The sequence below is a fragment of the Balaenoptera musculus genome, chromosome 7, assembly GCF_009873245.2.
Source record: "Balaenoptera musculus isolate JJ_BM4_2016_0621 chromosome 7, mBalMus1.pri.v3, whole genome shotgun sequence".
Lineage (NCBI taxonomy): Eukaryota > Metazoa > Chordata > Mammalia > Artiodactyla > Balaenopteridae > Balaenoptera > Balaenoptera musculus.
The window spans coordinates 6,753,472-6,825,560 of NC_045791.1; positions in this window are offsets into that span (position 1 = coordinate 6,753,472).

Here is a 72,089-nt window from a genome sequence, read left to right on the forward strand (position 1 = left end):
TTTTCATTCCTCAATAAATGAGCCACATGATTTCTCATGTTTTTTTATTTTTTTAAAATGTGTTATTATTATTATTTAAAATTTTTTTGGACTATAGTTGATTTACAATGTTCTGCTAGTTTCAGGTGTACAGCAAAGTGAATCAGTTATACATATACATATATCCATTCTTTTTTAGATTCTTTTTCCATACAGGCCATTACAGAGTATTGAGTCTAGTTCCCTGTGCTATACAGTAGGTCCTTATTAGTTATCTATTTTATATATAGTAGTGTGTATATGTGCAATCTTCCACTTTATCCTTTCCCCACATTCCCTAAGAAGAAATGACACCTTCCCTAAGGAAATTCACAGTTCAGATGGCAGACAGCCAAATAGAGAGACATTAGCATTATAGTGTGATGAATCCTATGGTACAGGCATTGTAGAAGTGCCTAAGCAATCCTGGATGGGAGTCTTGAAAGACTTTCAGGAAGAGGTAGTGCCTACAATAAGTCTTGAAGGTTAAATTGGTATGTCTTAGTCAATTTAGGCTGCTATAACAAGATATGATAGAGTGGATGGCTTAAACAACAGGAATTTATTTCTCACCGTTCTGGAGGCTTGGAAGTCTGAGATCAGGGTGCCATCAGATCCTGTGTCTGGTGAGGGCCCTCTTCCTGGTTTGTTGTATCCTCACATGTTAAGGACAGTGAGCTCTAGTCTCTTTCTAGTCTTATAAGGGCACTAATCCCATCATGGGGGCTCCACCCTCATGACCTCATCTAAAACTAATTACTTCCCAAATGTCCCAGCTCTTATGGGATTAGTGTTTCAAGAAATGAATTTTGAGGGGACACAAACGTGTAGTTCATAACAAGGTATTATTAGGCAGAGAAGATGGGGAAAGTATGTTCTACAAAAACAGAGTGGTACCTGCATAGCATAGAAGCAAGAGGGAGAAAGGAGTTTAGGGGGCCATGCACAAGTGTGAGAAGGAAATGTGGAGAATGAAGAAGAGGATGGAGAAACCTGACCTTTATAATCAGATTGTGGTTTTTTAAAAAAAAATGTAGACACAATAGAAACAATTGGTGGGGGCCAGTCTGGAAGCAGGGAGATAGGTGAGGAGGATGTTGGGGTGGGGGGACTCTGGTCTTGGGCTGAAAAGAAGGATGGATTTGAGAGAATCTGGGCAAGTATAATTTAAGGATCACATGACTGACAGGAGGAGGACAAAGGTGCATGAGAACAAGATGCCTCAGAAGATTCCTGGACCTCTGTGTGGGGCCTCAGGGGATCTTAGTGTCATTCTTTAAGATCCAGGAGAAGTAAGAAGTCTAGGAGGAAAGAAATGATGCTTCCATTGTCATCATGTTGAACTGGGTGCTGGGGCCCAACCAGTTGAAGAAGCCCAGTGGACAGATGTACTCACAGGGCTGGATTTCAGAGGGATGAATTTGGGAATTCACATCATACAGTTAAAGTTTGGAGTTTCAACATGACTAGCCCTGTCCAGACCCTTGGATTCAGTCAGCCAGAGAAAATGGGGAATCCCATAAATCATCATGTAGATAAAAGAGCAATTTTTCGGGCCCTTATTTACAGTGGCTTTAGTGTGCTACATTTCTACGGAAATATATGTTCTTGTCACGCAACTGCAAGAGAAGTAAGTAAGCTTGAATCACATGAATAAGTTTAAATGCTAGCCTGAAATTTAGTAAGCTACTTTGCACCTTCTCGTCATCTTCTTCATTAAAAGTGTGCCATTTTCCTTGCGCCTTGGGGTATAGATTAAAATAAGGCTGGCTGTGAGTTTATAAAAAAGAATGACATATCAAGGAAACAAGACATTCTTGTTATGAGGTCAAGTGGATCCTTTGGTGAGCCTTGCTAAGCAACACATCCTGCTGGAGACCTGGAAAAAGCCAGGTGTTGGAGAACTTGGGTCTCCACCCAACCCGGGCTAGCCCCTGACCTAGGGATTGCCAGGATTTTAGGGGCTACAGCTATTGCCTGAGACTCTGGTCTGAAAGCTGCTTTGGGGCAGGGTCTTGTCTCTCTTGTTTACCACTACATTCCCCGGGCTGAGTGCCATGCTCAGGGTATAATAGGTCTTCAAAGAGGTGTGGGGGTGAATGAATAAATGAATGAACTAGATACCATCCTATATATAGTGATTAGGAATCTGGTTTGAGTCCTGACCTTAGGTTCCTTCTCTAAAAAACAGAGCTGCTGTGAGGAATAAATGAGATAACACATAATATGCTTGGTACCGTGCTTGGCAAATGGTAACGGTTCAATAATTCAAGCTGTTGCTATTATTATCGTTGTTGCTGTTATTTTTATTATTATTGTCTGTTCCTTGTAGGTCTCCACAATACGTTGGTTGATCAGTCAAGTGAGCTCTGCACACTTCAGCTTCTTGCTTCATGAAGTGGTGATTGATTGTTATTGCTGGCTTGCCTCCCTCTCGGCTGGTTATTGATTATAAAGTGTTAGATGAACAGACACTGAGGTTGGATCTCACTGTCTTGCTCGCGAGAGAACGGTGACTCAGAGAGGGCAAGGAACTAAGAGCGAGTGGCATAGCCAAGTGGGATATGAATGCGAGAATATTCTGGAAGGTGAAATTCATCAGCAAAGTATAATAGTAAATAACTCACTATTAATACAGCTTTGTGGACCCGAAAATGTATGGGCTTTGGAGTCATTCTGGCTTCGTTGTCAATCCCAGCTTCTCCTGTACTGGGTACATGACGGATATTTCCTGGACCCCATGTGAAAACCAGAGTGTGAGGCTGAGTCACAGGCTGCTGTGAAGATAAAAGAGAGGAGGGATGTGTGGAAAGGCCAAGCATAGCCCCTCATACAGCGGGTGTTCCATCTACACTGTTGCTGTTTTATGACACAGCTAACAAGGGGGCAGACTGGGCTAAGAACGTGGGTCTGCTGGAAGCAATATTAAGTCTCTCTTACATTTAGAAGGTAAGAAGGTAATGTGTGTCACATGGAGAACCCTGGGGTGCCCTTTAGCACGTGGGGGTCAATGTCAGGATTGTGAGCTGAGGATGTAGAGATGCTGTGGTGCCCCAATAACCACCTCGTCTCCAGGGGGAGGGTGGTACATAAAGTCTCCTATGAGCTAAGAGGCATTAGGCCAAAGCCACCGGGCAGGCAGGACCCTCAAGGACATTTGTCTTGGGCATCCCCACACCCTCCACATCTGACCCATCTCAACGTTGCTCTGTAGCTGGTTTTGCAATGCTTAAGGGCAGCCAGTTGTCAGCCAAAGTTCTAGACTAGATTCTGAGGCTGGGTTCAAATCCCAGGTCTGCCACTTCATAGCTGTGCCTCAGGTTCCTCACCTGTAATGTGGGCTCAGCAATAGCACCTGTCTCATGGGTTAATGTTGCAAGATGCCTGTGACCTGGGAAGCAATATGCAAGTGTTCGGTATTATGACTGTCGCTATAGCAGGAGGCTGTTAGAAGAACATCATTCCTGGTCCTGGGATCTTTAAGGAGACTTTCAGTCCCGCCATTCTGTGATAGGGCCTGGTTCCTCTCCCTCTAACTGGACATTCATTAATAGTGGGCATCAGAAGGGCACAAATGTCCTCAGTGCCCGAGGCGACTGATTGATGAGTGATAAGCCAGGACTACCCACCCCCAGGTCTGCTTTTTGGAAACTCAGTCTACTTGAGACATTTTTGTGTGTGTGCAGCCCAGGGCCAGGAGACCTGCCACCCCCGCTGGCTGTCTCTGCAGACAGAGCCTGGAGTGAGTGGTGCCCTGTCTGGTCCTCACCCTGCAGGTTTTGAGCCTCCATTTAGTGGCTGCGCTCAGGGAGGCTGGCCCCCACTCACCAATCTTCCCAGCTTGTAGATTTCAGCCGGTTGCCAACTCTCCACTGTGGAACAGAGCCCTCACACTGGCATCATAAGCAGGAAGTGGGCTGGAGAGTTGGGATGGGTGGCTGTGAACACCCGCTGGGCTGGGGAGGGTCTGAATCCAGCCGGGGCCCAGAACGTCAGGGTTCAATAAGCCTTTGCTGCATGACGATGGGCCAGTGGTGTGGTCCTCCCAGCAGCACATCTGGCCATGACCCCGCTCACCTTGGGATGGGCCTGGCCAGCAGAGAAAGACATGTGCTGTGTGCCGGGCACCCCACACCTCCCTCCTGGAGGGAAACCCAGGCATCTCCTTCTTGTACTCCTTAATTCACAGGCTCTGTTGGGATCCTAGCGCCTCTGCTGACACCTGAGTGACAGCTCATGCACCATTCCTTACCCTCACCTCCAGGTTTGGTTGTTTTGGGGATGAAGTTTGCTCTTTGAGTTTCTCTCCATATTCCATGCAAGGTCCTGCATGCTTAGTGGGGCCCGTCTACCCATTGTGGTGAGGACCTGGTCGAGAGCTCACCGTCCATACCTTCCTGGTGAACCAGAGGCCCCAGGTCAAAGTAGAAGTATGCACGAGAGTGTCCCAGAACCAGCATCAATCTGCAAACAGAGCCCCTGCTGCAGGATAGGAGCCACTAGGCTGCAGGCAGCAACTCAGAGACATCGGAGTCAGGAGGCAGTTAATATGCGGTGTGATAAGGAATAAAAGAACTATTAATAAGGTGCTTTGCCGATTTGATTCTGGCCCCATTAAACTTTTTCTTACCTTATTTCACACTCCATTTCCAAAGCACCCTCTCTTTTGCTCCCCACCTTTAATGGTTCTGGCAGACCTGGGCCATAATGAAGTCTGGCAGCATAAATTTAAGGCAGTATCTGGCTGAAGTGAACAGAAGCTCCCATGTTCAGGAGAATCCTTGGGGTGGCTGGAGACATAAATCTGGCTTCCATACTGTCCAATGGATTCTGTAGGCAGGCGGGGGTAGCCAAGTGTGCCTCGGGGCTGTGACAGCCATGAGCAATGGCACCTCAGCAGTTCCCAGGCCACTTGAGTGGGGGACAGCCCGTCCTGAGGGCAGAGTCATGCATTTCTTCCCTCATTCATTCATTCCATATCATGCACTGGTGCTGGACCTCCTGTGTGTTTCATATCCCTTCCAGGTGGGCCTCCTCTCCTTGCATCCTTCATTGCAGATGAAGACGCTGAATGAGGCTTGTTGGGTGTCAGTGGCTCACCTGAGCTAACACCTGAGGGAGCAGTGAAGGAATAAGAAGAAACCGGTTCTGTTCCTCTCTGAGACCATCTTTATATTTCCTGGTCAACCTCCCTCTGCTGCAGCATCATTAGGTCAATGAGTTATCTTCAGCTGGTAAGAGACATGGGCACTCTCCCCTGGAACTCACTTTTTGGTCTGTCCTCAGGCACTTCCTGGCTCTGTGTGTGGGGCTGCACTTCCCCTGTCTCACCTGTCTCACCTGCGATCATTGTCCGGCACAGTGTTGGATCAAACTTGGGTCCCCCTGGGTTCATGGCAGAGCCTTGTAGCTAGGACCTGGGTCTCTGGAGTCCCTGTCTGGGGCTCAGTGTGACATGAGGCAGTTGTGGTGCCAAACCAACTTGGTTTCAAACCGGCTGGGCTAAGCTGGGCCTGGGGTAGGAGAGTTCAGGCCTAGGAGGGAGATGGGAAAGGGGCTAGGAGAGCAAAAAGAGTGAGTGAAGGGGAAAGAAAGCTCAGGACCTTCCCACAGGTAATTCCAGGGCTACCTGGGGCCCCTCCTGGTCAAAGGGAATTGCATTCCTTAGTCTGACCTCTACTTGGCTTGGGCTAACTTTGGATACTCATGACAATGAGTCCTCAGTTTGAGGCTGGGATTTTGTTATCATGCTCTTCTTTTCAACTTAATTGCCCATTCTTCTCTCACTTTTCAATTTTCTCTTAGGCTGCCTTACCCTTTCCACTATCCTTCAAAGTGGTGTGGCTCTTTGAGACAAATCTTAGTCTCTCTGATGCTAGTAGTGATATTAATGCTGATGTTTGTGTCATTGTTGGTAGTGGTGGTGGAGGGGGTAGCAGTGTTGGTGCAGGTGCAGGTAGTGGTGGAGTAACAGTGATGATGGTGTCACTAGTGGTGATCATGGTAGTGTTAGTGGTGTTGGTGGTAATGGTCATGGTGATATTGCTGTTGATGGTTGTGATGGTGGTGGCGGTTATGATGCTGGTGGTGGTGATGGTGGTATTGATGGTGATCATGACCATGTGGGTGGTGGGGATGGTTATGATGATGGTGGTAGTTGTATTGATGGGCACAGAGCCTCTGAAAGTAGAGAAAGAATAGGGGCTCTGGAGTCAGAAAGATCTGTGTACCAATACCAGCTCCCGTGAATTCTTTAGTGTCTCTGAACCTCTCTTTCTGCATCTGTGATGTGGGGATAATAATATGTGATGTCTTGAGAATAAGGGATAGTGTGTATGTCCCACTCACTTCCCCCAAAGTCCCAGGGCTCCTTGTCCTTCTCCCTGGGTGTGGGGGAGATGCATGTGTGTCCTTTCCTCCATCTGTTTTCCTTTCTTTGGGGTTTTCCTTTGTCTTCCAGTCTCCTGGCAAGCAGGCAAATGAGAGAGACCCTGTCTGACTTCTGTGGCTTCTCACATCAGGCCTCAGGACCGTGGTTCAGTAGCCCAGGTGGGCTGTTGCCCTTGCTCTGCTCCCTGCCCCTGATTCCCCCTCCCCTGGTCCAGCCACCAGGTCATACGGTGGAGCCAGGTGGGAAACAAGGCAGGCTTTGTGCACACAGCACCACTGCTCAAGGATGGGAGAGGGGAGTCACCATCTCTATGTCATCTGCATAGAGAACACCCCCTGTTCCAATGATCTACTATTGTAATAGAAACTACCCCAACTTAGGGGCTTAAAGCAGCATGCATTTTACTCTGCTCATGACCTGAGGGTCAGGAGCTTGGACAGGGCTCAGCAGGGCGATTCTTCTGCTCCATGAGGCATGGCTGGTGGGATTCAGCTGGCAGCTCAAGGTCCCAGGAAGGCTTCACTTACATGCCTGGTGCATGGGAGGGTGTGGGGTGTAGGGTGGGGGACTGGCCGGGCTTAGCTGGGCACCTCCTCCTCTCTGTGGAGTGTAAGAAACCTGATCATTTGTCCTGGAGGAAGTCCATACTCAGGATTTGGCTCATTGCTCCAGCCTGGTGTTCTCTGAGATGTTACTCCATCGCCCTTATTTCTTGTAAACATTCAGTCAGATCTAGGGGCTCCGCTGGGCTTGGGTTTCTGTCTTTGCAGGGTGGTGATGGGTCTTGGGGGACTTCCTATTGTATCACATTAGGTGGCGTATACTGTCCAGTTGTTCTGTCTTTCCTGATGGTGGATTTGTGTTATCAGCCTGAACCACCTTTATAATGTTCCTTACCATATCTTTACCTAATGATTTCAGGTTCCATTCATAGCCATTACCTAGATCCATTACATCATTAGGAGTTGCAAAATGGTGCTTTTAAAATTCTCTGAGGCCTTTTGCATTTACTAGCTGGAGTTCTTTAATAAAGAGAGGTTTCCCTTATGAAATATTAATTACTCTAAAATGCAGTTTGTACAGTAAGGACAGAAAGATTCTTGGTTCTTAGCCTTTATCAGTTTTTAGAAAAATGAGTTGATTCCCTAGCAACCTCCTACGGGGATCAATGAGGCATCTTTGTTTTTGTAAATATCCTGATTAACTCAGATTTTAAAAAAATCTTAACACCAAAATTCACTAATTATTAGGGAGAGGATACAAGGAAACAGTTGGCACAGACCCAGCATTACAGCATTTGTCTCTTCCAGGAATCTGAGCCATCAAATGCTGTTTCAAAAAACAAGTGTGGAAATACGCTTAACATAAAATTTCCCATTTTAAAGTGTACGACTCAGTGACATTTAGTGCACTCACGTTGCTGTGAAACCATCATCACTATTTAGTTCCAGCGTTTCTTTTGTCGTCTTAAATGGAAACCCCATGCACGTTAAACCTTGACTCTTTACTCCCCCTCCTGCCAGCCCCAAGTGACCACAACTCTGCTTTCTGTCTGTGTAATTTGTCTTCTCTGGACATTTCCCATATATAGAATCATACAGTATGTGGTCTTTCATGTCTGACTTTTCTTTTTTAAATAAACTATTTGAGAATAGTTTCCAATTGACAGAAAAGTGGCAAAGACAGTACAGAGAATTCTCATACACCTTACATTCTGTGATGGATGTTTCAAAACTCTTGGATTTTATGTATTTCATGTATTTTAATTCATTCCAGAGTTTATCCCTTTTTGAGGCTCTGATTGCCCCATCTTTGGCTAGTGGGAGCTCCCTCAAGTTGGCTTCATGTCCTTTTTTGATGACATATTTATGAACTTAAAGAAGACAAGTCTTTTTAGGATAATACCTAGAAGCCAGCTGTGAATCAACAAATGTGCCTGTGTGGTTTAGGTGGGAAAGGAGAGTTGAGGGGAGGGGATAAAAACCTTAGAGTAGTAAAAAGAAGAATAATAATAATAAGATGCTAATTCAGTTTCTAGGGAAAACAGCATTTTGTACAATATGATCCAGAGTTTTGAACCCTGCCAGTATAGCTCCCACTGGGCCTGAGATTCCATCCTTATTAACAAACCCAGGCTGGCTTCCCTCCACCCCGTTTCTGTGCAGTGAGAAACTAGGACCTGCTGGGTTTGCTCTGCCCACGATAATTAAGCTGGCCCAGTGTCGCCCTTCCTCAGCTCATCAGCCTCAAGCCTTTGGAGCTGATTAGAAAGGGCTGCAGGGCGCCAGGAGTCCTATGCTTCACTGGGAAGAGCGGCTGCAGTTTCCTGCATGCAGCATCCGGGGAAGGCAGACCCAAGCTCACCTGCTTGGTGGGTGTTGCCCAGCCCTGCGTGTGGAGTGAAGGCTGGCCAGAGGAAGATGATGCCGACAGAGAAGGTGCCCACGCACAGGAACGTGCTTTGAGTTGCAATTTTGCAGTTACTTTCTCCTTTGATCCTCACAATAAGAACTTTCAAGTGTTTTGTATGTTCAAAGATAGGCGCTGTGGGGTAAACGGTGGGGATGGCACAGTCCTCGTCTGCAAGAAATTTGCAAGGAAAGGGTTAAGCAGCATTGCCAGGCCATCTATGAGTGGTCGATAGAGGACCAGGCCGCATCCTGCCAGAGGGCTGGGTTGTGTGGGAGGAGGTCAGAGAGGGAGGCTGCGTCACTGTTATAATCCGCATCCCCAGGAGCAAGACTCTGTTAGGCTGTGGTGTGCACCCATGCCTTGCTGGCTGGGAAAGCACCTCTAGGCCCCTGGTGTGCACATGTGGTCCCCGATCTCTGCCCAGAGCAATAAGCAATGACACTAGTGGAGACTCATGAAGGCAGATGTCATGGATTAAAGAGAGCACCTGGATACTCATGGGATAGTGAAAGGAGCAGGGAGGTGTAATGGTCAGCACGGGCTCTGGGGTCTGACCATGACCCGAGGCAGCTCTCCATGCCCTCACTATCAGATAGAAACTCATCTTCTCTCTCCAGTTGTTCTGAGAACACAGTGAGAGCATTTGTGAGCCTGGCTCAGGGCAGGTGCTCAGTAATGGTGGTTGCCATCAGTAGAGGTTTGCTGAACACACCCAAGAGTGACTATGTGTCATTGCCGGTTATCTTGGGTGGGATAGCCACAGTCACCATGACAACAGAGATGCACAGTGTGTCTGAGCATGCAGCTCAAGGCCCTGGGAGACACAGGGGAAGAGGAGAAGGTCTGCACCCAATGCCAAGGTGAGTCTCTAGACCATGCTGCAGGCTCTGCGCTCCAGCTTTGGGTGTTTGTTGGTGTGGGTGCTATGCTTCCACGGATTTCTGGGAACTATGGACCTTGTGCCCCCAGCTGGTGATGGTGAAGCCAAAAGGAAGATAAATCTTTGGTTGGCCTTTCCTGGACAGGCAGGAGCTCACCAATTACCTGGTGCTGATCCACCAATGATCTGATAGACCTGTGTGTGGAGGCCTGGGCCAGAGGCCTTCCCATCATCCTGGTGAAGCAGGACACAGCCATGTGAAGAGGATTCATATAAGATGATATCTAATTAGGGCTTCTTAGAAGAGGAAGCCCTGAGCTTCGCCTCGAAGGACAGGTAGGATTTGCATGGAGGCAGCAAAGAGGAAAGGCATTCCAGGTGAGTGACATGAAAATGCACTGGACTTGGAACCAGGAGATCTGGTTCGAGTCTTGGCTCCACAGCTCACTAGCTGTGTGAACTTGCTCAAGTCACTTAACCTCTCTGAGCCTTGGTTTCTTTATCTGTACAACGGACATGATAATGCCACACTTGTCATTAGGATTAAATGAGATCGCCTTTATAAAGCATCCTAGCCAGGACCTGGGACCTAGGCAGCACGTAGGAAATGGTAAATCTGTGGGAGAGAAAGCACATGGACAAGCGGGGCCCAGCTCAGGGTCCATGGGCAGGGCCCACGAGTGGGCTTCTGAAACTACATTTAAAAGTTAGCGTATTTGTTCTCTTTTTCTGGAATGAAGATTTCTTAGATTTATCAGACTCTCGAAAGAGTCCATAACCTGAAAAAGATAAAGAACTATCAATGTAGAGCTTTAGACTTTACAAAGTGTAACTGCTCATTATCTCACTTGAACCCACATGAGCCCCACTTGATAAGTTGAGCTGTTATTATTATTATTCACATTTGACAGTTGAAATAATGGTCTTAGGGACCCAGGACCGTGGTGGACTCTGGACTCTTGTGGGTAGCTTCTCCATCATCTTTCCCTTTTTCCCTTCCCAAGAGCTCCAAATTCCCATTGGAGTTCCTCGTGCTTCCATGAAAACAGGCCCTTCCCCAGGACCAAGGGCCCAGGAAGGTTGACCAGCGCATTGGATCTCAGGGGCTGCTCTGATTGGTTCAGGCATGAACATGTGACCCAGCGGTCCAATCAGAGTGAATCCCCAATTTGGAACGATGAATTCTCGGACATATATTTATTTTATCTTCCTATGGACTATATGTAAGTAAAGGGATTGCTACAGCCACTTTGCTCTCATAAGCAAAGGGGTCTTGGGAGTAAAGTTGACCCAGAGGAAGCAGATAATCACATAGAAGAGGGCTGTATTCCTGATCAAACTGTCCAAATTAACTCTGGCCTTCTTCAGACACATGAATCATAAATTTTCTGTTATTTGCAACCCAAACCTCCTAGTCAATATAGGTGTCTCAACCAAGGTCACACAAGACATTGTTGACAGAACTGGGTCGTGAACCCTACACGCTCTGGCTCCCATTAACAACCATTTAGTTCAACCTTTCACCAGGTGGTCATGACCTTTCCCGGGTTTGCTGACAGCTCAGCCTGCCTCACCTCTTGAGGGAGAAGGTCCTAGGAATTCACTTCTTGATGGGCAAACAATGTTTTTAAAATTAGGTTCCAAAATCCTAGGTGGCTTCTCTCACAAATTCCAAGAAAGAACGTACGGAACTAAGATTTGGCGAACTGGTCTACCCGTTCCGGGAACTCCTGATCTCTCAAAGCCTGGACAGAAGGGATGAGCGGGGATGCTGTTCTGCCCACATTCTGCTCACTCCTCCATCAAATGCACATTGAATACCTCCTATGCGCAGGCCCTGTGCTGGTTGTGGGCTGCATTGCACTGAAACATATACAGGGCCTGCCTGTGTGGCTTCTGCCAGTGGAACTTTCTGGTGTTGGTGAGCTCAGAGGGGGCTTTGGGTGTGTAGGAGTGTGGGGGCAGGAACTGCTCATTCAGACTGAGGAGGTGTGTCCTTGGGGACCTGCCAGCACCTGGTTTGCACTGTGGCTCTGCAGGGGACCCAAAGTCCATGTGCAGCTGTCAAAAGCCCTCTCACGTGTGTGTTGTGTGTGCTGTGTGCTGTAGTGGACAGGCGTGGCTGTGGCTTGGGCAGGGCATTGGTCGGAGTGATTGGATCTTGGCCAAGTGCATTAAATGCTCAGAACCTTAGTTTTCCTTATGATAAATGTATACATGCCCTTTATATTGTTCTTGTGATTCCTAAGATAATGTCGGTGAATGCATGTTCTAGTAACCAGTGTCTAGTCGATGCTCCATAGATTTAAGTATCATTTTCTCTGTTACCTTTATAGCGCTGTTCCTCTATCCAAATTCACGAAAAAAAACCACACCAACCTTCTCCCTAAAAGCCTAGATGAACGTTATTAGGAAAGAAAATCATCATTTCCTGAATCAAACCTGCCCTAAATCACGAAGTTTAATCCCAGGGATTTATTTGCATGCCTTGTGTCTTTGGGATCATGCTGTCATTACAGTAGTTGGTGTGGGGTCAGCTGAGGGGAGGGTTAAGGAAGAATGAGCAGACCTGCTCTAAACATGGTTCTGTGCTTATCAGCAGCTGCGTGACCTTGGGCAAGACATTTTATCCCTCTGAGCCTCAGTTTCCTCTTATGTAAAGTGGAGATGATTTTTACTTACTGCTGTGAATTTTGGCAGAGGTTGTGCTAGAGTTGGGTAGAGGTCAGATTTTTCCAAAAAGGCAACCTCACTGGATCAGATGTATGTTTCTTTCTCCATGTTATCTGTTCTCTTTGAGGTATATGCATCTTTCCCCCATCAGAACACTTGGGGATTGATTAGGAGCAAAGTAACTTGAGAAGAAAAGGCAGAAGGAATAGGTGGCACCAGGCCACGGCAGAACTTCAGCCACATGTGTGACTCTGGATGGCCAGCAAGGCTTTGAGCGCTTCACCTGCCGGGTAAGAGCACAGCTTCCCCCAGGACTGGCCACTCTTCCAGGGCTGGTGGGTGGCGGCAGCCTCAAGCAAAACACAGGCCCTGAAGAAGGTGGCCATCTCTGCTCTACTTAACCCTCTATATGGGGCCTCTCTGGGGAGACTTGAGGCGGCCCAGCTTCCGGCTCCCATCGCTAGTGCCGTTGCAGGATCACACGGGAGATGGATGGGAATGCACTCACAAAATGCCAGGCCTCCTGTCTTCTCAACACTTGAGATTTGACTGCAGGTGGGAGCCTGTGGGTTCCTTCTCCCCACATCAGCCCGGAGGATAACTCACTCTCCAGAGATAGGGAAGATTTTACATCTAACTTAGAAATTAGAGTACCATGTTATAAACAGAACAAAATGAAACAAAATGCATTTTCTTGTCATTTTGACTCACTGGGGCAGGGGTATGTGTGTGTAGGTCTTGAAGGGTTGGGTCGGTTGGGAGAACGTGGTCCCCACAGGGTGGCGGTGAGTGCATCCCCTCAGGTTATGCCCGCTGCAACAAGAGCTCATTTCCAGTGGCTTTCGGAGCTTAGTGCAAGATACCAGATGAGTTGGGTTTCCCAGTCCAAGGCCAAAGCCTGTGCTTCCCCTCCAAAGTCTTGGGAGATCCCTCAAATATTTAAAGTGGACCGAGACAACAAAGGTTTAATATAGTTGCACCCCCCAAATGGTAAGTGTCCAAGTGTGGGTTTTATTTTTCTCATTTGCAGGTGGGTGTGGGGAAGGGCTGCTGGTTCTTAAGAGTGTTTTCATTTCCAGAAGAGGATTTATCCCCACTTCCCTTCCTTAAGTGTGGGCGAAAGGGAGGAAAAAATAGAAACACACACAGTGATGTGTCTATGTGACAAAAAGAGAAGGGCACAAGCAGAAAGCCAAGGAGGGGAGAAGAAATCTAAGAAAACAGAAAACAAAACAAAAAAAAAGTCAGAGGAAAGTAGCAGAAAGAGGAAAAGCTACCCTCAGTGTCAGGCTGTTGAAAGGATGAGCTTTTTCCATCTCATCAGGGTGAGTGAGGAAGGTCAGTGTGTGTATGGACCAGTGGGGATGGTGAGGGTCAGGGGGAGCTGGGCAGACAGAGACGGTGAGGATTGGAGAGAGGGTGGGTGAGGGAAAGCCAGCACAGGAACCCTGCACCCGGGGCAAGGGCAGGTGAACGAGGGTGTAGGGCCAGGAGCAAAGTGAGATAGAAGAAAAGAGACACCTTCCCTGGCACTGCCACCAGAGTGGTATTAGCTTGGGTCCCTGGGGAGTGATGGGAGGGGCCCCGGCTCTGGTCTTCTGGAACCGCTTCGCCACCTGCATACACTGGATCCTGAAAGGGGATGGAGGGCATCTTCCCCCGGTTGTAGCCACTCCCTAGCGGCTCACCAGCTATGCTCTTCCCCAGAACTAGTGAATGGAGAGTGGATGCTTGCCATTCGGTGGAACTGGGTCCTCTTGGCTGACAGGTGGTGGACTGTTCCTGGACAGTGGAGGGGATGCACAGGGCACCCAGACCCACCCACCTTCTCTTCCTAATGTAGACCATTCCCAGGGCTTGGATCATCTCCATGAGAGGTTTCCAGCTCTCTTATATTTTGGGAAATGCTTTTAGTTATAAAACAAACAGTTCTATTATTATGCAATAAAACTTGCTGGATCCCCAATTCCGTGAAGATTGAATTGTCCTGTTGTGGACATTGCCTTGGTCCCCTGTTCTGCGGCTGGTGTCTAGGATCCCGAGGCAGGTCTGCATACCCCTCCCTGGGCTGACCCTGCATCCTAAGGCATCAGGCAGCTGTTGGTAAAGCCTTCCTTCCTTTATATGTCCAGCGGGGGACACTGCTGGCCTTAGGCAGAAATGACGAGGGCACACGGTTTCTTTGGCTTGTTTGAAACATTGGAATTTATGGCCTAGAGTAAACTCTCTATTAATCCTTTTCTATACTCTTCAGAATTCATTTTGTTCCCTCTGAAAACAAGTTGCTTCTGAAGGCAGAAGAAGCATCAGTGATTTAATTGAACAGACCTATGACAAGGGTCTTTAATAGAAGAAGTTCTTAATAGGAGGGTCCAGGGATCTTGGCACTGACAAGTGTCTCTTTTTCCACCTAGACATAGGCCTGAGTTGCCTCAAATTTTAATTCTTTGGATGCTGTAGATGTGTTTTCCCCTGGGGTATCTGTGTGTGTGTGTGTATGTGTGTAGAGGGAGGGGCAAGTGGCAGAGACAACTAATGCTCCACAGTTTCCAGAAGACACTGCTAGATTCCATTCACCCACCTCCATAGATGTGGGGTGTGGCCATGTGAGTGAGTTCCAAGCAATGGAAGCGATGGTGTCACCTCCAGGACTCAGCACCCCAGACCTCCCACGCCCTTTCCCCTTCCTGGCAGGCGGAATGGAGGTGACCCCACAGGTGCCTTCTTAGGTCGGGTTCCCTGGAAACAGATGGAGATGGAGGTCCACGGATGGTAAGTGTCCTAGTGTGGGTTTTTTTTTTTTCTCATTTGTAGGTGGGGGTGGGAGGGGCTGCTGGTTCTTTAGAGTCTTTTCATTTCCAGAAGAGGATTTATCCCCACTTCCCTTCTTTAAGTGTGGGCGAAAGGGAGGAAAAAATAGAAACACACACAGTGATGTGTCTATGTGACAAAAAGAGAAGGGCACAAGCAGAAAGCCAAGGAGGGGAGAAGAAATCTAAGAAAACAGAAAAAAAGTGTCAGAGGAAACTCAGAAAGAGGAAAAGCCTCTTTCAACTGAGTTCAGCTCCAACAGAGGCCTCAGCAGATCCCCTGGGGCCACTCTGAAGCTGGGCTGGCCCTTCAGAAATGCCCCAAATTGAGGAAAGGGGGCCTTTGTACCCCAAGTCGCTGGATGTGATGTGGGCTTTCTCCAGGGAGGGTATTGCCTCAAGGGAGGCAGAACCTTTTGGCAATACCCCGAGAGCATCTTGGCTGTGAGCCCCCCTTAAAAGGAGACACTCGTCAGCACTCAGGCCCTGAGGGGTATCTGAGGGCGTCCTCAGCACCCACTGCGGTGACAGTGGAGCCTGAAGTGAATGTGGCAGAGCTGTGTTGGTTAGGGTTCCTGAGTGTCTCCTGTGTACTCTCACGGGAGGTGGGGCAGAAGATGGAGGCGTGAGGGAAGGCACACACTGCTCTGGTTCCCAGTGAGATTGTCCCTTTAATTTTGTAAATATCCAGTGAAAGGATAAGTCTGTCATAAAGAAAAGCAACTGCAGTGGAAGTTGCTGGAAGAAAACTTGCTGGTATCCAGGGACTGCCATCTTGTGGCTTCCCCCAGATGGCCAGGTTTGGGGGCCCACACGTTGATACCTCTCTTTACCTCTTGTTATTCACAAGTTAGATGTTAGCCTTTGATTGGCGGACTCATCTCCTGAGTTTCTTTTGCTGTTGGCGTCCATAGCTCTAAATAATAGGCTGAACCCCACTGTTGTTTATTAATTTATCTAGTATTTATTTATTTCCCACTATGGAAGGTAAGCCTTTAGTACTCAAACATCAGGCCCTGCATCTATTTCCCCTCTCCCACCATCTCAATACAGTTAAATCATTATTTTGGGTTCAGTCAGTGTTCCCTTGTTTACTACTATGATTATGTAAATATTGCTCATAGGTGATCTTACTTATGTTCTATAATTACATTTCATTTCTTGTGCAGTGTTTAACTTTTCTAGGAGTTAATTACTGACTTAAAAATTGATTAGTTTTCTATGTATTTGTGACTAATTCTCCCCCTACCTGTGAGCTATCTGCGAGCCCCTCTCAATCTGGTCTGGCAATTAGGTACTCTGTTAGTTCTTGGCAACTTCCCTCTTGGAGCCCTCCACTCTCAAACATCCATCTGGACAGGTTGCTGCAGGCCACCTACACAGCTGTCTCCCAGACACTTCCCTTCACTCTTCTTATCTGGGCTTTACAGAAGCCTGAGAAAATGTTCGAGATATGAGAAAAAACTATTGGCTCCCAAAATAAAATTGCAAATTAGAAATAAACAAACATTTAATTAAATTGCATAATATCGTGTCAGCTAGTCAATTGCAACGCAACTCAACTCATTCCTCTAAGCAGCTCTCTGACTCTGATCCAACCTGCACACATGGCTGGATCCTGAGAGGTCCCTGAAGACACCCACAATGCAGTTCTCCAGTTCCTTCATGCGGGTGGAGCTGCCGTGGCAAACAGAAAGGTCTGCATATGTTTGGCACTGATTCAAACCCATCCTCACAGAGAAGGGTTACCAAAGGGAAGCCCAGACTTTTCGGAGTTATCCTCTTGTTATCCCCATAGCTAACTCCTTGCTTCATTTTCTCACCTGCCACAGTATCCAACCTCTCTTTGCTGGTGTGATCCACCATGCAGTTTCTAAGATGGGTATCCATTTCCTAACTCCATCCTTTATCTCTCCTCCTTAAACAGGGATTCTACAAATGATCTTGTGGGTGTCAACTTTGCTGACCAAAGTGGCCTCCAACTCCTCCCTACTCCTAGGCTTAGCTCCTCCTTCAGCCACAAGGTAAGGGCAGATCAAGAAAGCAATCTTTCCGACTGTCCTCCTCCAGGGGGCGCCTTCTCCTTCCAGTGTGACTGTCCGCTCCTTTTCACCTGCTGGTTCTATGAACGAGTCCCATTTGCTGCTTGTGGATTAAAAATAAGGAATGGATGGGGGACCTTCAAGGTGGTGGAGGAGTAAGACATGGAGATCTCCTTCCTCCCCACAAATGCATACAAAATACATCTATATGTGGAACAACTCCTACAGAACACCTACTGAATGCTGGCAGAAAACTTCAGACTTCCCAAAAGGCAAGAAACTCCCCATGTACCTGGGTAGGGCAAAAGAAAAAAACAGAGACAAAAGAATAGCGACAGGACCTGCCCCTCTGGGAGGGAGCTGTGAAGGAGGATAAGTTTCCACACACTAGGAAACCCCTTCACTGGCGGGGACGGGGAGGGGCGGGCGGGGGGGAAGCTTCAGAGCCACCGAGGAGAGCACAGCAAAAGGGGTGCAGAGGGCAAAGCAGAGAGATTCCCGCACAGAGGATCGGTGCCGACCAGCACTCACCAGCCCGAGAGACTTGTCTGCTCACCTGCCGGGGCTGGGAGCTGAGGCTCGGGCTTCAGTCGGATCCCAGGGAGAGGACTGGGGTTGGCTGCGTGAACACAGCCTGAAGGGGTTAGTGCACCACAGCTAGCCGGGAAGGAGTCCAGGAAAAAGTCTGGACCTGCCTAAGAGGCAAGAGACCATTGTTTCAGGGTGCGCGAGGAGAGGGGATTCAGAGCACCGTCTAAACGAGCTCCACAGACAGTCGTGAGCTGCGGCTATCAGTGCAGACCCCAGAGACAGGTGTGAAATGCTAAGGCTGCTGCTGCAGCCAACAAGAAGCCTGTATGCAAACAGGGGTCACTATCCACACCTCGCCTCCCGGGAACCTGTGCAGCCCTCCACTGCCATGGTCCCATGATCCAGGGACAACTTCCCCAGGGGAACACATGGCATGCCTCAGGCTGTTGCAATGTCATGCTGGACTCTGCCGCCGCAGGCTCACCCTGCATTCCGTACTCCTCCCTCCCCCCAGACTGAGTGAGCCAGAGTACCCTAATCAGCCTCTCCTTTAACTCCCTCCTGTCTGGGCGAAGAACAGACACCAGAGGGCGACTTACATGCAGAGGCGGGGCCAAATCCAAAGCTGAACCCCAGGAGCTGTGCGAACAAATAAGAGAAAGGGAAATCTCTCCCAGTAGCCTCAGGAGCAGTTGATTAAATCCCCACAGTCAACTTGATGTACCTGCATCTGTGGAATACATGAATAGACAATGAATCATCCCAAAATTGAGGCAGTGGACTTTGGGAGCAACTGTAGACTTGGGGTTTGCTTTCTGCATCTAATTTGTTTCTGGTTTTATGTTGATCTTAGTTTAGTATTTAGAGCTTATTATCACTGGTAGATTTGTTTATTGATTTGGTTACTCTCTTCCTTTTTTTTCTTTATATATATACATATATTTTTTCCTTTTTCCCTCTTTGTGAGTGTGTATGTGTGTGCTTCTTTGTGTGATTTTGTCTGTATAGGTTTGCTTTTACCATTTGTCCTAGGGTTCAGTCTGTCCTTTTTTTTTTTTTTTTTTTTTTAGTATAGTTTTTAGCACTTGTTATCATGGTGGATTTCTTTATTGGTTTGGTTACTCACTTCTTTCTTTTTTTAATTACATTTTAATTTTTAAAAATAATATTAAAAAAATTTTTTACTTTAATAACTTCATTTTCCTTTCTTTCTTTCTTCCTTCCTTCCTTTGTTTCTTTCCCTCTTCCTTCCTTTCTTTCTTTCTTTCTTTCTTTCTTTCTTTCTTTCTTTCTTTCTTTCTTTCTTTCTTTCTTTCTTTCTTTCTTCTTTCTTTCTTTCCTTCTTTATTTTTTTCCCCTCCCTTTTCTTCTGAGCTGTGTGGCTGACAGGGTCTTGGTGCTCTGGCCAGGTGTCAGGCCTGAGCCTCTGAGGTGGGAGAGCTGAGTTTAAGACTGAGACCTCAACTAGAGACCTCCCAGACACACATAATATCAATTGGTGAGAGCTCTTCCAGAAATCTCAATCTCAACTTTAAGACCCAGCTCCACTCAACGACCAGCAAGCTCCAGTGCTGGACACCCCATGCCAAACAACTACCAAGACAGGAACACAAACCCACCCATTAGAAGAAAGGCTGCCTAAAATCATAATAAGTTCACAGACACCCGAAAACACACCACTGGATGCAGTCCTGCCCACCAGAAAGACAAGATCCCGCATCATCCACCAGAACACAGGCACCAGTCCCCTCCACCAGGAAGCGTACACAAGCCACTGAACCAAAATTACCCACTGAGGGAAGACAACAAAAGAAACGGGAAATATGAACCTGCAGCCTGTGAAAAGGAGACCCCAAACACAATAAGTTAGGCAAAATGAGAAGACAGAGAAATACACAGCAGATGAAGGAGCAAAGTAAAAACACACCAGACCAAACAAATGAAGAGGAACTAGGCAGTCTACATGAAAAAGAATTCAGAGTAATGATAGTAAAGATGACCCAAAATCTTGGAAACAGAATGGCGAAAATACAATAAACGTTAAAGAAGGACCTAGAAGAACTAAAGAGCAAATAAACAATGAGGAACAACACAATAAGTGAAATTAAAAATTCTCTAGAAGGAATCAATAGCAGAATAACTGAGGTAGAAGAACAGATAAGTGACCTGGAAGCTAAAATAGTGGAAATAACTACCGCAGAGCAGAATAAAGAAAAAAGAATGAAAAGAATTGAGGACAGTCTCAGAGACCTCTGGGACAACATTAAACTCATCAACATTTAAATTATAGGGGTCCCAAAAGAAGAAAAGAAAAAGAACGGGACTGAGAAAATATTTGAGGAGATTGTAGTTGAAAACTTCCCTAATACGGGAAAAGAAATAGTCAGTCAAGTCCAGGAAGCACAAAGAGTACCATACAGGATAAATCCAAGGAGAAACACACCAAGACACATATTAATGAAACTAACAAAAATTAAATTCAAAGAAAAAAAGTAAAAGCAGCAAGGGAAAAGCAAGAAATAACATACAAGGGAATCCCCAGAAGGTTAACAGCTAATTTTTCAGCAGAAACTCTGCAAGCCAGAAGGGAGTGGCAGGACATATTGAAAGTGATGAAAGGGAAAAACCTACAACCAAGATTACTCTACCCAGCAAGGATCACATTCAGATTTGACAGAGAAATCAAAACATTTACAGGCAAGCAAAAGCTACGAGAATTCAGCACCACCAAACCAGCTTTACAACAAATGCTAAAGGAACTACTCTAGGCAGGAAACACAAGAGAAGGAAGAGACTTACAATAACAAACACCAAACAATTAAGAAAATGGTAATAGGAACAACATATCAATAATTACTTTAAACATAATCTCAAAGAGTAAAAGAAAAACATGGACAAAGAACCAAAGGAAATCAAAAAATGAAGTAAGAAAAAATGAGAATATCAATAAAGAGATATAATCTAGTAAAAAAAAAAACAACAAATTCTGGAGGTGAAACGTAGAATGACTGAAAAGAAAAATAAGTTAAAAGGATTCAGCAGCAGATTTTAGCAGGCAGAAGAAAGTATCAGTGAACTTGAAGATAGGACAATTGAAATCATCAAATATGGGGAGCAAAAAGAAAAAGAGTAAAGATATATGAACAGAGCTTAAGGGATATGTGGGACACCATCAGGGACACCAATATATGTGTTATAGAAGTCCCAGAAGGGAAAGACAGAGAGAAAGGAACAGATAGAATATTTGAAGAAATAGTGTTTGTTTGTCAAAGGATATTATCAAGAAAGTAAAATGACAAATTACAGAATGGGAGAAAGTAATTAAGATTCAGACAACTGTTTACTGTCTAGAATTTATAAAGAACACTTACAACTCAACAACTAGGCAAATAACCCTAGTTGTATGTAAAAACAATTGGGAAACATGAGTAAATGATTTGCTGAGACATGTCTTAAAAGAAGATATATAGGAGATTTGTTCAAGATGGCAGACTAGAAGGACGTGCTCTCACTCCCTTTTGCGAGAACACCAGAATCACAGCTAACTGCTGAACAATCATTGAGAGAAAGACACTGGAACTCACCAAAAAAGATACCCCACATCCAAAGACAAAGGAGAAGCCACAATGAGACGGTAGGAGAGGCGCAATCACAATAAAATCAAACCCCATAACTGCTGAGTGTGTGACTCAGAAACGGGAGAACACTTATACCACAGAAGTCCACCCACTGGAGTGAAGGTTCTGAGCCCCACGTCAGGCTTCCCAACCTGGGGGTCCGACAATGGGAGGAGGAATTCCTAGAGAATCTGACTTTGAAGGCTAGCGGGATTTGATTGCAGGACATCGACAAGACTGGGGGAAACAGAGACTCCACTCTTGGAGAGCACACACAAAGTAGTGTGCACATTGGGACACAGGGGAAGGTGCAGTGACCCCAGGGGAGACTGCTAGTGTTGGAGAGTCTCCTGCAGAGGTGGGGGGTGGCTCTGTCTCACTATGAGGACAAGGACACTGGCAGCAGAAGTTCTGGGAAGTACTCGTTGGGGTGAGCCCTCCCAGAGCCCACCATTAGCCCTACCAAAGAGCCCAGGTAGGCTCCAGTGTTGGGTTGCATCAGGCCAAACAGCCAACAGGGAGGGAACCCAGCCCCACCCATCAGCAGTCAAGTGGATTAAAGTTTTACTGAGCTCTGTCCACCAGAGCAACAGCCAGCTCTACCCACCACCAGTCTGTCCCATCAGGAAACTTGCATAAGCCTCTTAGATAGCCTCATCCACCAGAGGGCAGACAGCAGAAGCAAGAAGAACTACAATCCTGCAGCCTGTGGAACAAAAACGACATTCACAGAAAGATAGACAAGATGAAAAGGCAGAGGGCTATGTACCAGATGAAGGAACAAGATAAAACCCCAGAAAAACAACTAAATGAAGTGGAGATAGGCAACCTTCCAGAAAAAGAATTCAGAATAATGATAGTGAAGATGATCCAGGACTTCGGAAAAAAGAATAGAGGCAAAGATTGAGAAGATGCAAGAAATGTTTAACAAAGACCTAGAAGAACAAACAAACAGAGATGACAAATACAATCACTGAAATGAAAACTACACTAGAAGGAATCAATAGCAGAATAACTGAGGCAGAAGAATGGATAAGTGACCTGGAAGACAGAATGGTGGAATTCACTGCTGCAGCACAGAATAAAGAAAAAAGAATGAAAAGAAATGAAGACAGCATAAGAGACCTCTGGGACAACATTAAACACACCAACATTCGCATTATAGGGGTCCCAGAAGGAGAAGAGAGAGAGAAAGCACCCGAGAAAATATTTGAAGAGATTATAGTTGAAAACTTCCCTAACGTGGGAAAGGAAATAGCCACCCAAATCCAGGAAGCAGAGCGAGTCCCATACAGGGTAAACTCAAGGAGAAACATGCTGAGACACATAGTAATCAAATTGGCAAAAATTAAAGGCAAAGAAAAACTATTGAAAGCAGCAAGGGAAAAACGACAAATAACATACAAGGGAACTCCCATAAGGTTAACAGCTGATTTCTCAGCAGAAACTCTACAAGCCAGAAGGGAGTGGCATGATATACTTAAAGTGATGAAAGGGAAGAACCTACAACCAAGATTACTCTACCTGGCAAGGATCTCATTCAGATTCGATGGAGCAATCAAAAGCTTTACAGATAAGCAAAAGCTAAGAGAATTCAGCACCATCAAACTAGCTCTACAAGAAATGTTAAAGGAACTTCTCTAAGTGGGAAACACAAGAGAAGAAAAGGTCCTCAAAAACAAACCCATAACAATTAAGAAAATGGTAATAGGAACATACATATCGATAATTACCTTGAACGTGAATGGATTAAATGCTCCAACCAAAAGACACAGACTTGACGAATGGATACAAAAACAAGACCCATATATATGCTGTCTACAAGAGACCCACTTCAGAACTAGGGACACATACAGACTGAAAGTGAGGGGGTGGAAATAGATATTCCATGCAAATGGAAATCAAAAGAAAGCTGGAGTAGCAATACTCATATCAGATAAAATAGACTTTAAAATAAAGATTGTTACAAGAGACAAGGAAGGACACTACATAATGATCAAGGGATCAATCCAAGAAGAGGATATAACAATTATAAATATATATGCACCCAACATAGGAGCACCTCAATACATAAGGCAACTGCTAACAGCTATAAAAGAGGAAATAGACAGTAACACAATAATAGTGGAGGACTTTAACACCTCACTTATACCAATGGACAGATCATCCAAACAGAAAATTAATAAGGAAACACAAGCTTTAAATGACACAATAGACTAGGTAGATTTAATTGATATTTATAGGACATTCCATCCAAAAACAGAAGATTACACGTTCTTCTCAAGTGTGCACGGAACATTCTCCAGGATAGATCACATCTTGGGTCACAAATCAAGCCTCAGTAAATTTAAGAAAATTGAAATCAAATTAAGCATCTTTTCTGACCACAACAGTATGACATTAGAAATGAATTACAGGGAAAAGACGTAAAAAACACAAATACATGGAAGCTAAACAATATGTTACTAAATAACCAAGAGATCACTGAAGAAATCAAAGAGGAAATGAAAAAATACCTAGAGACAAATGACAATGAAAACACGATGATACAAAACCTATGGGATGCAACAAAAGCAGTTCTAAGAGGGAAGTTTACAGCTATACAAGCCTACCTCAAGAAACAAGAAAAATCTCAAATAAACAATCTATCCTTACACCTAAAGGAACTAGAGAAAGAAGAACAAACAAAACCCAAAGTTAGCAGAAGGAAAGAGATCATAAATATCAGAGCAGAAATAAATGAAATAGAAACAAAGAAAACAAGAGCAAAGATCAATAAAACTAAAAGCTGATTCTTTGAGAAGATAAACAAAATTGATAAACCATTAGCCAGACTCATCAAGGAAAAGGGAGAGGACTGAAATCAATAAAATTAGAAATGAAAAAGGAGAAGTTACAACAGACACCACAGAAGTACAAAGCATTCTAAGAGACTACTACAAGCAACTCTATGCCAATAAAATGGACAACCTGGAAGAAATGGACAAATTCTTAGAAAGGTATCACCTTTCAAGACTGAAGCAGGAAGAAATAGAAAATATGAACAGACCAATCACAAGTAACAAAATTGAAACTGTGATTAAAAATCTTACAGCAAACAAAAGTCCAGGACCAGATGGCTTCACAGGTGAATTCTATCAAACATTTAGAGAAGAGCTAACACCCATCCTTCTCAAACTCTTCCAAAAAAATTGCCGAGGAAGGAACACTCCCAAACACATTCTATGAGGCCACTATCACCCTGATACCAAAACCAGAAAAAGATACTACAAAAAAATAAAATTACAGACCAATATCACTAATGAATATAGATGCAAAAATCCTCAACAAAATGCTAGCAAACAGAATCCAAGGACACATTAAAAGCATCATACACCATGATCAAGTGGGATTTATCCCAGGGATGCAAGGATTTTTCAATATACATAAATCAATCAATGTGATACACCATATTAACAAATTGAAGTGATCATCTCAATAGATGCAGAAAAAGCTTTTGACAAAATCAACACCCATTTATGATAAAAACTCTCCAGAAAGTGGGCATAGAGGGAACCTACCTCAACCTAATAAAGGTCATATACAACAAATCCACAGCAAACATCATTCTCAATGGTGAAAAACTGAAAGCATTTCCTCTAAGATCAGGAACAAGACAAGGATGTCCACTCTTACCACTATTATTCAAAACAGTTTTGGAAGTCCTAGCCATGGCAATCAGAGAAGAAAAAGAAATAAAAGGAATACAAATTGGAAAAGAAGAAGTAAAACTGTCACTGTTTGCAGATGACATGATACTGTACATAGAAAATCCTAAAAATGCCACCAGAAAACTACTAGAGCTAATCAATGAATTTGGTAAAGTAGCAGGATACAAAATTAATGCACAGAAATCTCTTGCATTTCTATACACTAATGATGAAAAATCTGAAAGTGAAATTAAGAAAACACTCCCATTTACCACTGCAACAAAAAGAATAAAATACCCAGGAATAAACCTACCTAGGGAGACAAAAGACCTGTATGCAGAAAACTATAAGACACTGATAAAAGAAATTAAAGATGATACCAAAAGATGGAGGGCTTCCCTGGTGGCGCAGTGGTTGAGAGTCTGCCTGCCAATGCAGGGGACATGGGTTCGAGCCCTGGTCTGGGAAGATCCCACATGCCGCGGAGCAACTGGGCCCGTGAGCCACAATTGCTGAGCCTGCGCGTCTGGAGCCTGTGCTCCGCAACAAGAGAGGCCGCGATAGTGAGAGGCCCACGCACCGCGATGAAGAGTGGCCCCCGCTTGCCGCAACTGGAGAAAGCCCTCGCACAGAAACGAAGACCCAACACACCCAAAAATAAATAAAGAAATAAATTTAAAGATGGAGAGATATACCATGTTCTTGGATTGGAAGAATCAGTACTGTGAAAATGACTGTACTACCCAAAGCAATCTACAGATTCAATGCAATCCCTATCAAATTACCAATGGCACTTTTTACAGAACTAGAACAAAAAATCTTAAAATTTGTATGGAGACACAAAAGACCCCGAATAGCCAAAGCAGTCTTGAGGGAAAAAAGTGGAGCTGGAGGAATCAGACTCCCTGACTTCAGACTATACTACAAAGCTACAGTAATTAAGACAATATGGTACCGGTACAAAAACAGAAATATAGATCAATGGAACAGGAGAGAAAGCCCAGAGATAAACCCACGTACCTATGGTCAACTAATCTATGACAAAGGAGGCAAGGATATACAATGGAGAAAAGACAGTCTCTTCAATAAGTGGTGTTGGAAAAACTGGACAGCTACATGTAAAATAATGAAATTAGAACACACCCTAACACCATACATGAAAATAAACTCAAAATGGATTAGAGACCTAAATGTAAGATTGGACACTATAAAACTCTTAGAGGAAAACATAAGAAGAACACTCTTTGACATAAATCACAGCAAGATCTTTTTTGACCCACCTCCTAGAGTAATGGAAATAAAAACAAAAATAAACAAATGGGACCTAATGAAACTTCAAAGCTTTTGCACAGCAAAGGAAACCATAAACAAGACGAAAAGACAACCCTCAGAATGGGAGAAAATATTTGCCAACGAATCAACTGACAAAGGATTAATCTCCAAAATATATAAACAGCTCATGCAGTTCAATATTAAAAAAACAAACAACACAATCCAAAAATGGGCAGAAGACTTAAATAGACATTTCTCCAAAGAAGACATACAGATGGCCAAGAAGCACATGAAAAGCTGCTCTACATCGCTAATTATTAGAGAAATGCAAATCAAACCTACAATGAGGTATCACCTCACACCAGTTAGAATGGGCATCATCAGAAAATCTACAAACAACAAATGCTGGAGAGGGTGTGGAGAAAAGGGAACCCTCTTGCACTGTTGGTGGGAATGTAAATTGATACAGCCACTATGGAGAACAGTATGGAGATTCCTTAAAAAAGTAAAAATAGAATTAGCATATGATCCAGCAATCCCACTTCTGGGCATATACCCAGAGAAAACCATAATTCAAAATGACACATGCACCTCAGTGTTCATTGCAGCACTATTTGCAATAGCCAGGTCATGGAAGCAACCTAAATGGCCATCAACAGACGAATGGATAAAGAAGATGTGGTACATATATACAATGGAATATTACTCAGCTATAAAAAGGAACGAAACTGGGTCATTTGTTGAGACGTGGATGGATCTAGAGACTGTCATACAGAGTGAAGTAAGTCAGAAAGAGAAAAACAAATATTGTATATGAACACATATATGTGGAACCTAGAAAAATGGTACAGATGCACTGGTTTGCAGGGCAGAAATTGAAACACAGATGTAGAGAACAAACGTATGGACACCAAGGGGGGAAAGCGGCAGAGGGTGGGGGTGGTGGTGTGATGAATTGGGAGATTGAGATTGACGTGTATACACTGATGTGTATAAAATTGATGAGTAATAAGAACCTGCTGTATAAAAAGTAAATACAATAAAATTCAAAAATTCAAAGAAAAAAAGAAGAAGATATATAAATAGTCAATAAGCACATGAAAAGCTTCTCAACATCATTAGTCATTAGGGAAATGCAAATCAAAATCACAGTGAGTTATCACTTCACACCCACTAGGATGGCTATGATTAAAAAAAAAAAAGGAAAACAATAACTGTTGGTGAAACTGGAACCCTTATACACTGCTGGTGGGAATGTAAGATGGTGCAGCCACTGTGGAAAACAGTTTGGCAGTTCTTCAGAAAGCTATATGTAGAATTAGTCTATGACTCAACAATTATACCCCTAGGTATATACCCCAAATAATTGAAAACAGGAACTCATACAGATACTTGTATGCCAATGTTCATTGCAGCATTATTCACAATAGCCAACAGGTGGAAACAATCCAAGTGTCTATCAACAGAATAGATAAATTAAATGTGTATATACCTAAAATGGAATATTTTTCAGCCATAAAAGGAATGAAGTTCTAATGCATGTGATGACATAGATGAATCTTGAAAACATTATACTGAGTGAAATGAGCCAGACAAAAACAGACAAGTAGTGTATAATTCCACTCACATGAAATATCTTGAATACACAAATTCATAGTGACAATCAGTAGATTAGAATTCAGCAGGGGCTTGGGTTAGGGAAGAATGGGGAGTTATGTCTGATGGTTACAGAGTTTCTTTTTGGGATGATGAAAAAATTTTGGAAATATATAGTGGTGATAGTTGCACAATATTGTGAATTGAATTAATGCCACTGAACTGTATACTTAAAAATGGTTAAAATGGCAAATTTTATGCTATATATATTTTACCATGACTTAAACAATTAAAAAGTTAAAAAAAAAATTCTGTCATGAACATTGTCAGTTGCTTCCTTCTTCCCAGTACATGCCCAGTTTGGTTCAGGAGGCTAATCCTCCTGAGTGTATCCATATAACCAGCAGCCAGGACTAGACAAGGGAAAGAGTGGTCCAATCACCATGGCCCCATCCCTTTTGCCCTCTTGCCTGTGATTGGCTTAGGAAGACAGGTTTAAGCCAATCAGTGAATGGGATTCCTTGAGGACTGTTATGGGTGCAGCAGGAGTAGTCAGGTAACCTGAAAGGCCCAATCAGACTGAAGGGAAGAATATTCATTCCACTGTGAGAGGTTCATTTTCTCTCTCCTTTCCGCCTGATGAATATTGAGTGGGGTATATTTTCTAGATAAATGCTTCCTTATGGAGATATATATGTGGGGTGCGGTGGGAGTAGTTATTTGAAGAGTGAATAATCTTTTCTCTTCTATTCCTCCACACCTTGCTGTGAATATTCTAAAGACAGTCGAGGTCATTCATGTTTGGGATTTGTATCATGTAGGTTCCACTGTATGTCCTACTTTGCACAAGCCAGGGGAAAGCATAACTGAGACTCTTGTCAGGGAGCCCTCCTGAGATGGGACCTGTTATTTCCCTGCTGCTGTAGAAGGTGCGATCACTTCTATCTGGAGCCTTGGGGATTCTCTCCAACATAGCTGAAACTCAGAGTCCCTGCAAAATAAGTCACAGGCACTTTGAGGAAATTGCTTGCTTATTTGTTATGGCATTGCAGAATAAAATGCAGAGGGAGAAAACAGAGGAATACTGGCTTTGTTGTTCTAACAACCTCATATCTTAAGTACTACAATATATGCCTCAGCTGAGCTTACTGCTGTGTGATTGATTCTACCTGACTAGTTCTCCACTGGGTCCCCTCCATCGGAGACAGGCCAGCAGGGGTCTGTCTGGGCATGCTTATCTGGATGAGTATTTGTTTCTTCTTTTGCTCTATCTTCTCTGTGGGGGGAATGGCAAGGGGACTCACACCTTCCCCATCTGTCCCAGCGCCTCTTACTCCGCTGATGTTACCAGTGAACAATGGAGCTGTCACTCACAGCTCTCCCTCTGACATCAGTCAGCTTCCCTGAGGAAATTATGTATTATTGAATAACTAATGTGGGGACAACTGGGTAGCCATGTGGGAAAAAAAATAAAGTTAGAACCACAATCTCACTTTACCACAAAATAAATTCCAGATGGGTAAGAGTTTTAAACGGAACAGAATAAAACCATGAAATTACAAGAAACTATGCCAATAAACTTGAACACTCTGACAAAATGGAAACACTTTAAAAAAATTATAAAATGCTATCATTGAGAGGGAAGAAGAAATAGAAAAGCCTAACATTCCAATAGACACTAAATAAAGAGAAAGGATAGTTAAATACTCTCTTCCCCAAAAAAGACCAAAAGCCAGATAATTTGTGAGTTTTACTAAGCTATTAATGATGAGATATTTCTTATCTTATTCCAGTTATTCCAGAAAGTAGAAAAGGATATCAAGTCACCCAGCTCATAGTTTAACCACAATTCCAAAACTTCATAAGTACAAAACAAGAAAACTGTAGGCTCATTTCACTTTTCAGAATAAACAGAAACCTTTATTTGATTTTGGAATCAAATTCAATATGCATTAACAAGTTCATTCAACATGCTCATGGAAGGTTTATCTTCCGTGTAAGGATGGGCCAAAACAAAACAAAACAAAACAAAACCTCTCAATGTCATTATATCAATATAGGCAGGAAAAAACTGATAAAGTTCAACACATCATTATTTTCTAATTTAAAAAATGTATTAATGAATAATGTACTTACAAAAATGTATACAAATCATAAGTGTACAGATCAAATAATTTTCATAAACTGCAAAGCAACCAGCACCCACAATCCTAAATGTCACCACTACACCCCTTTCCTTCAACCCTGACAAGGGCAATATTTGATGTCCCTGTCTTTTTCAATTTTTCAATTTAGCCATTCTGGTAAGTTGACAACCATCTAACAATGAAAAACATTTTAGCAAGGTATAATATAAGGAAAGAGACTTCCTCAATTTAATTGAGTTTATAAACCAAAAACCTTCTGCAAAAATCATACTTAATGAAGAAATTTTAGATCCGTTTCTTTTAGAATCAAGAAGAAATTAAGAATGACCTCTCTTGCTGCCAGATTTTACATGGTACTGAAGGTTCTGGAAAATACCATCAGATAAGAAAAGGAACAACAGTTACAAGAATTGGAAGGATGGGATAAGACTCTATAGATGATTTTCTACATAGACAACACAACAGAATCAACAGAAAATAATTAAATCTAATATGAAAACTCATTGAGGTTGCTAGATACAAGGTCAATTTATAAAAGTCCATAGCATTTACCTTCAACAACAAAAGCCATCCAAAACACAATATAAAATAAGATATTCACAGTAGTTATAAAGACTATAAATTATCTAGGAATTGAGAGAAACTACACAAAGTATCAACAGAGGATAATGTAAAACTTAAAGGACATGAAACATCTGAATAAATACTCATGATTGAATAAATTAAGTTCATAACTATAAAGGTGTTAATACTGTCTCTGTTATTCTAACAATTCAATACAATCCCAACAAAAATTCTAGCCTGATATTCTGAGGGCTTCAACAGAATTACTATTAAATTTATAGAGAAGAATACGTCTTCATAAATAATTAAGATGATTTTCAGAAAGAAGAGCAAGGAGGGGGATTTATCCTACTACTTATGAAGAGGATTACCATAGTAAAAACAGTGTGACACTGGTGTAAAACAGGCAGATAGGAATGCTTGATGGCTCGGGGACAAACTCATGCATACATGATATTTGATGAAATATACATATAAATTAACAAATAGAAAAGATTGGGGAAACAGGCTACTTACCTTAACTCGTATACAAATGGGGAATCCAGTTGCATTAAAGACCTAACTGTGAAAACTAAAACTATAAAGCTAATGGAAGAAATAAAAGGGGAATAAGTATGATGAAGGGGGTCATACCTCTTAAAAAAGAACAGATTGTTTGCAGAAAAGGAAATACAAATGCCTCTTAAACATAGAAAAAGACTTTCAACTTCACTCAAGATTAAATTAAAACTATAATGAATACAATTTTTTTTTTCATTTATCACATTGGTAAAGATGCCAAAGCTCAATAAAGGTTCAGTTGCAGGCAACAGAAACCACCTTGCTGGTTTAAGCAGAAATGGTTTTCATACAGAGAACTGGGTGCTGACAAAATAGTTCAGAGATCTGTAGGAGGAGAATCTAGGTCAGTTTCCCAGGAAACATTCCCAGCCCTCAGAATCAAGCTGCCAAGATGGAGAAGTCTGTGGCTACATGATGGGGGGTGGGGGGGGTGGTGTGGAGGAAGGAGGTGTGGGAAGGCAGTTGAGAAGGCCAGGTGGAAGAGGTAGGAGAAGTACCTGCCTCACCCTGCATCCTGCAGGAAAAGTGGGGGGGGGGGTGGTCAAGGAAGTGAAGGAATGAGAGAGTTTCAAGAAAATTCAGATTAAGTAAAGGACTAGAAGGTACTCAGATTCCACTTGGGCTATTACTTCTGCAAAGAGCATATTTCTCCTCTAGACATTCTCTGAGGGTCCTGCCTACTCCTAGGTACCAATATTGTCTGCCTGGGGACCGAATAATCCAGTTTCTCACTGGACAGAAGTCACAACTTCCATCTCAGAACATACATAAGCAACATCCCACCAGAATCTGCGATTTCACAGCAGGCACCTGTGAAGGTGAATGCATATTTTTCCCACAATATTTTTGTGACTTTTTCAAATAGCCATCCTTTAGCCATGGACTGCATTTTTAGTTGGGAAGCGTACTCTGGGCAATAGGACCTAGTGTCCTTTCTGATCCTCAGTGTACCATGAAGTAGCCCTCTGTTAGCATACAGCTAAGCAAAGTGGCAGCCTCATTTTTCTTTTCAATTTTATGGTGCTTGTAGGTCACCTTTGATCTGCCAGGGCCTAGAACTGAACTCCAGTCATTCCTAGGGATCTGAGGCTGTTCTTTGAACATGTTGATAAATGCCAAGATTTAAAACAGGCCTTGGAAAAAGATGCACAATAAATACTTAATTCAAGCTGGGACTCAGGCATTAGAAGTATTTACCTGGGCAGTGAAATATTTAAGTGCCATGCTGTTAAGCTGTTGGTAATCATGGATGACATATTTATGTCCATAAGGGGAAAAAAAAAGACCCCAAGCACTTCTAACTGATTGTTTATCTGAGCCTAGAAGAGTGAAGAGAGATGAGCAAAACTTCTGTGAGCTTGTGGAATTGTCTCTATAGATACATTAAAGTGACGCAGCTCGTAACATCTTTTCGAGAGCCCACCTGCTTAGGGGTGATGGGAGGACTGATGAAGAGGAAAGTTTTGCTTGATGGGGAAGTCTCAGAAGCAGTCAAGTGGCTCAAATCATTAGTGCTGGAGCTCTGAACTTGTTCAAGATTGGCCTTAATTATTAACCTTCTTTAATATTTCAGAGTATCTATAATAAAAGAAGCATGGTGCATTTAATCTATAGTTATGCAGTCAGATACTGTTAGACCTGAAAAGGACTCAGATCATTCTGGGCAGCTTCTGGCTCCTTTTATCTCCTTCAGAGTAACTGAGAAATACCACTGTTTCTCTTGGTAGCAGTGCTCTTGAAGACAATGGTTCTCATGGTTGAAGAGTGGGGGTGACCTAAGGGGACGGGGTTGCCCACGAGTAACAAAGTCTCCATTGTTGTGTTGAATTTGAAAAATGCCCCATTTAGGAGATCTCAAATTAAAAAGAATTCATTCGGAGTAAATTTATCATTTATTTTATTTATTTATATTTTTTGTCTGCATTGGGTCTTTGTTGCTGCACGCCGGCTTTCTCTAGCTACCGCGAGTGGGGGCTACTCTTTGTTGCAGAGTGCGGGCTTCTCATTGCGGTGGCTTCTCTTGCTGTGGCTCGTGGGCTCTAGAGCGCAGGCTCGGTAGTTGTGGCGCACGGGCTTAGTTGCTCCGCGGCATGTGGGATCTTCCCGGACCAGGGATCGAATCCATGTTCCCTGCATTGGCAGGTGGATTCTTAACCACTGCGCCACCAGGGAAGTCCCTCATTTATTTTATTTTTTCATTTCTCAGCATACAAACAAGCAAGGGACCAATGGCTCCCTGGCTGATATTTTCATCATTAACCCCTTCCCTGAATTCCAAATGTGTGGTGTATGTCCAACAGGCATCTCAAAATTATTTTGGCTGAAACAAGACTCATTTTTTTTTTTTTTACAGTATCTTCTGATTATTTTTTTTTAATTTTTATTTTATACTGGAGTATAGTTGATTAACAATGATGTGTTAGTTATAGGTGTACAGCAAAGTGATTCAGTTATCCATACAAGTATTGAAACAGGACTCGATTTATTCTCTCCACTCATTCAGTCTTCTCCTCCATGAGTTATCACCACTGCAGGAAAGGATACCACAGTTTTTAGTGTCGACTGGAAGGATGGTGGCCCATGCCATGTGCTGGCGAAATATTTGGTAATAGTACCACCTGTGATATCTCAAAAATAGACAATTACCCAAGTAATTAAACACTCCTAGTTTAAAGGGAACAGTTCATAAAGCAGAACGTTAATAGTGTGTGTTGGCTGCTATTGGCTGAAAATAAAAGAGAATAGAGTCAAGAAATCTGGGGCCTTGTACACTTGGATGAGGCAATGGATTTTCAGTTCCAAACAGTAAAAGTTAACATTGAGAAATGTTTGAGCAAAAGAGGCAGTTACAACTCAGACTCGTAGCAAGGACCAAAATAAGGGTTTGCTCATCACATTCATTGTTTAAGACATCTGAATGGAATTAAGATGATGATCTGTAAAACTTTTTAGGTGGCCAAAATAGCTCGTGGGAAAGAGACCAAGTGTCTAGATATCTGAAATTAAGGAGGGGTGGGGGGAAAGCATTTCTCAAGAACTCTGGTGTGACAATGGCACATGGAGTTGATTAGAATTAAATCAGTAAATCAGAATTAAATCAGAAGATGACTATGCTATCAGGTTTCAGAGAGTGATGTACTGCTGAAGAAATGAAAATCTGGACCAAAGTGGTTTGTAACTGAGACTTTATGATCTTTGGACCCCAGACCTTCTATAGAAAGGAGGTAGAGTCAGATGCTCAGCTCTGAAAAATGGCACATTCTCTAGCACCCTCTTTGGATGCAGCCGGTGAGAATAATAGACAAGGAAGGTCCTCCCCAAAGGGCAGAGCCAAGGGTCCCTGGAAGCCCCACATCTGGAACAGAGTTAGGACCTAATTAAGGAACACTTGCCTTCCTGGGTAGGGGGTTCCCCTTGAGTCTCCCCAGCAGGATTTCAGAATCCTAGTGGACCGGTGTGGCCATGTGTCTCTCACCCTTTCCTAATGGAAGCACGTGTTTTGGTTGCTTCAATCCCTGTCTCTCTACTGTGTGTCTGTGCAGTGGGGGAGGGTGGACAGCTTTTATTTGGGGTTCATGGATCCTGGATCTAGAGGAGCCACATCTAGTCTGGACTCCATGCACTGATGGCCCCGCATCACTGTCTGGTATAGAGACCTCCTGTAGGAGCCTGGACTTTGTGTCTGAGGCCCCAACCTGAACGGGTCCCTGGGACATCACTTGCAGCATGTGGTCTAAACGTGATCTTTGAATAAATGAGTAAAGGACTATGGGAATTAATGATTGGATTTCTCGAAACCTGCTCCAAGGCCCTGGAAAAACAAAGATGAATGAGGGGGCCCAGGATGGACTGACGTCAGAGGAGGTGGAGCGCATGGGACGAAGTCTCAGAACACAGGGACCAGAGGAGCTGGGTGTGAGCAGGAGGTGTGGCTAGTGGGTGCTGCTTTGCCTTGCCCAGAGGAGGCAGCCCAGGGGTCCTCATAGACAGAGGACCACTGTCTTTGGCCCGAAACTGGCTCACAGGTCCAACACCTTTCCTTCTCTGCAGTATGAGCTTCTTCCAAAGGCCCCAGTAACCACCCTCCCGGCCACGATTGTGTGGCAGGAGGAGGGGTAAGATTGGGGGGTTGCAGGAGATGGTGGAACCTTTAACAATGCTCCTTAGAGCAAAGTTGTGACTTGGCCTGTGGTTTATGGACCCACCCTGCTGACTTGTGTGTGAAACTCCTCTATCCTATGGGATGACTCACTTTAGGGTGGTACACACGTGGTGATTCCCATGCTGGGTGATTCACACCAAGGTGACTCACACACAGGAGGTAACTCACCCAGGATCAACCAGAAGTTGTTTGAGCCCGATTTTCCTTTGTTTATTTGTTTGAATTTTATTTTTATTTTTTTCTTTTTCATCATGGTTTATCACAGGATATTGAATATAATTCCCTGTGCTATACAATAGGACCTTGTTGTTTATCCATTCTCTATAATAGTTTGCATCTGCTAATCCCAAACTCTCAATCATCCCTTCCGCAAACCCTCCCCCTTGGCAACCACAAGTCTGTTCTCTATGTCTGTGAGCCTATTTCTGTTTCATAGATAAGTTCACTTGTGTCTTATTTTAGATTCCACGTATATGTGGATATATGGTATTATGTGGATAGTGATATCATATAGTATTTGCCTTTCTCTTTCTGACTTATTTCACTTAGTTTGATAATCTCCAGGTTCATCCATGTTGCTGCAAATGCCATTGTTTCATTCTTTTTTATGGCTGAGTAATATTCTATTGTCTATCTATCTATCTATCTATCTATCTATCTATCTATCTATCTATCTATCTATCATCTATCTACCTCATATCTTCTTTATCCAATTCATTTGTTGATAGACATTTAGATTGTTTCCATGTCTTGGCTATCGTAAGTTGTGTCTGAGCCCTATTTTGATGCCCAGCACTGCCCTATTTGTCTGAGCCCTATTTTGGTGCCCAGCACTGCCTTTTCTGGGTTTTCTTGGTGATGGACATGATGGCCTCCGCTCTCAGGCTGGTGAGTACCTGACCACAGCCTGGACAGTTCTGGACCACCCACTTCATTTTCATTTGGTCCCGGCATTACTGGTCCTGCCCAGTAAGGAGCTTTGTGAAAAATATCGTCTGGTCCTGAAATATCTGCTTGAATTAAAACCCAGGCAAGGAAAGAAATGAAAGCTAATGGTCCCGAGCCACAGGCTCCCCCAGTCAGGCATGGGGTGTTTCAGAAAGTTCTGGGAGACCTGCAGTGAGAGGTCTTATGATGATTTATCATATGAGTACTTCAGCGACCAGATCCCATGGGAAGCTCGTGGGGTGCAGAGCTCATGGAAGGGTGTCAGAGAAGCCCCCTCACCCAGTCCCGTGGCTTGGCTCCCACAAGTCCCATTCTCAGGAACCCTCCACTTCAGGCAGGACCAAGCTGAGCTGTGGAGTCAGGCAGGCCTAGGCTCATGGTTCTACCCTTATGCAGCTGAGAGGAGGCCCTGCAAGGTCATGTTGGCTCTCTGACCCTCATTTTCCCCACCTCCGATTATATTTTAATTGTATGGTTGTGGAAGGATTGTATGAAAAGTGCTGGATACAGAGCAGATACTCAGTAACTGCCCTAGGAAAAAGGAGGAGGCAATAAAGGCCCTGTTCCAGGAATCAGGGGATGTGGGCCTTGAGTAGATCTTAAAAGTTCTCATTACAAGAAAAAAATAAATTGTAACTAGGTGTGATGATGGATGTTCACTAAACTCATTGTGGTGATCATTTCACAACATGTGCAAATATTGAATCTTGTTGTACACCTGAAACTAATACAATGTTATATGTCCGTTATATATCAATTTTTCAAAAAGGAATGTATTGGATCCTAAAACTGGAAGTCCTGGGAGAGAGGGCTCAGGCATGGCCAAGTCCGGAGGCTCAGAGGATGTTACCAGGAGGCTCTCCACCCTTGGTGGCTTGGCCTTCCTCTGGGTGTACTTCTCCCAGGTGGGTGGCACAGATGGCCCCCACAGCCCCAGCCCTGGTGGGTTCTGAGCACCTGTGACTCCTCCACCCAGTCACCATGGAGACCTGCTCAGAAGGCTCTGATTGGCCACATGGCAGCCCTGCCGCAGCAGTGATCACTCTGATTGGCCAGCTCAGGTCACATGTCTGCTGCATAGGTGGGAAAGGCAGCTGGGGATCCAGCTGTGCTCAGAGGCTGGGGGAGAAAGTGCTGTTCAGACAAGGGGGGCCCCACGCTTTGGAACAGGAACCTCACAACCACAGCCACATCCTCAGAGAAGGGAACAAGTGACTTGGGGACATTTCCATGTGTTCAGGACCTGGGAAGCACATATTTCAAGGAAAACAAAGAAGCTTGATGGAGTATAGATGTCCTTCCTATCAGCTGGACACTCAGAGAGAAGAGGAACTTAGGATTTGGGGGCAGAAGAGAAAGAGACTGGGTTGAGGAACAGAAAATTGAGATTTTTTTCTAAAACCATCCAGATGTGAACTCTGTAAAAATACCCCATGCAACTCTGAGAAATGTCCTCAGAGACCAGCAATCCCAAGACCACAATTTAAAACTTTCCACCCTAGGACTGTGATTTCTAGCAGATATAGTTAAAGACTGAGTTTGAGTTTGCATTTTGAAAACCATTTCCTCCCTCATTTTGCTTTTTCACAGTGACTCAGGGAATTGCGCTCCTTATGTAGTATCTTATGGTGGCTGGCTTCCTTCCGTCTTTTTAAAATAATGCATTTCCATTTAGCTTGGGCTGTCTTCTGGGATTAATTAGTGACTGCACAAGTACATGAGGCTTTAGTGGCCAGTGCCTCTTGACAGATGGCACCTGGAAAGAAATGGGAAATGATTGCAGAGACCGTAATTATGACTTCCTGGGTGTGAGAATTTTATGAAATACCTTCAGGGTTGAAGCTCCCACCTAAGTTCTTGGGACCCCTGAGCCCCATGGCTGGGCAGAGGCCATTCACCCTCCTTCTGAACTCTGGTTGGAAATGGCATTTCCTATTACATGGAAGGCAAGGGGGACAAAAAAGAAAAAAGAAGGGAATTTGATTTAGACACAAGACTTCTGTTCCATAATTACGGTCTAGAATTAATTGAATACCCTGTAGCTTTTTGTACTGTATATGCTAATGATGACCAAAAATGGATTCTCTTCTATATTTCTGTATTAACTTATCTTAAAGTGACATACTGTGAATAACAACCCCCTGTACTGCTGGACTAGGCAAGTTTATAATTTGCAGTTCAAGCTTTTATTCTATTCAATTTGTTTAGGTAATTTATTTTTCTAGGAAGGAATAAAAATACCTAAATTACAGGAACTAACCGTCCCTGTTGCCAGAAAGTGCCAAGGATTTGGAGTGAATAAATGCTCCTGAAATGAGCCAATTGCGACCTTGTGTAGGGAACTCAGTGAGCAGTCATGCTAGTTTTATTTTATGGACCATATTGAATTAATTTAATTATGGAATATCAGTGCTCTGCCCGGTAACTAGCACTGCAGAGATTTCTCCAAGCACGAGCTCCAGTGATGACCAGGGCTGTGCGGGCACCGGGGTGCTGTCTAGCCCCTCTGAGACAGGAGGCCAGGTGGTCAGCCCCCCGGGATGACAGTTTGGGGGTTCTCCCTTTATCCTCTCACTATTCCAGCCTCTCTCTTCCCTGAGAAATAGACGCAGGAGTCAGGCAGAGGGAGGTCAATACAGCATCTTATTTCTTGCCTTATTATGGTTTATTGCGATGTTATTGTGTAATCCAATTGTTAGCTTTCACCTATGGGAAAACTTAACCTTTCATGTCCAGTTCAGCAGGCAACTCAGCACTTCACCCCCAGATCAGATGGTACCTGCCTGAACCACAGTTGTGCCACTCCTACCCCTACCCCCCACCCATGCAACCCAGCCTTTCTAAAAGCAGGATAGGAAAGACCTTCTCTGCAGGCTCTGGTAACTTCCTTCTGCCGCCACGGTGACCATTTAAAACCTTCTCATGTTACTCCCCTCATCCCAGCTGATGGCTGACCTCTTCTTTTGTGAGTAATTGGAAGACTTCATTAGATAGTAATTCCCTGCACCCCAGCGAGTTAACAAGCTGAGCTGTGTCCCCATTGGCCCTCCCCTCCTCCCTCCTCCCTCCCCACTCAGTGGGGATGACCCAGTGCTCAGAGACACTCCCTCCACATGTCCTGGGTTCCAACCTTTCCTGCCTCCTTGGAGATTTGACTCCTTCGACTTCATCTCTTCTCTATCCTATATCCTCACACCTCTTTGTGTTGGTTCCTTCCCAACAGCATTTAAATCCACTCAATTCTGCTAATATTAAGAAAATTCTACTCTGGCCCATCTTTCTCCAGCTCCCGCCCTCCTCCCAGTCTCCCTTTCACAGCTGTGGGCTCTCTCTCCTCACATCCTTTCCTGCATCCGTGAAGTTGGCACCTGGCCTCATCTCTCCCCTGAAACGTGGACCAAGGGCCATTCTCAGTCCTCCTCTTACTGATGTTATAGCCTTGGTCCCTTGTAGACGGGAGTGTAGCATAGCTGTTAGGAGCTTGGGGTCATAACCTCTCTGTGCCTCAGTTTTCTCAGCGGTGAAAAGGGAGTAATAATAGTGTACACGGAAGTGCTCAGAATGCTACCTGGCATCTCACAAGCACTCAGTAAGTGCTTTTGATAATGAACATTGACCACTCCCACCTAAACTCCATGCTTGTGCATCCAACTGTCTACTGGGAGTGTTTCCTTCTCGATCTTAACCCTTCAGCACCGAGCCATCACCTTCCTCCCATGCCTCCTCTCCAGCCTGCCCTTTCTCCATGATTTCACCCACCGGATCCTGGCTCTTGGCCCACCTTCTCCTTTAGCACCCAGGGCTAATCAATAACCAAACCCTCTTCTAGAACTTTCTTTTATATTTGCAAATTCTGTCTATTGTTCTTCGCTGTCACTGCCAACACCTGGGAGCACACTGCCCCTGTGTCCTGACTGCCTGTCTCCTCTTGATTTTGGACCTGTTTCTGGAGTGGCTGTTCTGTGTTCGCGTACCGCATGAACTCTTCAGCGGCTCCCCTGCTCCAGAGAGGAAATGACATTCTCCGGAGGCCATGCAGGGCACACTGTGGCCTGCCCCTACTGCTCCTCCAGCCCAGGCCTCTCCGTTTGCCCCTCAGCCCTGCTCTGGGAGTAGCAGCATTGAGCGGTCTGCAGTCACACGAGTATATTTGTTGCTGGAAATGTGACAATACCGCGGACTCAGCAGAGAACCACGCAAAGAAAGTAGAATCAGGGACAGTGCCTGCGTTGGTTCCCTGTGAAGGAGGCTTCTTGGACGTCCCTCATGCTATTTCCACATGCGTGGAAGAGGGGGAAGGCTTGCTTCTAGGAGCAGGGGAAGTGAGGACGGGTGACCGTGTGCCAGCTATGGGTCAATCTTTACGGAGGTCGAAGGGGAGTGGGTCCTGGAGACACCAGCCGTGCAACCATGTGTGCTGTGGCCCTTCCCGGCCGGTGTGGACTGTGGAAAGGTGAACTGTGGTGCCTTGGTCTGGTCTACGAGTCCTGTTCAGCTGACTCTGTGGGTCTGTCCCCTGTGCCCCTGTGCATGGAGCACCAGGGCTGGGGACCTCTTACTGCAGTGCCTGCACCCATGTCCCACTTCCCATGGCCACTGGCTCTGAGCGTCCTCTGACGCCCCTCCCCCTCTGATCTCCTTTGGGTCCTCTGGGTAGAGAAGCTTCCAGATGACCCTGCTCTGACTCCCCAGGTCCCCCATGTGGCCTGCAGGGAGGTTCACCAACTTGCCAAAGGTCACACTGCAGTTAGATGGAGGAGTTGGAATTGGAAATTTGGCCATCTGGCTTCTTCTCTATACCTCCTATCATTTAAAAAATAAAAAAAATCTCCTAAAGACAATCCTCTTTCTGGACAAAGCACTTGGGTTATACCAGTGCTTGGTATTTTGAGGGAGAAGAGATTTGTGCAGTTCCTGGCTTTTGGATACCTGAAAAGAGGTAACAGCCCCAAAGATGCTAAGTCTAGGCCATAAAGAGTGTAGAAGGTGGAGAGGAGAGGCATAAAGCGTCCTTTGCCCAGTACAAAGGTGAATGGTGGCAGGCTGAAAACTCAGGAGAGTAGGGCGGCTAGAAACCCAGCTAAATCTGGGGTGTCCCAGAGCAGAGGGTATTTGGAGCTGCTGCTGCCCTGTCTCCCCACTCCGTGGACCCCTTGCTGCCCTCAGGGCATCTATTGGTGGGGCTGCAGGCCTCCAGCAGTGCGGATGGGAGTCAGCAGGAGGCAGGAGAGGCCTGGGCAGGGGGCCTGAGGCAGCCTCACCGACTTCTGCTCAGCACCCGCCCCCCCTCACAGTGGCAAGGAACGGTCCACAGACACCACCCACGATGATAGGCCGGGGGGCTGCAAAGAACCTGAGCTGGTGAGAGACCGTGGTGAGCTGGGATCAACTCAGGAGTAGCCAGTAGGGGAGGTCCCAGGGTTGAGTGGCGACAAAGGAATGTCCCCTGGCTCCTGAGAGGCAGTGCAGAGAGCCCTGGGGCCCCGCCTGCCATGCCTAGATGCCCAAGGTGCCTATGGGTACCCAAGCCTCGTTTTCTGTCATTTTCGTTTAATGGAGATAACTTTCGGCTCTGCAGCCTCGAGCAAGGTAGGGCTCAGGGCCAGCTGGGCTGGGCAGGAGGCACAGCTCGTGAAACTGGGGAACCGGGTGATCCCAGGGGCCTCCCTGGTTACCCCATCTCCACGCTAGGCTGTGGACTCCCCGAAGAGGGAGAGAGGGAGGGAAGAGGAGAGAGCGAAAAAGAGACTGAGAATGAGTCTCTTTTTTTCTCCTTAAAGGAGCAATCACCCGAATAACACTGAGGCCAAGTGAGGGCAGGGATGGAAGAAAACATTTCTGATGCTCATTCATCCTGAAATACCTGGGTCAGATGGCTGTGGATGCTGCCAGCATTCACCTCAGAGAGAGGCACGTGCAGAGAATATTCCAGCTGCGCAGAGCCACAGGGAAGCGCGCACCCCAGAGGTCAGGGTGCTGAGGGTGAGCATGCAGGTGAGTCCCCTCAGCGACAGGGCAGCCCTGGGTTGGGCCGCCCATCCCCAGCCCTCCCAAGGCTCAGGCAACCCCTGGGACGAGCTGGGCAGGTGTCCAGTGCCGGGTGGAGGGGCCCACTGAACCTCTTCTCCCCCTGCAGGGCGGGTGTTGTGATCCCCACTGAAGGGTGAAGAAAGCAAGGCTCAGACAGGTGAAGGAACTCATCTGGGCAGCGGGGACTTCAGACCAGATTTTTCTGTAAAGCCCGTGTGTTTCTTACTGCTTTGCACTGTCATTCCCAAGTCCCCAAAGTCAAAAACTCAAAGTTACGTCTGTACAATGCTGAGTCCTTGCAAGTGGAGAGCATCTGTACGTTCAGATGCACAAACCACAGAAGTTGGTTTCAGTTCCCTCTGCTGAGCCAGGCCAGCAGGACGCCAGGGACAGGGCTGTGGCCTCCTTGCTCTGCCGTGTGCCCTGGAGGCTGCAGTGTGTGGCTTGGCCCACAGTAGTGGCTGCCACGAAACAGACTGTGTTTTAAATCACCCGTGGGCATCAGGGAGGGCTGGGCTGGGGAGTGGGGTCCCCTGTGGCTCACAGGAGGCGCTGAGGCGGTGCCCCCAGCCCTCACTGGGCTGCCAGCCTCGGGGAGCGTGAAGGGCTAATTTCATGGCTGATAAAACTCTCTGTACACAAGACTTCACAGACAAATGAGAGCACTGCTTTTCTCCTTTTGTTATGACATTTATTTTCTCCTTTCCTGGAGAGTGGGACATGTTCCAGCCTCCCGCGGTCCTGGCTCCTGTGGCCGTATGAGAGGGATCAGGGCTTCAGTGATGAAAGCGTGACACCAGAGGGTGACGTACTGGCTCCCAGGTGCCCAGCCACATGGGAGCAGAGCTGGGTCCTGCTCCCCACCAGGAGCAGATGGGACTGATGCGAGGGTCCCAGTGGGTCTGCCAGAGACTCCATGTCACCCTGGAGGGTTTGCTCTGATGGGGTTTGAAGCAACGGGGCTTAGTTTGATGGAGAAATGGTCTCATCGGCCTGTTTCTTCTTATGACCGTCCAGATATACCCTGCATTCCACGAAATCTATCTATCTATATCTATCTATCTATCTATCATCTATCTATCTATCTATCTATCTATCTATCTATCTATCTATCTATCTATCTATCTATCTATCTAACATCTATCATCTACCTGTCTATCTATCTATCTATCTATCTATCTATCTATCTATCTATCTATCTATCTATCTAACATCTATCATCTACCTGTCTACCTATCTATCTATCTATCTATCTATCTATCTATCTATCTATCTATCTATCTATCTATCATCTATATCATCTAGCTATATATCTATTTTATTTATCTATCATCTATCAATCAATCTATCGTCTATCTATCTAATATCTATGTGTCTACCTATCATCTATCATCATCTATCAATCAATCTATCATCTATCTATCTAATATCTATCTATCTATCTATCTATCTATCTATCTATCTATCTATCTATCTATCATCATCATCTATCATCTATCTGTCTATCTATCTATCAATCATCTATCTATCTATCCATCTATCTATCTACCTATCTTCTATTGCTTCTGCTTCCCTGGAACACCCTGACCAGTACAGGGAGGAAACTGTCTTTTCAAGGAAAAACCTTTGGGCCGCAGATGGAGGACCAGGCTGGTGAGCGGGTCCAAGGCTGTGAAGGAGGGGCTGCCTCCCTTGCCTGAGTGTCAGCAGCTGGGAGTTGTCTAAGCAATGCCTCACAGAACAGTCCTCAACAGGCTAGTGGCCCGTGTGCCTGGCTGCATTACTTTTGCTCTAAGAGAGCCAAGAGGTGAGTCTTTCCCCCCGGTTTGTTTGCACTGTGAAAACAGATGCCCAGGGGCACAGAGTGGAAGTAAACACACGTCTCTGACGTGTGGTGAACTCACTCCACGGGCACCTGGTAGTAGCTGGCTCACACTGTGCCAGGATGTCACGATGAGTTACTGGAGTTGGCGTCCCGAGAAAGGGGGCTCTGTACACTGAGTGAGGCCCAGACTGGTGGGGGTCAGCCCCCCTCTGGCTTCCCAAGGTTTGCAGTGCAGAGTGATGTACAGGGGGGTCTGCAGGACTCGACAGGGTTCCGGAATATTTGACGCTTCCTTAGATGACACAGATGTGGTAAAACAAAGTAAAGAGTTCCAAACCAGGTTGGGGGAGTGGGAAGGAGGATGAGGAGCTGCACGGGCTGGAGACCATCCCAAGTGCTGTGGGGGAGGGCGTGTCTCTGCCTTTGCCCGCCCGGATCACTCGGTGCTGGGCAGACAGAGCTGAGTGCCAACACATCGGTATTTCCAGCCCCTGTCTTGAGCCACACCCTCCGTGGACTTCATGCTCAGGGACCACAAGATCACCCTCTGTTCCCAGAAAGCATGGAGGTATCTTAAGCTTCCACACCTTGTCCCTGTCATTCCCTCTGCCTGGAGCTCCCTCCCCACTGACCCCACTCCTCCTTCCGCTCCCTTCCTCCTTTTTTCCATGCAGTCAAATACAATATTTTAAGGGCTTCTGTCCATGTCACATCTACACGGAAACTGTCCTTGAGCCCCAGGCTACCCTCAGCCCAGCCGTGAAACCTTGTATGTTGACAGTAGCGTGTAGCACTCTGTGTGGCAGTCCCCCCTCCTCAACCCTTTTGGACTTTTTAAACTAGACTGTGAGCATCTTGAAGACAGAGGTGATTACTCCCCAGAGCTGAAGACATGTGCAGTACACACCCAGGGATGGGCACATGGACTTCACACCTGAGAGGCCACCTCCGAGCCAAGAGACCCAGGGTCAGAGGGTTCTTGCTGAAACACAGCTTAAATGCTTGCAGCTGCCGCAGACAACACCTTGGATTTCTGTTTTAAGTGGCACCCAAGAGCAAGAACAAGTGGTGACACTAGTCAGTGGCTTTGAGAATTTTTGGCAGCAATGTCACCATGCGAAACAAGTGCTCCATGGTGAGCCAGGACGGGTGTGCACATACATGAAAACAAAGTTCCACCAGCTGGCACTTACTCTCATACTTCTAGATAGTTTTTATTCTTTTTCCTTTTTTTTTTCTTCTCAAGGAACTGGTCACCACCCACGAAATCAATTTTGGAGCCAGTACTGGTGACCTGCACTGACTGGCAGATGGGTCCCCGCCCATGTACACTGTCTATGGATTGGCATCTATGACTAAATCCTTCTCTCCAGAATAGTTGGGCTGTGTGTGTGTGTGTGTTTGTGCATGTACACATTCCTTTATGTGTGCAGGAATTTGTGATTATAGGGGTATGTGAGTGTCTCAAGTGAGTGTGTGCTGGTGAACATGCTTGTTGGGGTGTCAGCTGAGTTGTGTGGGTCAATGCTGCCCTTAGAGTAGAACAGGGCTGACAACTTTTCATCCACCCATCCATCCATCCATCCATCCATCCATCCATTCCTCATCCAACCATCCATCCATCCATTCCTCATCCAACCATCCATCCATCCATCCATCCATCCATCCATCCATTCCTCATCCAACCAACCATCCATCCATCCATTCCTCATCCAACCAACCATCCATCCATCCATTCCTCATCCAACAATCCATCCATCCATCCATTTCTCATCCAACCATCCATCCATCCATTCCTCATCCAACCATCCATCCATCCATCCATCCATCCATTCCTCATCCAACCAACCATCCATCCATCCATCCATCCATCCATTCCTCATCCAACCATCCATCCATCCATCCATCCATCCATCCATTCCTCATCCAACCATCCATCCATCCATCCATCCATTTCTCATCCAACCATCCATCCATCCATTCCTCATCCAACCATCCATCCATCCATCCATCCATTCCTCATCCAACCAACCATCCATGAATCCATCCATCCATCCATCCATCCATCCATTCCTCATCCAACCATCCATCCATCCATCCATCCATCCATTCCTCATCCAACCATCCATCCATCCATTCCTCATCCAACCATCCATCCATCCATCCATCCATCCATCCATTCCTCATCCAACCAACCATCCATCCATCCATCCATCCATCCATCCATTCCTCATCAAACCATCCATCCATCCATCCATCCATCCATTCCTCATCCAACCATCCATCCATCCATCCATCCATCCATCCATCCATTCCTCATCCAACCATCCATCCATCCATTCCTCATCCAACCATCCATCCATCCATCCATCCATCCATCCATCCATCCATCATCATTAGCTGGGTCCTTGCCATGTGTCTGGGGCTGTGCTGGGTGCTAGGAAAAGTGCAGTGTGCAAGACAGACACCTGTTAACACACTGTTTACAATCTGGGCCTGTTCTGTCCTCAGTTTCTAAATGTGGTTGACGACACGTGGTGAGAGGTTACTAGCCTAGGTGGGATTTCAGCTTCTCCAGCTCAGCACTTTGCAGCCACACTCGACTCCTGGGGCCAGGAGGAAAGGCAGCAAGTGGGGAGAGGACCACTGCAAGGACCTCCCCCCCAGCACGTCAGCCAGCTGGGGGCAGAGAGGCTGAGCACCAAAGCCTCATCCGGAAGAGCCTCACCCAGAAGTCATGATCCCCCTGCCCCCACAGGGCTCAGCACCTGCCCAGAGCTTGTCCTAGGGACCTCCTGTGGCTCGCTAGTCCCACCTCCCCACTCACTGCTGCTTCAAACGCCTCCCCACACCTCTGGGCGCCTCTGGAACTGCACACACATCCCTCTCCTGCGAGGGAGGGCCCCGACCCTCATGGTTCATGGCCAGACACTGCTTGTCCTTCCTTCACACACCAGCCTTTACAGACCATCCCTGGGGGAAGACTTGCCTCCCCTCCATGCCTCCCCAGAGCTCCTTAGCCTCGTTTCTGCGGAACAAACCGGAGCGGTGCCGGTGATGGGCAACCCCCCCTGCCAGAGCCGGAGTCAGGAGAAGCCACGGGCTCCTCCACGTCCCCCCCACCCCTGGCACAGCGCAGGATCACGCACATCTATCTAACTGAGTTAATGCCCATCAGAGCTGATGCTCGGGTGGTAGGTGGCTCTCAGTGTGTGAGGGGTGTCTGGGGATCAGGGCCGTATTCTAATCACACCCTCGCGGTCCTCACAGACCTCGGCCGGTCAGCCCGGCGTCAATCCAGCCACCAGCAAACACTAGCTGCATGGCCTCACACAAGTTATTCAATCTGTTCGTGCCTCAGTTTTCTCACCTGAAAAATGGGCAGTGACTGTCCTCCCGCAGGGCCATGTGTGTGAGGTCCTGCACCTTGCGGCCTTCACTGTCGCTTAGAACGGCGTGCGTCTGGGCCACTCCAGCCCCTGGCACGTCCAGCCCGCCCCCTCTCGTAACCCACATCCGTCTTTTTGCGCTCAGGCCTCCCACGCAAATCATCGGCTCGCTCTTGGATTTCTGTTTCTCCTTGGGCAGAAAGGACAAAGCTGATTTAAATGCGGGGAGCCTGGCAGTGGAGCCGAAGCGGGAAATGAGGACGGAAACAATTACAAATTAAAGCCCGTCTCTTCTGCTGCGTCTGCCCCCCCTTCTCATCGTGGCTGAGGCCAGCTGCCTTCTGAGAGGCCCCCGTACTGGAGTCGGGTGCGTGCCCTCCGAGGTCGGCTCTCCCCTTCCTCTGTGGGACCTGCCCGGTGGCACTCGTTCATTCATTCATTACACAAAGATTTGTGGAGGGCGTGACAATGTGTCTGGTAGTGGTCCAGTGTCTGAAGGCAGCACCACCATGAAGACCCACCTGATTTAGCTTGATTGGGGATAGTGACGGTTAGATCCTTTCAACCCCCAGGTGTTATGAGGCGTTGGCTCTTGAGAACAGGGAGGGCTGTGCAATCCATCCACCGAGACCAGGTGCAGAGTGATGGCTGGTGGCTTGTGAAAGGCCTGGAGGCAGGGAGCTCAGGTAGGGCAGGGAGGGGCCCAGCAGACAGCTGGGTAGGGGATTCTCAGGATGGATGTGTCAGACTGATGGAGGTGGGAGGGAGAAGCCCTGGCAGAAGGGAAAGAACAGAGCAGGACAAGGCAGTGGTGTCTCCAGGCCACGGTGAGATCTGACCTTGTCTCTGCCAGCCCAGGGGAGCGGGAGAGGGGTTCCAGAAGCACAGGGTCTGTGTCTCCAGGGTTCTGTGCTGGGGAAACGCCAAGCTCTCATTCCCCTGCAGGGGGGCAGCCTAGAGAGGAGCGTTACTTTGACTTGAAGGCTGAGAAGACCTGAAAGAATTAGTGGGGCTGCCAGCCAACCCCACTCCGGCGCTGAATCTTTTCTGGAAGGGGGTTCGAGTGGTGCATCTCTGTGTCTGCCACAAAAAGAAGTGAGCTTCGGTGCTTTGTGACCACCTAGACGGGTGGGATAGGGAGGGTGGGAGGGAGACGCAAGAGGGAGGAGATATGGGGATATATGTATATGCATAGCTGATTCACTTTGTTATAAAGCAGAAACTAATACACCCTTGTAAAGCAATTATACTCCAATAAAGATGTTAAAAAAAAAAGAAGTGAGCTTTGTTGGTCAAAAAGAGGGGAAGCACCCCTGCCCCCTCCACCCCGGTCCCAGCCCCAGCAGGTTCTGAAGACAGGTCTGCCTGGAGTGGAGGGAAGGCCGGCAGGAACACAGCAGCCATGAAGCCTTGGGCTTCCCAGAGGCCGGGAGACAGGACTCAGGGTCTTCACCGCACTGCGGGGTTTCTGCTGCTGCAGGAGGAGACTGGAGTTGATGAGCTGGGGCTGGGAAAGAAGTCCTGGCTGCCTCCCAGCCTCAGGGCCTGCCACAGGGTGCTGGGCGGTGGGGTTGGACGAGGCATCCCAAAGCTCCTATACAGGTCACGGATGAGGGGACTTGTTTGTGCAGACTGAGGCCACCGGGCACCTCCCAGGTTGACGCACTTTGGGTTGGTATAGGTGCTGGAGTTTCTGTTCATTACATTTTAAAACAAAATAGGGAAAATGCTTGGTTCTTATTTTAGATATGGGGGGGTGGTATGTCACCTGTCATTATTCCTTAGAACCAGTTACCTGGGGGTTGCTGTAGCACATGTGCTGACCAGTTGAGATGTTCAGAGTGTGGACAAGGAATGTTACCTGCATTCCAGTTCTACAAGGATCAGGCCATCAGCCACTGTAGCCGCCCCCAAAGGAGCACCCTGAGGGGAATTCAGGAAGGAGAAAACCAGGACACTGGCCCTAGATAGTTAAGATGCACATCAAAGGAATCATTTCAATGAGCCCAGACTCTTGCATCTTCCCATAGAAAAACACGAAAATCATTAACTTGAGATGTATGGGGTTTTGTGTGTGTGTTGTGTGTGTGATTAGCTATTGATGCTCGACTACATTTTTTTTTTCCAGCAAAAACTCCTATATATCCTGGCTCCACCCCTACCTCTTTGGAGAAGTTCCTCAGAGCTACTGAGAGGCTGTCTCCCAGTCCTCAGTGAGGTCCCCGAATAAAACTTAACTCACGACTTTTAGGTTATGTGCTTTCCTTCAGTCGACAAGACCCAGGGTAGATTATGAGAAGAAAACTGAAAACTGAGGGTGTGTGCCGTTCACCTAACAGTGAGGGTGGCACTCCTGCTGCACTAACTCTGCCACAAGGCATAACCGTAAGCTTTGGGCACAGTATTGAAACAACTGCCTGAAGGCACGGGAGAGTCAGCAAAAGCGGGTGGACACTGCAGTGGGAGGAGAGAGGCCAACTGGAGCTTGGCAGTGGCGTGACCACTGGGACGTGAAAGCAGGGACAGAAACCCAGAGTCTCACTGGCTGCAGAATGAGGGACAGACTTGGGGCAACCACATCTGCAGGAAAGTGCGGGGAGAAACCTCAGAGAGGAGGGAGACTGGGGGTGGGGGACAAATCCTGTGGATAAACTGCCCAGATGTCCATGCAAGGAGTCCAGTTGAGGCTTAAAGAATCAAACAGAAATTTCATGGCCCCCATCACTGCGGAGACAGTTCTCAGTATGAGGCTGGCCATACTGACCACCTGCTTGAAAAAAAAAATCTGTCGTGGGAGAAAGTGGATGCACAGGAGGAGGAAAGTTCGCACTGAGGAGCCAGAGAGGGTTCTGGGGATGCTGAGCTTGGAGAAGAGCAGGGAGGGGGGGGGTGATTAGTGGCCATCACTCCTTCAAGGTCACTGTGTGTGACGGGAGTAGACATGTCGTGGGGTCTCGGGGGTGAAACGGGCTCTCTGAATGATGTTACAAGCAGACAGTTCCCAGCTCCACATAAAGAAACATTTGCTAAGAAGGAGAGGTCCAGTGACATGTCAGGGGGACTGTTGTAGGTAGCACAGTGATGGAGGAAATGCAGACGAATATTCTGGAGAGGCTCTGAGGTCAGGTGGCCCTGGGTTTGAGTCCCAATCCAGCTGTGGATACCTCAACCTTAAAAAAAGAGAAGTTGACTTTCTTGGGAAGTGGATTTTCTTGGGCCTTGTACACACACACACACACACACACACACACACACACACACACACGAGATGCTTAGTGAGAAATGAGACTAAATGGGGCAGCAGCACGTTTGCAGAAGCAGCGCATTTGCAGATGCAGCACGGCTGGTCCCAAGCTGCCACTGACTCCTGGATGGGAATCCACTCTCGGGGCATCCCTGGGATTGGTGAGGTCAGACTCTGGGTACCTGACCCTGAGAGGGGACCCAGATCTCCCACCTCCCAGCCAGGCTGCCTGCTTCACCCGTCCCGGGAGCTGCCCACCCAAGGCACCACGACTCCTGGTTAAATGAGGCGTGAAGGTTCCTCACATCCACCCTCCTGTGCACAAATTCAGAAAGGGCAAACTAACCGGAAAATTACGGTCACTGGTGATGCTCACAGGACAGCAGAAATGAAACGGATCTGACTGCACAGACAGGGAAGAGAAAATGAGCTCTGGGGCCTCATCACCCCACTTTGATCAGCGGAGAGGCTGTGAGGGTCACAGACAAGGAACCCTTCTGGAATCAAACACTATTTTTATCTGTTGGAGCTCCTTTGAATTGGGCCACGCTGAAATCTGCCAGGCTCTCTGGATTCAAGGGAGCAGGAAGTAGATTGTGGGGACTTGGGGAGGAAGGAGGTTGTAAGCTGGAGGCGGAACGAAGCCATCCTGAGCTCTGCTCTGTGATGATCATCACAGCTAATTAACACAGCCCCCTGAACCACTCTGTCCCAGGGGAGGCCCAGTCTGGAGGGGGCAGGGCCAGCAGGAGGAATGGGCTGGCGGTTAGTAACCTACGTCTCCCCCAGCTGCTGCCCTACCCCCAGGATTGAAGGGGGCAAGGCTGCCCGCCCCAGGAACCCCAGGCTGGACCCTCTCAGCTGGGATCCCCTGCCCCTGGCTCCGCCCACCCCTCCTCCTTGTCCTGGGGCCAGAGGGCTGGTGTCAGCTCCAGGGCAGGTGGATGGGTCCGGGAGAGGGAGCTCACTCCTGGGAGCTTGTGTGCCAAGTCAGGTCACCAGCAAACTGCCCTCTCACCCTCATTTGTCCTGAGTACCTGCCATGGGCTGGGCACTCAGCAGACCCTGGGGACATGGCCATCAGCTGTGTCCTGGTGGTCACAGAAGAGACAGACACTGGAGGTGACCTGGCTGAGAGGGGAGCTTCCCAGTAGGGACTGCTGGGAAGAGAATGAAGCAGCTGGACTCCCAGGGCTGAGGTAGGACCAGGACCCAAGGAGGAGGAGTGACAGCCACAGGACAGGTTCCCGAAGAGGAAAAGGCAAGTGCAGAAATGAGGAGCAAGGGAAACACTTGGCGTGTCTGAGGCACAAAAGACAGGATGAGAATGGGCCGGGTCCATGCCCTGCACAGGCCTTGTGGGCAGGATAAGCAGTCTGACTTTTTATTCTAAGTGAAATGTTTGAAAATAGCCACAAACAGTCCATTAATTGGCTTGGCTCACTCGGTGCAAGCATTCATTTCGCTGTCCATTCATTCGCATGCTCACGCACTCATTATACTCACCTATTATCTATGCATCCTGAGGTTTGTTTATCCCATTCCCTTCCCTATTGATTTTCTTTTTCTTTTTAAGTCAAGAAAACAATTTTATTTTTAATATTTATTTATCTATCTATCTATCTATTTATTTATATATTTGTATACGTCTTTATTGCAGTCTAATTGCTTCACAATGCTGTGTCATTTTCTGTTGTACAACAAAGCGAATCAGCCATATATCACGAAGGGGCGCCGGGGGCTTCGCTGCCTGGGCAGCGCAGCAGCGGGAAGTGGGCACTAGAGGGCGCGCACAGCACGCGCATCTCGCGGGCCGCGCCCTGGCTCCGCGGCACCGGGGAGAAAAGCTCTGAGCCTTCCCGCCGGGAGGGCTGTAATCCATGCCAGTTCTTCCACCCCTCGCAGCACAGATGGGGAAACTGAGGTCCGGGGAACGGGCGTGGCTTGTGCAGGGTTACCTGGCGAGGAAGGGGCTGAGCAAGAGACCAGGAAGGAGAGGTGGGGTAGTGCCGGGTGGCCTCGGGGTGAAGGACGAAGTAGCCGTGAGGCCACCAGAGCGGGCGCGGCCAGGCGAGTTGCGGAGCCGGGCGGCACAGAGCCCAGGGGGACCCTAGGCGCCCGCGGTGGCTGTTCCAGCCGGGGTGGACCCCCTCCGGGAAGGGAAGGGAATGGGGGAAGCCTCGGCGGCTCGGCCCCCGCCGTCCATGCAGACCGTGGAGCGGGCGGTGCGGGAGGCAGACCCGGGGTGGTAAGGGCTGGAGGGCTCGCGCCGCCCGCATCCCTGCCCCTCACCTCCTACCCCGCGTGGCGCCAGGGCTCAGAGCCACTGCGCTTCCTCTTCAGGGAACAGTGCCGTCCCGGCGTAAGGAATGGTGGAGGCGCCCGAGAACCAGAGAAGTCGGGCGATCTGCCCAAGGCTGCACAGCGCGAAAGCAGCGAAAGGCCGAACCTTCTCAGCTTCGCAGCCGGAACTCATGTGGGGGGGCGGGTGGAGACGCGGCACGGGGTCAGGGCCTGGGCCGGTTCCGGGGAACAGTGACCCGTAATGGTGACGACTGTCCTGAGCTTCCCCGGAGTCCCGCCCCTCCCGGGAATCCCTAAGCCGGGGGTGGGGGTGGGGTAGGGCGGGGAGAGCTGAGGGGCGGCTGCCTGCGAGGGGCTTGGGAGGCTGGGAAAAGCTGCGCGGCGGGGCTGGGGGGGCGCTGTGCGTGGCCTTTTGCCCGCATACCCCGCTGTGACATGGGCCTGGACGTGCTGACTCGTCTACTCCTGACGGTTTTGTCCACAGTCCGGGAAACTGCACGTCGCCAGACTTGGGAATGAAACGCGGCCCACCGCTGCTACGCGTCCGCTGGAGACTGGGCGGGGTTGGGACGGAGCGGGGTCGAGGGGCCCTGCAGTGGGGCTCTCCTTGTACCTTCAGGGGTGCCGTTGAGTCCAGGTGGGCTCTGGGCCCAGCTCGCTGACTGGCTACCCCAATCCCGCCCTTCTCTGAGCCTCATCTTCTTCGTGAGACCCTGTGCCCTATCCACGTGGCATCCACCTGGCCCCCGTGGGGTGGCTTCTCCACCCGATTTCTGCCTAGTTCCAGCCCCACCCAAAGTTTCGTGACTGCCAGCACCCACCACGCACACGTGCACCTCTGTACGCTCGCTCACCCTGTTTCCCCTGGTGGAAACGCCCCTCCCCTCCTGCCGTGGGCTGTTGATTTCCTGCCCTCCCATGGAGACGGGGTGGGCGGTCGGAGCTCTGAGGTCCTGTCCCACCACCCACTGCTCTCCTGTTGCCAGAATCTCCAGTTGCCCTGTCACTGCTGTTTGTTGACACCTGAGCCACGCACCTGTCTCAGGATCTTCAGCTTTCACCTGGATGACCTGCCTGATACTCCGATACACTCTAGCCTCAGCTTCCTTGACCCCCTTGGCTCTGGGGACCATCCCTAGGGGTCCAGGTCAGCTGCCCATGCCCTGCATCTCTTTGGATCCCGGCTGTTGTTGAGAACCCCCCCACCCCAACTCCTCCCTCAGCCACTTTGTGACCCAGACCCCCTCCCTCTCCACATCCTCCCAGGGCACCGCCCCTTTCTGCCTCCTGAGTTCTGCCTCCTGAGTTCCGGCTTAGAGTTCTCAGCGGATACATCCTTTCAGTGCTTGCTTCCCTGTCCCATGCCCTCACCTCTGCTTTCCTCCAGCAAGTCTGGGAAATCCACATTCCTGGGTGAACCCTACCTCTCCTCTGCTTTCTCCCCTCCTGCTCCTGTGCAATCAAGCACTGCTGGCAGAGGCCCAGGTGAATTCACCATCACTGACCTCAGGTGGGGACCCACCCCAGGCTGGTGAGTATGATTGTGTAGGGCACACTGGCTCAGGGGTGCTGGTTCCCCCTCTACCACTGCTAGCTCTCCAGCCCCCCCATGACCCTGATGTATAATGGGCAAAACACAGGATAGTAGCAGAAAGTGACAGATTTGCACAGGTAAGGAAAAAAAAACAGCCCTGCTGGAAAATCATCCAATCAGAGGGCCCTGTTTGCCAAAGATACAATGGCCCCCAGGGTAGGTCACACGAAGAAAACCAGATTTAAAGGAATTGGTGAAGACACAGGGAAGGACAGGCCATGAGCTGCAGGTCCCTAATGGGCCAGCAGTCTGAGGCATGCAGAGATCACGGGACTGAGGGCTATCATCAGAAGCTCCGGGAGGAACATGAGAGAGAAGACAGCCGGAGGCAAGTGTGGATGAGATGGTCTCAGGAAAGGCTGAATAGAGAGAAGAGAAGTAAGTCTGTGAACCACCAGCATTGAAGGAGGAGGCAGAGGCAGGACAGCCTGAGGGGTCTGTCCTGAGCAGGAGACACTGGTACCCATAAAAGCAAGGGAGAGAAGAAGTGTACCCAGCAGCTAACCATCCAACAGCCTCAGATAAAAAACCACTTTCCCAGCTTCCCAGCATGTAGGGGTGGCCAATAATACCTAAACAGAAGTCATTAGATAGGGTTTCTGAGAAAGCCTTTTGCCTCCCCCTCTTCCTACTTGCTGCCACCTGGAACTCGGATACGGTGTCTGGAGCTACTGCAGCCATCTTGGAACATTTGGCTACTAGAGGAGCACGACCCTGTGCTAAGGAGAGCAGAGCAGAAAGGTAGAGGTCTGCTGTTCTCCACGCAGCTTTGGACAGCCCACCCCATGGACTTCATCTGTGGGACAGGGGGCTAATCCTCTGTCTTGTTGAAGCCACTGTCATGAGATGGCTTTCCCGGCAGCTGAGGGTGTGGTTTGGGGCAGTGAGGGCATCCTGGGCCTGTAGCTGTGTGGGACATGGTTGGGAGGAGTTTGTGGGACAGCTGGCAAGGGCAGGGGTGGAGTGAGGGGCAAACTGCAGTGGTCTGAGCAGGAGGTGAGCACAGGTGGGGAGGGGCCTGTGAGAGCTGAGCACTGTTTGATGCAGCAGGCACTGGGCGAGGCCTGTGAGAGGGAAGGCGGGAGCCCCTCCCTGCCCACACGGAGCACCGTGCACGCCGGGGCCGTGGGCAGGCAGCCTCTTCTGTGAGGCTTTGGAAAGTTGCTCAGCAGCTGGGCCATGGGCAGGGCACTTCGTGCTGAGCTGTGTCAGGGCAACAGCTGCGAAGCTGGTTCTGTTTCCTCCTGTTCCTCACCCAGACCCAGAGATGGGGGAGGGGTGTCCGAGTGACCCTCCCTTCGTCACTTAAATGAACCACGTCTCAGTCTCTCTACCCACCACAGGTAGATGCTGTCGGGGCAGAAGAAGAAAATGCCCACGGGACACCCATCTCCATGTCTGGCACCTTCTCCATCCCTGACCGGACCCTCAGAGAGAGTGTTTTAGGTGAAAGACTGCATGAAGGATGGTGGCACCTATAAAGCTCATGGGCTTTGGGGACAGGCTGACCTGCCTCCTGGTCCTGCATTTTCTACTTACTCTCCCGGGGACCTTGGCCAGTTTCTTTACTCTCTGATGTCAGCTCTCCATCTGTAAAACAGGGCTAACCACTCAGAATATCTGTGCAGAGATTCAATGAGCATCCTATCCTGAGAACATCTCTCTTCTTGATTGTGGGGGAGGAGACCTGACACGCAGGCTGTTCAACCACCAGCCTCCCCGACCCCCCTGAGATGCCACGTAACCTGGCAGACACCTGCTTCTGATGGCCCGATGGCCCAAGCTCTGAAATGGCTGGTGAGGAATTTTTCAAAGGAAATTTGTTTAATTCTTCTTCTGGAAGTATCTGAGATCTCAACATAGAGTAAGAATTGTTCCAGAAATAATCATGTTTTGTGAATTCCCCACCCTTGGAGGGTCTTTAGAATAAAGATGCCGAGGATGGAGCTGAGTCAGGCTCACCTGGTTAGGGTTAGGGTTAGGGTTAGGGAAGGCCTGGGGGGCTTGAAGGGGACAGGGCTGGCCATTGAGGGGGTCAGTGTGAGCATGTCCCCAACCTCTAGGTGCCGGGCCCTTTATGACCTCCTCCTCCTCAGAACAGAAAGCCTGGGCGAGAGTGGCGGCTAGGGAGGTCCAGGTTCCCTCAGCAGTGACTCCTGGGTGGTGCTGTCCTGCTTCTCTGCTTGACCCCTGCTGGCCCTGTGAGCAGGACATGGCCAGATGGAGGCCAAGCCTTCACCAAGCTTGGCTCCCTGAGGAGACAGAGCAGATTCCTAGCTGGGCCACATCTGAGCCCGTATCTGACGCCGAGTCTGTCCTTTGTCCCTGAATGCCACTGTGCACTGCTGCCCCGGGGAGGACACGCCGGGCCCTCCGGGACCACCTCCCCTGTGTGTCTCCAGGGCTGCTGGCCCCTGAGGAGGGTACTTCACTTGCAGGCAGGAGCCCCCGCTACCCCAGGACCAGTTCCACCCTCATCTAGAAGGGAAAGGCCCTCATTACCGAGACGAGGCCCAACAGAGAGAGGGGGAAAGAGAGTCATACAGGTGTAGCAACTGCTGTGAAGGAAATGTTTTCATTTACTTTTCCATAGAAGAGTCATTCTCCGTGCAGACGTGATGCCAGGAGAGCTGGTCAATCACTTGCAGCCGACATCTCAGGGTGGCTGGGCCTTGCTATCTCTTCATGTTAGATGTGGAGCTCGGCTGGTTGACTCAGATGGGATTTTGGTCTCCAGGGTCCAGCTGGCTCCATCTGCATGGAAGCTGCTGGATCTCAGGTTCTGCTTCCCAGGGGCTGCTTGCTGCCCGGCTGCCCAGGGCTCCTTACGGAATCCACGCCGACCTCGGGGCAGGGACAGGATCCCGGATGCCCGGAGCAGTGCTGGGCACTCAGCACCTCGACACTTTCCGAAGGCTGTTGTTGCATCAGGGAGCCCAGAGCTGCGGGGAGCTGAGTTTTCAGACAGTGGGAGGGTCCGTGTCAGCCAGGACAGTGAGACCTCATGGATCCTGAGGTACAGAAGCGTGTGGGCAGCGGTGTGGGGAGAGTTTGCAGAAACCGACGCGTATCCCTCTGAGCACTGACGTGCGTCGCCTCTGCCTGTGTGTTTCTGCCTGTGGCTGTCTGCAGACACTGGCGTTGTACGGAAGGGGGTGCCGATATTTTGACATGGTAACAAGTGTAGCTTTCATTCCTGGGAATCCTTCTTTTAACCCCACTGCTGTGAAGTTCAGAGCACTTCCCGCCCCCCATCCCAGACCTGGAAGCTGAAGCGGGTGAGACGCACTCACCCCCCCGGGGGAAAGGAAGTGACAGTGGACTGATGGAAAAGATGTTTGGCTGCGGGCTCCCTGGGAGGGGGGGTTGCTGGGTATCAGCCCCTTCAGATGGATGTGGCATCACAGGGTCAGGAAGACCTTGGTCCTCTTCCCCGGGGCTGGGCCATTGGAGCAGGTTTGGCAGGCGGCAAATCCCTCCAAGTCCCCTCCTTCCCACCACCTCTCAGCCTGATACATACAATAGACGTGGCTGTGAGATGCATCCCGGCTGAGAGGACCTGGGAAAGCCTTGGCGTCTCCCAGAATGGGGCAGGAGGAGCCCGAGAGGGGGTACTCGCTGGAGGGAGAGAGGACCGTGCTGCAGAGGGGTTCCTGGAGCCTGGGAGGGAAAGCACCTTCTCAGTTGGGGCAGAGCAGAGACAAGCTGGGTACCCATCAGCTCCGCAGCTGCCCGAGGCTCCGAGGGCCACAACCTGGGACCAGACACCATCCACTCAGGCCTGGGTGGGTTTTATAGCCCTTTAGAGCTCAGACACCTCCCTGGTAAGCAACAGAGGAAGAACACTGAATGGACAGGGGGAAAAAGACTCATACACATAAAATGCATATGATTACTTTTTCTGTAATTGGCAGAATGGAGGCTTGAGACAGAATTATATTCAATTATAGAAAAGTTTAGAAAATATGTACTTATTTTTATTTAATTATTTTTCAGTTTTTTATATGTATATATATATATATATTTTTTTTTCAGATTCTTTTCCATTATGGGTAATTACAAGATATTGAGTATAGTTCCCTGTGCTCTACAATAGATCCTTGTTGGTTACGTATTTTATATACAGTAGTGTGTATCTGTTAATCCCAAATTCCTAATTTATCTCCCTGCCCACCCCTTCAGCTATCCCCTTTGGTAACTGTGTTTTAGAAAACTTATACTTTTTTGCACGTTCAAATTTGTGACCAAATTTGACCCCAAAAAAGACATTCCACATGTTTGGAGCTACATCCCAGATGCCAGTGGAGTCTCCGTGACCCTCGGAGGTCAAGGTAAACTTGGTAAGCTTCATCCCCACCACCCATGTCGCAGCCTAGCAGCTCAGTGAGCACAGCTTAACCTCACCACGAGTCCAGCCGTCACCCTAGGTCATATGTTGAAGAGCTTCTTTAAATACAAACAGTGCTTGCTATCAAGAATTTTTGTAATACATTTTCTACCTTGTTTTACAGACCTGTACCCTCACACAGGATAATAATACTTTTATATGGAAATATTTTAAAAAATGCATTGCATTCTTCCTGTTGACCCAAGAGGACCGACTCTTCCTTGATGCCAGGCCCACTGCCCCTATTCTGTGACGCCAGCTCTCAGATGGCACTTCTTGGGGCTGTTGGACGCCCGGCTCTGTTAGGAGTGACTAGGGCACAGGGTATGGAAGCCCAGTAGTGGCCTCAGAGCGATTGGCTTCTCTAGGTCTGCAGCTGCGGGTAGGGCCGTCACACCTTCAGCCTCAGCCCGTCCTCTGCATCACTGGCCATGATGCCTGGTACAGAAGGAGCACTCAACGAATTGTACCTAGTTGAATTATTATTTATTGTTGCCCAAGAGTAAACAAAGGCTGTCAGAGGAAACAAAATATGCAAAATCCCTTCAAGTTTAAAAGAGAGAGATTATGGGAACCATTGAGAGGTTGAAATAGTTTTCAGCTATGTTTCTCCAGTTTATACAGTATTGGTTGGCTCCATGCTAAGAAAGATGATAATGTCAGTGCTATTTACATTTTTTCCTGTATACCCTCTTTCATCTGTCTGTTGTTACTTGTTTTTATATTGTCTGCACATACAATACCCTTATTCTGTAAGCAGAATTCCTGTAGTTGTTGAGTGTTGGTTATAGTTGTAAACAGATTCATTGCTTACCACCAGGTTTTAAGTCATTTTTCCATTTCCAAATCCTTTCTTTCTTTATTTTTCTTTATTATCATTATTCTTTTTTAATCGAAGTATAGCTGATATACATATATAAGTTGTAGATGTACACTATAGTGATTCACAATTTTTAAAGGTTATACTCCATATATTCCCTGTGTTGTACAATATATCCTTGTAGCTTATTTCATACACAGTAGTCTGTACCTCTTAATCCCCTACCCCTGTATTATCCCTCCTCCATCCCCATCCCTCTCCCCACTGGTAACCACTAGTTTGTTCTCTGTATCTGTGAGTCTTCTGTTATATTCACTAGTTTGCTGTATTTTATAGATTCCACATATAAGTGACATCATACATTATTTGTTTTTCTCTGTCTGACTTATTTCACTTAGTATAATGCCCTTCAAGACCATCCATGTTGTTGCAAATGGCAAGATTTCGTTCTTTTTTATGGCTGAGTAGTATTCCATTGTGTGTGTGTGTGTGTGTGTGTGTGTGTGTGTATATATATATATATATATATATATATATATATATCTTCTTTATTCATTCATCTGTTGATGGACACTTAGGTTGCTTCCATATCTTGACTATTGTAGATAATACAGCTATGAACATAGGGTCCAAACTCTTTATTTTAATCCTTCACTTAATTGTCTAGATTTTTTTGTAAAATGGATGGTTTTTGAGGAAAAACTTTTGGATTTGGTAATCTCTGAGGTTTTTCATGTTTACATATGTTAACCTATTGCCTAAGTGATTTAAAAAGACGTCTTGGCTTTTACCCTTAAGTGATATCTTGGCTGGATATTCTACATTTTTTATCTCAGGACTTGTAGACGTTCTTGCTCTGTTAACTTGACATTGATATTGCTATGGACAGATTTGATACCAGATGGATATTTTTCACCTTTCTAGATTACTTATTGTCTGTCAGGATGCTTGAAGAATTCTGTTTTCATCCTTTAGTTGTAATAGTTAACTAGGATATAAGATATTTCAACATTTTGTGCTTTGTTTATAACTCCTGGATTAAAATGTACTTTTTTAATATATAGATTTACAAAAAATTATTGGAGTATAATTTATTTACAATGTTGTGTTAGTTTCAGGTGTACAGCAAGGTGAATCAGTTATACATATACATATATCCACTCTTTTTTGGATTCTTTTCCCATATAGGTCATTACAGAGTATTGAGTAGAGTTTCCTGTGCTATACAATAGGTCCTTATGAGTTATCTATTTTATATATAGTAGTGTATATATGTTGATCCCAATCTTATTTTCCCCCTGAATTTCAGAGTCTTTTTTGGAATAATTATCTGGTCCATATTTTGGGGCACGTTTTGATTGTTTTTGTCTGTTTTCTTCATGATTATTTCTTCTGTACATTTCTCTTTTTCATCTGTTTTCATTATCAAGTCACTTAACCTCCCTGAGCCTCGTTATAAAGTCAGAATGACATGCCTGTTTCACAGGGCAGTTTCCAGAATTAAAAATCTTAATATATGTAAAGCTCTTAAAACACTGCTCCTCCCATAGCAAGCCATATGTAGATGGAAGTGATTCATTATTTTTATGAATTTTTGTTTGTTGTTATTATTGTTCATCATAATGAAATTGTTAATTCTTGGAGCCAGACAGCCACATATTAGTTGTGTGACCTTGGACAAGATGCTAAATCTCTGTGTGCCTTTTTTTCCTCGTTTGTTAAATGGAGGTAATAATCATCCCTACCTCATATGATTATAATGAGGATTAAGAGTTGATATTAGTAAAGTGCTTAGAACAGTGTTGGCACATAAAGTGCTGTGTGTATTGTTAAATAAATATCTTCTCAAACTTTTCTTGCAGGAACAATTATGTTTTGTGGTTTTATTCTGTTTCTCGCTGTTTCTAATGTATTATTAGTTTTGTAATGATGTTGTTTTGTTTTTAACTTGCTTCCGTATGTCTACATTCTCTTTTTTTATTTCATCCTGTCTCTGAGTCCTGTTGTTATATGCTTTAGGCCCTTTTAAGTTGTTCTTTAGTTTAAAGCAGTGGCCAAGCATTTACTGTCACTCGCTGAGTAGGTTTTCTTCTGGGTTGGGTTCTTTGTTTTCGCATGCTGTGTCCCTTTCATTACTTTCATTACAGGTGTGCATGTCAGGAATGGTCACGTGTGCTCTTTGCTTGTGTATTGGAATCTTTTCCTCTTGGCTCCTGCTCGGGCAAAGATGTCTAGACCTTCTTCCTGCTCTGCTCAAAGATGTCTAGACCTTCTTCCTGCTCTGCTGACTTTGTTCTGTGAGGCCCACTTACTTTCCCATCAGAGCCCCTGTGTATTCTGAGTCTTATTGTGTTTCTGTAGCTGGAGGGCAGGACAGAGAAGTGGACTGGAGGACAGTCTCTCTGAGAAGATCTGGGCCAGTGTGCACGTCCATTGCTGAGGCGCTGACATGGGACTGAATTCCTTATCACTGTGAGGTGCCTTCAGATCTTTCCCTCCAGCAGGTGCCTTCATTTTCCACAGGGAGACTCCATCCACACGTTTGCCCACATCTCCCAGATGCCAGCAGACACTTCCACTACTTCTCCACAAGAAAAGGAAAGACCCCCAACCGTACTACCTCCGTTTGCTTCACTCTGGGTTTGAGGGTGCTGATGGGCGTCCTCGGATCTGCAACCTGGCTGATGTGCTCCCAGCCTGGAGCAGCGTGGGCCAGTGTGGTGGGCGCCCCAGCTCCTTTGTCTCCGCTTCCTGATCAGCATGCAGTACACTGGGTTATGCCCAGTCCTCCTTTGGTTGCTGTTGGAGAGACTTCTTTTGTGGGGAGCAGGGCCTTTCATTTATGCTTTCACGAATTTTTGCTTCTGTTGTTAGTTACTGGGAGGGGCAGTTCTGTGATGCAGTTTCTATCAGCTAGTTCAACTGGAAACCCTGGCTGTGTTTTGATTAATTGTTCTTCTTTTTTTTTGTCATTGCCTCTCTGGCAATCTTCAAAAGCCTACTACATTATCAAACCTATGGAGTAAGCCAATAAGTAAGTAAGAAAGTGCCTCTGAACTTGAATAAGGGCTTTAAAATGGGGCTAATATATGCTCTTCCCTCCTTCCTGCCTGACTGAAGGAAGCAGAACAGTCGCTCTGAACGTGGGTTGATCCCAAAGCATTCCCAAGGTTGCAGAGAAATATAAATTCTCTCAACTGTCTTACAGGCTTGAGGACAGCAAGGGTCAGGTTGGCTAATTTTAATTATACTCGCTTAGCATGTCTTGAAGCCCATAAATCTAAATGCCAATAAATTAATACATCATGCCGAAAGCCTTCCAGCCACAGCATTAAATCAACTATGCAGGGAGTGCCATGTGAAACAAGGCAAACTCCCAGAAGCTCAAGTATTTCAATTTCACTGTATTAATCTGTCATTAAAGGGGCCCTCGAGTCCCAGTGTCCAGATGTGTGACTGTGAACAACGGTAACTTGCTGGGTACGAATTCAGCCCATTGTACCCTTGGCTTCTGTGCAGCTGCCCACCCCTCACAGCCCCCGAGGATGGATGCTGAGTCTTCCGTGTCCATGGGCCTCGCGTGGTTTCAGAGATGGGGTGGTCCTTTTGGTGTAGGAATGTTATAGTTAGGCTGAATGAAGGGTTTGATCAGGCCTGAGATCGGGGTAGGCAAGGAGCCAAATCTCACCTATACCACTTCCATTTGATGGTGAAATCCTGCCGTGCACACCCTACTTCACGGCTTGGTGGGTCAGACAACACCCAGATCATGATGGGCAGCTTAGGTCAAACGGTAGCTTGGTGGCCCACGGTTAAGCGTTCCATCTCCACTAAGACCCAGTAACGGTCCAAAAGCCATTTCTCAGAAGGAGAGTATTTATCCAAAGGTGATGGCAGAGCCTTGCTCCAAAATCTTAAAGGCCTGCACCGCGATTCACATGTAGGGCCTGACAAAGCCTCCAAACAGCATCTCTATCCACTACTGACATTCAAACATGATTGGCTCCACTGGGTCACATGGCCCAAATGGCAGGGCAACTTGCCCAGCAGCTGGACCTCCTTTGTTCAGAGCTCCACTCAAAACTAGCAGCTTTGGGGGGTCACTCAGTAAATGAACTAGAGAAACACACCTTTGTTGCCTGCAAAATCCAAAGAGGCCCCACTAGGTATGGAGCCTATTTTTGGTAGTAGGGGTACCGGATGCAACAGTGTATCCCCTCACTTCAGAAGGGGCAGCTCACCATGCCCTAGATCATTGCATCACTACAACTTTTACTGAAGTGGACGGACACTGAATGTTTGTGGGATTTATTTCTCACTCTCTAGCATATACATGTTTTACCAGTGTGTCTGGAGTGGTTGCTATTTCTTGCTCACTGGGTCCAATCAGCATAATGTCATCAGTGTGATGGACCAGGCTATGTCCTATGGAAGAGAAAGATGATCCGGATCCCTGGGACTAAATTGTAACCTAGGGCTGGAGAGCTGATATACCCTGAGGTAGGACAGAGAAGGTGTATTGCTGGCCTTGCCAGCTGAAAGCAAACTGCTTCTGGTGGTTTTTATTATCAGGGATGGAGAAAAAAGCACTTTCCAGACCAGTGGTTGCATACCAGGGACCAGGAGATGTGTTCATTTGCTCAAGCAATGCAGCCACATCTGGGTGGGTTCAGCAGCTACAACTGGAGTCACCACTTGGTTAAGTTTGTGATAACCCACTCTCATTCTCCGAGACCCAGCTGCCTTCTGCACAGGCCTCATAGGAGAGCTGACTGGGGATGTGATGGGAATTACCACCCACAGCACATTTCAAGTCCTTGGTGGTGGCATTAATCTCTGCAATCCCTCGAGGAATGAGGCCTTGCTTTTGGTGTACTATTTTCCTGGGTAGAGGCAGTTTTAGTGGCTTCCATTTGGTCTTTCCCATGATAACAGCCCTCACTCCATGGGTCAGGGAACCAATGTGGGAATTCTGTCAGATCCTGGGTATGTCTATTCCAATTATGTATTCTGGAACTGGGGGAATAACCATAGGATAAGGTTGTAGACCCACTGTGCTCATTGTGAGATGGACCTGAGCAGTACAGGGCTTGGCACTCAGCCAAGGTCCATTGTTCACTTGACCTTCATAAGTGGCTACTCTGACTGGTGAACCACAGTGACATTCTGGGTCTCCTGGAATGAGTGTTAGCTTAGAACCAGTGTCCAGTCAGTCCCCAAAAGTCTCATTATTTCACTTTCCCCAGTTCACAGTCACCCTGGTAAATGGCCATAGGTTCCTTTGGGGGAGGCTGGGGAGAGAGATGAACAATATAAATTTTTGGCAGGATAGAGGAATCCTTCCTCAAGGACACCCAAATTCTGCTTCATTCAAGGTGTTCTGACTTGACTGGGAGTTGGTTGTTACAAGTCTGTTACCTGACTTGTCTGGGAGCTGGTTGATTGCGGTGGGGGAGGTTTCCTGTCTGGGTCATTCAAGGCAGACTTTGTTTAGTAGATCTAAAGTTCTTTTCTTTTTCTTTTTCACGGGCACTTTTTCTATTCTTTATTCAAGCCCATGTATTACCAAGAGTTGGTGCTGTGATAGAACTCTGAAGGGTGACAGCTGCAGAGACAATAATTCTGCCCAAGTGATAGGAGGCCCTTTAGCCGTTCTCCCTCTTTGAACCCATTCACTTAAAAAAAAAATTTTATTGGAGTATAGTTGATTTACTGAGTTCTTATGCTTACACAGATCAAGTCAGAACTTAGCAGGCTGCTCATCTACTTCTTTTCTAGGGATGCCATGATCATGGGTGTCTGTGACTCAGGCTCTTCTGATTGCTGCTTTGGCTTGGGTGTCCCCTGAAGTCACCAGCTTGGCATCAGAGGCTGCCCAAGATCTGGCCTCTAATTTGCCTCTCAGTTTCCTCCTCTCCTCTTCCTGCCTTGAGCTCTGGGCTCCAACCGCACTGCAGAGCATGTGCCCTTCCTTCTCCCCCACTCAGGTCATTCACCTCCGGGCTGTCACGGTTGCCACCCCCTCTGTCCCCCACTCTCTGTGATTCCACTGTGACCCCCAGACCTCCCCTACATTCCTCTGTCCCTACACTTACCCCGGTGTTTGGCGCTTACCTATTTATTTGTCTCTTGCCCATTAGGCTGTGAAGTTCTCGAGGAGAGGGCTGTAGGTGACTCATCGCTGCATCTCCAGGACCGGGCTTGGCACTCAGCCAGCTCATGGCGAATGCTTGTTCGCGGAAGTGTGACTTTAAACTCTGGTGCCCAAGTGTCTGAAAGAGGCACCTGACCCCTCTCTGACTGACCTGTCCAGGTGAGAGATGCAGACATTTGAGTGCATCCTCATGCGTTTAACTGAACACGTGAAATACACATTCCCAAATTTCACTGAAAACTCTTTCCATTCTGTGTAGCCAGTCTGCGATGCTGGGGACTTGACATACCCTGCACGATGTTTTGTTGTTGTTGTTGCTTTTGACAGCCTTTCCTGTCTGTCGACATGATTCCCCATAAATTGTTCTTATTTATTAGACATTTCACACTACATGAGAGCTGGCAGGAACATGGGGAGTCGGGGCGGGGGGTGGGGGAGGGATGGGAAGCCAGCTCTGAGGCTTGTAAGGCTGTTTGTGTTTATGTAGAATATTGGGGAGTGGCTACTCCCCTGGCTGGGGCCTGGGATCAGCGCTGGGCAGGAGCTGTAATTAAAAGCAAAACATTGGCACTTCTGGGCTTCACCACTCCCCCCCAGCTCCTAGCTCTGTGCTGGCTGCAGCCCCTGGAAATTCCTGCACCAAGCAGTGAATTATTCAACAGGACAAGGCAGGTAAACAAAGAGGTGGATGTATTCACCTTAGCCCCAGTATGCAGGTGAGAAAACAGGCTCCACAGTGGCAAGAAGCAGACACTTAGTGCAGAAACAAGAATATTTACAGTGCAAATGCTTCTTTTTTTTAACATTGTTTTTATTATTTAATTAATTTAATTAATTTATTTTTGGCTGCGTTAGGTCTTCATTGCTTGCATGCAGGCTTTCTCTCGTTGTGGCAAGCGGGGGCCACTCTTCTTTGCGGTGCACGTGCTTTTCACTGTGGTGGCTTCTCTTGTTGTGGAGCACGGGCTCTAGGTGCGCGGGCTTCAGTGGTTGTGGCTCGTGAGCTCTAGAGTGCAGGCTCAGTAGTTGTGGCGCATGGGCTTAGTTGCTCCGAGGCATGTGGGATCTTCCTGGACCAGGGCTTGAACCCGTGTTCCCTGCATTGGCAAGTAGATTCTTAACCACTGTGCCACCAGGGAAGTCCCTACAATGCAAATGCTTCTTCACCAGACATATCTAACCAGAAGCAAAAAAGTCAGTGCATGCTTTTCCTACCACTTTTGTTAGTCTACTGTTTTATTTATCTGTCTGTCCTCATTGGGGGCCGCTAATGTAGCATACGTATTTATTTGTTTGTTCTTAGAGATGTCGTGATTTGTTGTTATTTTTAAGATTATATATCGCATGCCATTTCACAAAAACACATGGGGTTTTATTTATGTATTTGCCCAGAAATTAAACTTATAAAATGCATTTATCTTATGAAGAAGTTGTTTCAATATTTAAAAGTTATGTCAAGGTGGCAGGAATCCGTTATCTTGGGCTTTTTGGGGGGTGATTTGATAGTCTTTTTTTTTTAATGGCAGCTGCTATTCTTCTCGTCATTCTTTTTTTTTTTTTTAATTAATTAATTAATTTATTTATGTCTGTGTTGGGTCTTCGTTTCTGTGTGAGGGCTTTCTCTAGTTGCGGCGAGCGGGGGCCACTCTTCATCGCGGTGCGCGGGCCTCTCACTATCGCGGCCTCTCGTTGCGGAGCACAGGCTCCAGACGCGCAGGCTCAGTAGTTGTGGCTCACGGGCCCAGTTGCTCCGCGGCATGTGGGATCTTCCCAGACCAGGGCTCGAACCCGCGTCCCCTGCATTAGCAGGCAGATTCTCAACCACTGCGCCACCAGGGAAGCCCTTGATAGTCTTATTTCAGAGTTTTAAAAAAACGCAGGGGATTTTTTTCTGGGATCATTTCTGTAAGGAGATATATTAAGGTACTGAGGGCGGGGTCTGTTTTCAGACTACACCTCCTCTCTCCATCCTAGTCTTGACCTTGAAGTCTTCTAGGAGAATTGGGGCCTTGCTGACTCAGCCATGGGGGAAATGAGTGATGCCCCTGTCGACTGAAAAAAATGCACAACCCAAAAGTTGAGAATTATGTTTTATTTGGAGGACATTCTGAGGACTTAGGCCCAGGACACAACCTCTCAGATGCCCTGAGGGACTGCTCTGAAGAGATAAGCAGGGGAGCCAGGATATACAGGCATTTTTGCAGCAAAGACCAGGTAGTAGGAATATCAAAAGATTACTGTTATTTAAAGAAAACCAGACATATCAAGTTAATGAATTTAGCACTTTTTTATGAATGGGAAGATGCAAGAGTCTGGGCTTATTGAAATAATTCCTTTGATACGCACCTCAGCTCTCTGGGGCCAGTATCCTGTGCTTTCCCATCCTGAGTCTCCTCAGGGTGCATCGTTGGGGGTGGCTGTGGTGTCTGATGACTGCAACATCCTTTGTTTACTGATACATCAGGCAGCATTCTTAGTCCACACCCCAAAGGAGAGTCACTGCGTTATCTCTTAAGGAAAGGGCAGAGGACAACATACTTCTTCGGATTTCTTAAGTTTCTCTCTCAAATTCCCCATCAATTAAAATAAATGTCTCACTCTTCACTTTAACATTGTGCTGTCATTCATGCAATTGGCTCTCCTTCCAAGGCTCTGTAGCAAACAGATCCTTTCAGTTTGAAATAGTTTTTTCTCAAACACCTTCATTTCATTTTACACCCTTTATCTTCATTAATCTCATTCTCTGTTGTATTCATATTATTTTGTTTACATCCTTTATCTCTCCAGACAGACTACAGGCTATCTGACTGCAGGATCCATGATTGACTGGTCTTCGTAAGACTCGTGTAATTATTGCTAATGATAATAAATAGATGGCTTATCTATGTTTAATGAGTGAGTGAAGGAATGAATGAGATCTCAGATCTTAATATCCTATAAAAAATGCTATCTGTTACATATTTATTTTTAGCCTAACAGTTAGCTCAGGGATAAGCAACAGGCACAGGCATATTTATTACTTTTGTCAGGAATAAGCAACATTGTTCTACTATGAAAAGAACCCTTTATAAGGCCAATCATCATCCATTGAATGTGTAAAGAAAGCATTAAATTGAGATGTGGAAAATGAGTGTTTTGGCTTTGCCCAAGGCTAGTTACAGGACATTTTGGAACCTGAGTATTCAGAAAAGGGTGTGAAGTCAGACAGGTAAGAGCTTCTGGTAGGTGCCTCAGTCGCTCAGGTTTGACACAGGTGCAAAAGCCCGACTAAGAATGAACCAGACGCTGTGTGCATTAAATGCATTTGCAAGGTGTTGGGGGTGTTCCCGGTGAATTTGAGGTTCTTGATGTCTCACCACAGAAGGAATTCAGTGAGAGACAAAGTGATAGGTAAGAAGTAGATTTATTTGGAGAGAAACACACACTCCACAGAGGGTGGGCCATCTCAGAAGGCAAGAGTGGCCCCAAAATATGGCGTGGTTAGTTTTTATGGGCTGGGTAATTTCATAGGCTAATGAGTGGGAGGATTAATCTAATTATTTCAGGGAAGGGGGTGGAGATCTCCAGGAATTGGGCCACCGCCCACTTTTTGGCCTTTTATGGTCAGCCTTGGAGCTGTCATGGCGCCTGTGGGTGTGTCATTTAGCTAATGTATTACAATGAGCGTATGATGAGGCTCAAGGTCCCCTGGAAGTCGGATCTTCCCCCACCTTGGACCTAGTTGGTTCTAACCAGTTTTTGTCATGTCCTGTGGCTATGCCATTCTTTTAGAGGGTGTGCCCTGCCCCTTTCCCTCCTGTTTCGGTGGGGGGTGGCTACTGAGAAGACTACAGAAATATAAAATTTATTCAGAATTAGGATAGATTTAGCAAAGACTTCATGAATAAAACACAAGCCCTGGTCCAGGGGAGCTCTGCCCACGAAGGGAGACAGACATGGTAATAGGGAATTCTAAGTGGCTGGATGGCTGCAGGGCCACACACTGTGTCCTGGGGTCGGGAGCCCTGAGCCAGCCTGTGGGAGTCTGGGTTGACTCTCCAGAGGTGGCAGCATTTGGGGTGGGAGTTGAAGGGGAAGGAAGAGTTTGCTGAGAAGATTAGCGTTTGCTGGAGAAAGACATCGTGGGAATAAGGAACAGCACAGAGTAAGTGAGAAAGTGTGTGTGCCCATGGTGTGTGTGTGTGTGTGTGTGTGCACCCACGGGAAGGCCAAGGAGGTGGGGAGAGAGAAAATGTTTCACCTGAGGACTTAGGGGTAGTTTAGCTTTGTTGGAGAGTATAGGGCACTATAAAGGGCACTCACTTACTTATCTCCCTCTGGTTCCGGAAGGGATTGCCCGAGGCTTATAAAGGTGTATCACCTGTAGTGCCCCAATCTCTGAGCACACAGTTATCACACGGCTGCCACGTGCAAAGCCCTGCTCTAGGGCCCAGGGACACAGAAGCGGACAGAGCACATGAAAATCCCTTCCTGCGTGGGCCTACCTTTCATTCAAAAAACAGACAAGAATCAATACAAGTTAGTAAAATCTTGCATTGAGAGTCGAGAGTGACAAGCACTAAGAAGAAGAACAAAGTAGGACAAAGGACAGAAGATGTGAAGGATGGGCTGGGGCTGCTACTTCCAACCAGGTGGCCAGGAAAGCCCCACCCCGAGTGACACTTAGAGTCAAGAGCTGAAAGAGGTGATGCTGTAAGGTAGATGCCCTTGACGTTAGATATGCAAATGAAAATCCAACCCCATAAGACCTGCATTTCAGATTCTCTGACCAAAACAACCAGCTTTTCTCTGTGTGACAAACTTCACTAAAACAGAAGGCAGTGAAGGGATTCACCTTGCTAGGTTACCAAGCTTCCTGCCATTGTCTGAAGGCCGCTGTTTCTCTTGGCCTCAGGCTGGTGGCCATGACATAAGGATGTACTCCTTCAAATCTCCATCATGCTCCACACACCATGAGGAAAGCACTTTCTGACCCACAGAGCTTAATCTCCCCAGAGCCCACACGTGGTTCTCTCAGCCGGCTAAGTTGTTCCATCCAGAACAGTGCTGTCCAATTCGATGATCTATGATGGAGGGGGTGGTTCTATATCTGTGCAGAGTGCTGCAAATACAGCTGGTGTGATTGAGGATCTAAATTTTTAATCAAATTTAAGTTGAAAGAATTAAAATGGAAATAACTACATGAGGCTAGTGGCTACTGTATTGGACAGTGCATGTCTGGAGTAACACCCCAGGAGGCCTGGGGGGGTGGAGCTCAGGTGTGCTCATCCAAGGTGAGATTGGTAACTCCAAGTCTCACCCTTGGCAAGGGCTTCCCACCAGGTAAGATCTTCTTCTTAGTGTGTAGCTACTGAATAACACACACACACACACATACACACACACACACACACAAGTCCCTCTAGGACAAAAAATAATTTCTGGACCATTTGCAGTCTACACCCTTAAGATGAAGGCTCCACACCCACAGGGGAGTTGACAGTGAGCATTCACTTACTTATTCTCTCTTCTTCTTCACATTGTGCTCACTAGGTCTCTTAATGTCTTCTTAATGACCTCTCCCTTGGCCATAGCAAGGCCAACAAGAGTTTTGAGGCATATCTTTGGCTGCCTTTGGGGATGGGAAGATGGGCAGGTTAAAATAATAGTGTAGCCTCTGTTGAAAAGGAGCAAAGAAGAAAGATAAGGGCCAGGAAAAACCAAGCCAGGAATAGGACCCCAAATGCAAGCCATGGTGATGAGCGTAATCTGTGGTTGTACCGCAGAATTGATACCTAGCCTAGGTATCTCTATGAGAGGGGAGCCTGGGCTGCTGCACAGCATGAGAGGAAGCAGAGTATAGTGGTTAGAAGCACAGCCTTTACACAGAACCTGGGTCACTCCAGTAACAAATGAACACACTTGGGCACAGACTATGGTTTCTAAATACCATTCTCCACCAAGAGGAAGCAGGGCTCCCTGGAGAAATGGGAATGCAAGGGCTGGGGCAGGGAAAATACAAGATGAACCTGGAACATCTTGTACTACAG